Source organism: Lissotriton vulgaris, chromosome 2_1 (assembly GCF_964263255.1).
Source record: "Lissotriton vulgaris chromosome 2_1, aLisVul1.2, whole genome shotgun sequence".
NCBI lineage: Eukaryota > Metazoa > Chordata > Amphibia > Caudata > Salamandridae > Lissotriton > Lissotriton vulgaris.
Window position 1 is genome coordinate 865,915,146 of NC_141687.1, and position 72,089 is coordinate 865,987,234.

Below are 72,089 nucleotides of genomic sequence, written 5' to 3' on the forward strand. Positions count from 1 at the left end.
GCTGAGAGGAGCAGGACAGAGAGGGGCGTGGCAGAGAGGGGATAAGCAGAGAGGAGCAGTACAGGGAGGGAAGGGCAGAGCGGAGCAGGACAGAGAGGAGCAAGGCGGAGAAGGGCAGGCAGGGTCTGGGTAGAGAGAGGCAGTGGGGGTAGAACAGAAAAGGAGCTGAACCGAGAGGGGCAGGGCAGAGAGAAGCAAGGCAGAGAGGGTCTGGGCAGAGAGAGGCAACAGGGGTAGAACAGAAAAGGAGCTGTACCGAGAGGGGCAGGGCAGAGAGGAGCAAGGCAGAGAGGGTCTGGGCAGAGAGGGGCCACTGGGGTAGAACAAAGAAGGGATGGACAGAGATATGAGGCTTGGGTGGAGCAGAGAAGGGCTGGACAGAAGAGCTTGGGTGGAGGCGAAAAAAGCTGGACAGAGAGAGGAGGCTTGGGTGGAGCAGAGAAGGGCTGGACAGAGGAGGCTTGGGTGGAGCAGAGATGGGCTGGACAGAGAGAGGAGGCTTGGGTGGAGCAGAGAAGGGATGGACAGAGAGAAGAGGCTTGGGTGGAGCAGAGAAGGGCTGGACAGAGAGAGGAGGTTTGGGTGGAGCAGTAAAGGGCTGGACACAGAGAGGAGGCTTGGGTGGAGCAGAGAAGGGCTGGACAGAGGAGGCTTGGTTGGAGCAGAGAAGGGCTGGACAGAGAGAGGAGGCTTGGGTGGAGCAGAGAAGGGCTGGACAGAGAGAGGAGGCTTGGGTGGGGCAGAGAAGGACTGGACAGAGAGAGGAGGCTTGGGTGGAGCAGAGAAGGGCTGGACAGAGAGTGGAGGCTTGGGTGGAGCAGAGAAGGGCTGGACAGAGAGAGGAGGCTTGGGTGGAGCAGAGAAGGGCTGGACAGAGAGAGGAGGCTTGGGTGGAGCGGAGAAGGGCTGGACAGAGAGAGCAGGCTTGGATGGAGCAGAGAAGGGCTGGACAAAGGAGGCTTGGGTGGAGCAGAGAAGGGCTGGACAGATAGAGGAGGCTTGGGTGGAGCAGAGAAGGGCTGGACAGAGGAGGCTTGGGTGGAGCAGAGAAGGGCTGGACAGAGAGAGGAGGCTTGGGTGGAGCAGAGAAGGACTGGACAGAGGAGGCTTGGGTGGAGCAGAGAAGGACTGGACAGAGAGAGGAGGCTTGGGTGGAGCAGAGAAGGGCTGGACAGAGGAGGCTTGGGTGGGGCAGAGAAGGGCTGGGCAGAGAGAGGAGGCTTGGGTGGAGCAGAGAAGGGCTGGACAGACAGAGTAGGCTTGGATGGAGCAGAGAAGGGCTGGACAGAGAGAACAGGCTTGGGTGGAGCAGAGAAGGGCTGGACAAAGGAGGCTTGGGTGGAGCAGAGAAGGGCTGGACAGATAGAGGAGGCTTGGGTGGGGCAGAGAAGGGCTGGACAGAGGAGGCTTGGGTGGAACAGAGAAGGGCTGGACAGAGAGAGGAGGCTTGGGTGGAGCAGAGAAGGACTGGACAGAGGAGGCTTGGGTGGAGCAGAGAAGGGCTGGACAGAGAGAGGAGGCTTGGGTGGAGCAGAGAAGGGCTGGACAGAGAGAGGAGGCTTGGGTAGAGCAGAGAAGGGCTGGACAGAGGAGGCTTGGTTGGGGCAGAGAAGGGCTGGACAGAGAGAGGAGGCTTGGGTGGAGCAGAGAAGGGCTGGACAGAGAAGGCTTGGGTGGAGTAGAGAAGGGCTGGACAGAGAGAAGAGGTTTGGGTGGAGTAAGGAAGGGCTGGGCAGAGAGAGAAGGTTTGGGTGGAGCAGAGAAGGGCAAAACAGACGAGGCTTGGGTGGAGCAGAGAAGGGCTGGGCAGAGAGAGGAGGCTTGGGTGGAGCAGAGAAGGGCTGGACAGAGGAGGCTTGGGTGGAGCAGAGAAGGGCTGGACAGAGGAGGCTTGGTTGGGGGCAGAGAAGGGCTGGACAGAGAGAGGAGGCTTGGGTGGAGCAGAGAAGGGCTGGACAGAGGAGGCTTGGGTAGAGCAGAGAAGGGCTGGACAGAGAGAGGAGGCTTGGATGGAGCAGAGAAGGGCTGGACAGAGGAGGCTTGGGTGGAGCAGAGAAGGACTGGACAGAGGAGGCTTTGGTGGAATAGAGAAGGGCTGGACAGAGGAGGAGGCTTGGGTGGAGCAGAGAAGGGCTGGACAGAGGAGGCTTGGGTGGAGCAGAGAAGAGCTGGACAGAGAGAGGAGTTTTGGGTGGAGCGGAGAAGGGCTGGACAGAGGAGGCTTGGGTGGAGCAGAGACGGGCTGGACAGAGAGAGGAGGCTTGGGTGGAGCAGAGAAAGGCTCGACATGTGGATGCCGGATGCTTGTGGATGCCTGTCGCTTGTGGATGCCTGACGCTTGTGGATGTCTGATGCTCATGGATGTAAATGACAATGCCTTTTATTCATGTTTTGGTTTGTACAACTTAAATTGTCATTTACAATACCGTTTACAATACCAATAGCTACAAAACTAGCAGTTGCAATACCTATTGCATTGCAAATGCTTGTTTGAGTATTTAGTGGCAAACTCCATGGACTTTGGTAGTTTGCTCACTGCCCTGGCCTGTACAGCAAAAAGGCCATTCATTGCTGCACACAGAGGAAAAGAATTATAGGGAACATTTCACTTGGCTGAATTGACTAACTACAGACCACGACCATGTGGAATCCTCTGCTGGTGTGCTTGAACTTTCATCCTATAAGGAGACTAAAGTAAAAGCCTGTGTGAGCCCTGCATCCCAGAGACAGTAATGTCTATTGCGACATGTCCTGACTTACTCACAGGTCAGTTTTTTGGAAGATTTCCAAGACTTAAGAGGAGTCCTTGTCTTGTCTTGCTGCAGGATGCTTCACTGGGGTATGATTACTGTGTGACATTATAAAATAGTTGTGACGCTGAACATAACCATGTACCTCATACAATGGAATCTCTATGTTTGCACGATTAGTGTTTATCTCATGAAATGTGGAACATCACTTAAAACAAAACCTTCTGCAAAAAACTATTTAGGTGGATCAACTTGTTTCCCGAAATAGAGCAAGCAGAGTCCACGGAGGGCACAGAGTAAATTTTTTTTAAAGTAATAGGATTGGACAGAAACGGACACAGACTATCAAGTATTCTCTTTAATTGGGCAGAGGCTCTCCAGGAATCTTAGCACAAAGCACTGCCATTTTATGGACCCATTCACAAAAAGAAAGCGTCCCTCGCGCTCATATGACGAGTAAGATCTTGCTTCAACACATCTAGGTGAGAATAATTGACCCCAGCTGGGTTAATTTAATGAATCAGATTTATAGGAGCACGAACAAATGCTCAACGGCGTCAAGGCGCTAAAGAAGGGTTCGTTCAGAACAGAAATACAGTAAGAAAAGCGGAAAACCATCAAAAACCAATGAAACTCACTTTAATGCTGAAGCACCATGATTTTAAGGCTTTTTGAAAGGGGTCATGAGCCTGAAGGTAAAGGGAGAGAATTCCATTGCCAACCGAATTGGTCATGGTACCTCCAGGCACAACGGATGGAAGGAAGCCGACTGTCCATGACTCACACAACTTACTGTCTGAAGACAAATAAATGCTTACTAGGAAGACACTGACTCGCCATACCCGAGGAGACGAGGGTGAGGAGATTAGTGACTAATCGCATCCTGAAGCTTCCAAAAGATGAACTGCAAAATAATGCTGACGAATGCCTTACGCAAGGATTTCACGAGGATGGTGGTTGGAAGAAATAACCTCTTTATATTGTTCTAGCACACACGCAATCCCTGCAGACTTTTTCACATGGATTTCCACCACAATCCAGGCAGAAGCAGAATTAGTAAATTTACTTCTAGATTTGACTAATCCATCTAAAAGCTCAGAATAATACCTGATTACATTCGGTGCTCTTAAGACCTTTGAAGCCACGGAAGCAACCAGGCCATACTGGTGAAAAGGGCAACTATAACCGCAAGTCTAGATTGTTTCCTCCTCTTTTCCTAAAGTGCCCTATCAGTGACAGCAAGAAAAACAGGCTGGTTCGCAATCAGAAAGTAATAGAATGTATTGCCAAATCCTGAGTATTCCTGATACCGGAACTGTATGGTGGAAGACGAGCTTCCTCGCAGGAGGTGAAGAAGTCCAGCCACAGAAGGTTCGACTGGACACATATCGGATCAAACCTGTTCATCCTGAGTGAAAATCTCGGAAAGAAACTGAAAATCCGACAAAAGAAACAACCCTTCAGCAAAAGAAAACAAGTTTTGTTAACCAGCTATGACCAGTGTCTGCACAGTGCCCTCCTCTGCCAGTGTCAGGAAGGAGAGTCACTAAATAGATGCACGCCAGGTCAGACGGCACATGCTTCACAAGCATTCAACTCTCCATTCACATTATGCTAATACAGTATTGTTAGACCTAGCTTTTCCAGCGGGTTTATCACCAGACCGTTGGCTTTTTGGCCTCCTGTTTTTGACTTTTGTTTGTTGGTTTTATGACTCTGGGCACTTTACAAGTGCTGTTCAGTTCTAAAGTGCATATTCTCTACCTGTACAGTGTGTCATGGATTAGTGTTTCGATAATTGGCTTATTAGATTTAATGATAAGTCCCTAGTACAGTGCACTGTGTTTACCCAGGTCCTGTAAATCAAATGCTGCTAGTGGGTCTACAAAAGGGGGTGGTGATGAACAGAGTGTCTGAATTGAGCAGACCACTCTTACCCAGTCCAAAGATCAGGGCTTGATCCATCACCGTTATTTATCTCACTGCCCCATCCCAGCTCAGAACCTGGCTATATGCAAATCAGTCTGTCCCTGGCCCAGTGCATCATGGGAACAGGGCAGACTAAACTACCAAGCCAATTCTTTACCAGAAAGGAGACAAGCTACCGGGGACCGGTTTCTGGCATTTCAGCCTCTTCATGTCCCTCACCACCCCTTGTTGTAAATATTTTTGTCCACCCTAAGCGTGGAAGGGTATTCTCAGATGTGAGACCCTTGCTCATTGCACCATCAGGATTCAAGCAAACCGGGCCGAAGACGGCTGTAATGCCAGAAACCGGTCCCCGGGAGCTTGTTTCCTTCCCAGTGTAAGAATTGACTTTTGTAGTTTGGTTTGCCCTGTTCCCATCATGCACTGGGACAGGAACAGACTAATTTGCATACAGCCAGGTTCTGAAACTGGGATGGTGCAGTGAGCTAAAAAACGGTGTTGGATCTAGCCCTGATCTCTTGACTCGGTGAGAGCTTTCTGCTTAATTCAGAGACTCTGTCCCTCACCACCCCTTGTTGTAAATATTTTTGTCCACCCTAAGCGTGGAAGGGTATTCTCAGATGTGAGACCCTTGCTCATTGCACCATCAGGATTCAAGCAAACCGGGCCGAAGACGGCTGTAATGCCAGAAACCGGTCCCCGGGAGCTTGTTTCCTTCCCAGTGTAAGAATTTACTTTTGTAGTTTGGTTTGCCCTGTTCCCATCATGCACTGGGACAGGAACAGACTAATTTGCATACAGCCAGGTTCTGAAACTGGGATGGTGCAGTGAGCTAAAAAACGGTGTTGGATCTAGCCCTGATCTCTTGACTGGGTGAGAGCTTTCTGCTTAATTCAGAGACTCTGTCCCTCACCACCCCTTGTTGTAAATATTTTTGTCCACCCTAAGCGTGGAAGGGTATTCTCAGATGTGAGACCCTTGCTCATTGCACCATCAGGATTCAAGCAAACCGGGCCGAAGACGGCTGTAATGCCAGAAACCGGTCCCCGGGAGCTTGTTTCCTTCCCAGTGTAAGAATTGACTTTTGTAGTTTGGTTTGCCCTGTTCCCATCATGCACTGGGACAGGAACAGACTAATTTGCATACAGCCAGGTTCTGAAACTGGGATGGTGCAGTGAGCTAAAAAACGGTGTTGGATCTAGCCCTGATCTCTTGACTGGGTGAGAGCTTTCTGCTTAATTCAGAGACTCTGTCCCTCACCACCCCTTGTTGTAAATATTTTTGTCCACCCTAAGCGTGGAAGGGTATTCTCAGATGTGAGACCCTTGCTCATTGCACCATCAGGATTCAAGCAAACCGGGCCGAAGACGGCTGTAATGCCAGAAACCGGTCCCCGGGAGCTTGTTTCCTTCCCAGTGTAAGAATTGACTTTTGTAGTTTGGTTTGCCCTGTTCCCATCATGCACTGGGACAGGAACAGACTAATTTGCATACAGCCAGGTTCTGAAACTGGGATGGTGCAGTGAGCTAAAAAACGGTGTTGGATCTAGCCCTGATCTCTTGACTGGGTGAGAGCTTTCTGCTTAATTCAGAGACTCTGTCCCTCACCACCCCTTGTTGTAAATATTTTTGTCCACCCTAAGCGTGGAAGGGTATTCCCAGATGTGAGACCCTTGCTCATTGCACCATCAGGATTCAAGCAAACCGGGCCGAAGACGGCTGTAATGCCAGAAACCGGTCCCCGGGAGCTTGTTTCCTTCCCAGTGTAAGAATTGACTTTTGTAGTTTGGTTTGCCCTGTTCCCATCATGCACTGGGACAGGAACAGACTAATTTGCATACAGCCAGGTTCTGAAACTGGGATGGTGCAGTGAGCTAAAAAACGGTGATAGATCTAGCCCTGATCTCTTGACTGGGTGAGAGCTTTCTGCTTAATTCAGAGACTCTGTCCCTCACCACCCCTTGTTGTAAATATTTTTGTCCACCCTAAGCGTGGAAGGGTATTCTCAGATGTGAGACCCTTGCTCATTGCACCATCAGGATTCAAGCAAACCGGGCCGAAGACGGCTGTAATGCCAGAAACCGGTCCCCGGGAGCTTGTTTCCTTCCCAGTGTAAGAATTGACTTTTGTAGTTTGGTTTGCCCTGTTCCCATCATGCACTGGGACAGGAACAGACTAATTTGCATACAGCCAGGTTCTGAAACTGGGATGGTGCAGTGAGCTAAAAAACGGTGTTGGATCTAGCCCTGATCTCTTGACTGGGTGAGAGCTTTCTGCTTAATTCAGAGACTCTGTCCCTCACCACCCCTTGTTGTAAATATTTTTGTCCACCCTAAGCGTGGAAGGGTATTCTCAGATGTGAGACCCTTGCTCATTGCACCATCAGGATTCAAGCAAACCGGGCCGAAGACGGCTGTAATGCCAGAAACCGGTCCCCGGGAGCTTGTTTCCTTCCCAGTGTAAGAATTGACTTTTGTAGTTTGGTTTGCCCTGTTCCCATCATGCACTGGGACAGGAACAGACTAATTTGCATACAGCCAGGTTCTGAAACTGGGATGGTGCAGTGAGCTAAAAAACGGTGTTGGATCTAGCCCTGATCTCTTGACTGGGTGAGAGCTTTCTGCTTAATTCAGAGACTCTGTCCCTCACCACCCCTTGTTGTAAATATTTTTGTCCACCCTAAGCGTGGAAGGGTATTCTCAGATGTGAGACCCTTGCTCATTGCACCATCAGGATTCAAGCAAACCTGGCCGAAGACGGCTGTAATGCCAGAAACCGGTCCCCGGGAGCTTGTTTCCTTCCCAGTGTAAGAATTGACTTTTGTAGTTTGGTTTGCCCTGTTCCCATCATGCACTGGGACAGGAACAGACTAATTTGCATACAGCCAGGTTCTGAAACTGGGATGGTGCAGTGAGCTAAAAAACGGTGTTGGATCTAGCCCTGATCTCTTGACTGGGTGAGAGCTTTCTGCTTAATTCAGAGACTCTGTCCCTCACCACCCCTTGTTGTAAATATTTTTGTCCACCCTAAGCGTGGAAGGGTATTCTCAGATGTGAGACCCTTGCTCATTGCACCATCAGGATTCAAGCAAACCGGGCCGAAGACGGCTGTAATGCCAGAAACCGGTCCCCGGGAGCTTGTTTCCTTCCCAGTGTAAGAATTGACTTTTGTAGTTTGGTTTGCCCTGTTCCCATCATGCACTGGGACAGGAACAGACTAATTTGCATACAGCCAGGTTCTGAAACTGGGATGGTGCAGTGAGCTAAAAAACGGTGTTGGATCTAGCCCTGATCTCTTGACTGGGTGAGAGCTTTCTGCTTAATTCAGAGACTCTGTCCCTCACCACCCCTTGTTGTAAATATTTTTGTCCACCCTAAGCGTGGAAGGGTATTCTCAGATGTGAGACCCTTGCTCATTGCACCATCAGGATTCAAGCAAACCGGGCCGAAGACGGCTGTAATGCCAGAAACCGGTCCCCGGGAGCTTGTTTCCTTCCCAGTGTAAGAATTGACTTTTGTAGTTTGGTTTGCCCTGTTCCCATCATGCACTGGGACAGGAACAGACTAATTTGCATACAGCCAGGTTCTGAAACTGGGATGGTGCAGTGAGCTAAAAAACGGTGTTGGATCTAGCCCTGATCTCTTGACTGGGTGAGAGCTTTCTGCTTAATTCAGAGACTCTGTCCCTCACCACCCCTTGTTGTAAATATTTTTGTCCACCCTAAGCGTGGAAGGGTATTCTCAGATGTGAGACCCTTGCTCATTGCACCATCAGGATTCAAGCAAACCGGGCCGAAGACGGCTGTAATGCCAGAAACCGGTCCCCGGGAGCTTGTTTCCTTCCCAGTGTAAGAATTGACTTTTGTAGTTTGGTTTGCCCTGTTCCCATCATGCACTGGGACAGGAACAGACTAATTTGCATACAGCCAGGTTCTGAAACTGGGATGGTGCAGTGAGCTAAAAAACGGTGTTGGATCTAGCCCTGATCTCTTGACTGGGTGAGAGCTTTCTGCTTAATTCAGAGACTCTGTCCCTCACCACCCCTTGTTGTAAATATTTTTGTCCACCCTAAGCGTGGAAGGGTATTCTCAGATGTGAGACCCTTGCTCATTGCACCATCAGGATTCAAGCAAACCGGGCCGAAGACGGCTGTAATGCCAGAAACCGGTCCCCGGGAGCTTGTTTCCTTCCCAGTGTAAGAATTGACTTTTGTAGTTTGGTTTGCCCTGTTCCCATCATGCACTGGGACAGGAACAGACTAATTTGCATACAGCCAGGTTCTGAAACTGGGATGGTGCAGTGAGCTAAAAAACGGTGTTGGATCTAGCCCTGATCTCTTGACTGGGTGAGAGCTTTCTGATTAATTCAGAGACTCTGTCCCTCACCACCCCTTGTTGTAAATATTTTTGTCCACCCTAAGCGTGGAAGGGTATTCTCAGATGTGAGACCCTTGCTCATTGCACCATCAGGATTCAAGCAAACCGGGCCGAAGACGGCTGTAATGCCAGAAACCGGTCCCCGGGAGCTTGTTTCCTTCCCAGTGTAAGAATTGACTTTTGTAGTTTGGTTTGCCCTGTTCCCATCATGCACTGGGACAGGAACAGACTAATTTGCATACAGCCAGGTTCTGAAACTGGGATGGTGCAGTGAGCTAAAAAACGGTGTTGGATCTAGCCCTGATCTCTTGACTGGGTGAGAGCTTTCTGCTTAATTCAGAGACTCTGTCCCTCACCACCCCTTGTTGTAAATATGCTAGTGGGTCTACAGCACTGATTGTGGTACCCACATGAGCAGCCTGCAAAGGTAACTCAGACCTGCCACTGCAGTGTTTGTGTGCAGTCAAGTACTGCCATGCTGACCTGGCAAGTGCACCCACTTGCCAAGCCCTAACCTTTCTTTTTCTTACATGTGAGTCACCCCTAAGGTAGGCCCCCGGTACCCCAGTGGGCAGGATGCATGCCCTGATGTGTGTGGCATATCCTGATTGTGACATATTGCCAAACTTCTTTTGTTTTTATTGAAAGGCTATCTGTCCCATAGGATAGAATGAGAGTTTATTTATAACATCTTATGAATGTAACTTCCCATTGGGACAAGATCGGAAGATAAAGTTTAGTATGCCTGAACTCAGAAATATAAAGATGCTTCTTTTAGTAAGGATGATTTTTCCATTCTATGTTTGAAAATATCACTTTTATGTAAGTATGTTCTTGCTTAGCCATCCTGTGTGTCTCTGCTTGGTTTGTTTATTGACTGTCTGGCTTTGAAGTGACAGAGGCTGGGGATGTGTGTTTTGTTCAGACAGACGCTTGGGGGGTTGAGGTGTGTCCTGCCTTTCCAGGGTGAGTCAGGGCTGGGCTGAAAAGACCTGGGATGCATGCAGAGTAGGGGGAGGAGATTTCTTTCACACCTGAATGGGCCTTGTCTGCTTTGGACAATGCTGTTTCCACCTCCTGCCAGGAAGCTACACCAGAGAGGACAGAAATGGTTTTAGATGGGCAGAGAACAACAAATGTTGTACTATAAATGTTGGGGCCCAGACCCCTGAAGTTTAGATCACTATAGATCACTATTGGACAACAAGAGGAACCTCTGCCAAGGTGAAGAGCTGTAAGAAGTTGGAGGAGGAGTACTGCCCCTTTTCTGTGTGCTGTCTGGGGTTAGCCTGCAGTGGTTGTTTCTGCCAAGGAGAGGAACTGTGTGTGTATCCTGCTTGAAAAGAATCTCAAAGGGCCTGAAAGTGAAGTTTACTCCCTGTTCAAGAGGTCTCAGGATCAGCAAAGACATCGCTATCCTTCTAGGTACCATCTCTGGAACCGGTGGTTTAGTTTGCAGCAGAAAAAAGGGCAACCGACTCTGTCACAGAGTCCGTTGCAGAATTCCGTGTCCTCAAGGCCCGCTGAAGGCATCGCCACACTTCGCACCGTATCCTTGGTCTCACTGATGCCGTCTGGATGATCGTCACTGAGTTGTTGCTTGCACCGCTTCCTGTGGGCAGCGCACTCCGCACCGCCTTGTTTCACCCTGCCTGGACATCACCAACATCGTCACTGCCCAACCCTGACTGGGTCCATCACCTTCACCGCAACCTGCCTGCACCGCATTGAGCACCGCCACACCCTGCATCATAAGTCTTGGTCTCACCGCTGCTGCCTGGAAATCATCACTGAGCCGCTGCATGCACCGCATTGTGAGGGCACCACACCCTACATGCTTCCATTTTTTTGCAACGCATCCACAGCGGTAGCCTCGACCAACTTGCACTAACGTGTCGGACGCAACGACAAAGCTACTGTTCACAAGTCTGTCAATGCTTTAGCTGAGCCGTACTGGCGCGTTCAACTGGAACGGTTGAACTCTGTTATTTTGAGCATCGTGATAGCCCGGGACGGGGCTACTCCCACGGAAGAACTGTGATTTTCAACTATTCCTGCAATTTAAAGGTTCTCTTGCAAAGTAACTATTTTTACAGTATTGTATGTGGAATTTTTTTGTCATAGTTGGTCTTGTTGGTTTAGATAAAGTTTTGCTTATTTTTCTAAACTGATGTGGTGTCCATTTGTAGTGTGTTCACTGTTTTACTGTATGCCTGCACAAATGCTTTACACACTGCCTCTGAGATAAGCCTGTCTGCTCGTGACAAGCTTCCAAGGGGGTGAGCAGGGGTTATTTTAGAAGTGTATCCCCTTTACCCTGACTAGGAAGAAGAGTCCCTACTTGGACAAAGGTGCAACCCATTGTCAACTAGAGACCTCGATTTCTAACAAGTATCTAATTCTCTTTTGGATAGTGGGTAGATACTTCCAGATCAGAGAGGGAAGAAACAGCTCAATTGTCAATCAGCCTAGTCAATTCTTGCATGCCAATTCCTCAAGTAGGTGTTGTGGCTTTCTGTACTTAGCTTCAGTTTGCACCCAGCCTAACTTTCCCTTCTTTTTCGATGTATTCCTGTATTTTCTCTGTGGGTATTGTGAGCCCAGGATAGTGCACTTATATTTTTTCCCTCTGTGGCTCCTGGTGTCCTTGGGTTGTCCAATCTCTGTTGATTTTGGTTCATTCTAGGTCTTTTTAGATTAGGTAAGGTACCTACTTTGTCAAAGATTAGTAAGTATCACTTCTAAAAGTGTGATTTTGCTCTATATTTTTTGCATTGTTTATGTTAATGTTTTCTTGACTCGACTATCAGTCAGATTGTTTGATTAGATCATAAAGTTGCCTTATTGAACATCAATTACACTGCTCCTGTTAACAGATTTAATAATGAGTCTTTGGTTAGATATAAAATATGTAAGAATCTCAAGAAAGGAACTTTTATAGACCTATTGAATCAACCTGTCTGAGGTAGTAGGACGATGGAATCTTTGTCAGAGCATATTTGTTAATAAATGTGTGCTACTTCGACATAAGAAAGTTACATCTCTATATTGAAGGAAAAATCAAGGTTCTCCAATGATTTCAAAGCAATGTATAAAATGCTACAGCCTCTCTTAAATAGTTGGCAGAAATGCCATTCACTTGCTAATTTACACCCATCAGAGAACTATAGAAAGATATACAAACAAACCACCTTGGAAGAAACATAGAAGGTCTTCACTTTCAATTTAGAGAAGGGCAGCTATTCTGAAAATGTTAGTAGGTCATAGCGATAAGAAGATACAAATTAAACCTTCTCTGGGTTGGTTCTTAAGGAAATTTGGGGCATATTTACAAGGAAATGGCGGAGCGTGGCGCTGCAGCAAAGTTTGCAGTGCCCCGCTCCACCATTTCTAAAACGCAGGGATGCTCTGTATTTACATCAGTACGGCACACCTCTGTGTTTTCCCTAGGACTGATGCTACAAATAACTGCCTAGTGCCAACACAGACACCCTTGTGCCATAGTGCAAGGGTGCTTGCATTACAGGGAATGATTGTTCATGTGCAGACTTCCGCCTGCCCTGACATTGTCCCCCAGAGCATTTTTGTTGTAACTCCCCGTCCCCCGCGTGCCCCGACCCCCGCCTGCCCCGACATTGTCCCCCAGAGCCTTACATCAGCCGCCGCTCCTCAGTTCAGTGCTCCTCGCCGCTCCGCCGGTCCACTGCTGCTCACCGCCTATGTGCCGCTCGTCAGTGCTCCTCCCCCGCGCCATGTCCGCCGCTCAGCCGCCACTCCTCAGTTCAGTGCTCCTCGCCACTCTGCCGGTCTGCTCCTGCTCACCGCCTGTGTGCCGCTCGTCAGTGCTCCCCCCGTGCCATGTCCGCGGCTCCTCCTCACGTTACTCGCGCTCCTGGACGACATCAGCACGCAGGACGCGGCAGGCGCTACTTCGAGGGGACTACTTTTTTTAAAATGTAAATTTTTTAAATATAACGTCTTTTTAAAATTTATATAGCCTATGTCCATCTGCACACCCTAAGGATTCCAACGATGTATCGGGTGTGTGGATTGGCGCTGTGGTTCCTGAGTTTACCCGCCTCAAAGCTTCAAAGTTCTTCCTTTATAATAGTTGTATAGATAGTTAACAATATTTCGACTATAGGAAACAGACCAGAGAAATAAATGAGGGACAAGCATTGACAACTGCAGGAAAATATGCTACAGCCAATAGGAATGGAGGAAAAGTAAGTGGCATGCACAGGAACCAATGAGAAACCAGGAAAGAGAGGAGGCAAGATGTAAGCCCCTTTTAAGTTTATATTAAAACAATGGATTTCTCAAGCAAAGTCCTGGACAGGTGAATACTAAAAGCAAAACAAGGAGAAATAAAGGTATTTCACCCTGTTGAGCTATTCTAATGCCTGATGCTGCATGGCGTTAATTTTTGGCGATGCCTGAGATTTACAGATGCTTGTAAATCTGGTACAGAATCAAAAAGCAATGTTTTTTTGCTGTGGAATGCCTACACAAACACCCATTACTCACCCATACCTGCGTGAAAGGTAAGTATGGGTGAAATTTGCAAATTCGCGGTATGCAAATACACGCGAAAGCGAATTCGCGGTCTGCAAAATCCGTGAATATGTGCGAATTTGTGGATTATTTTTTTTTTGTGTGTTCGCGGGGCGCTTTACGTGTTCGCGTGTTTTTTTCAGCGCGGCGCCCGCGAAGTGGCCATCTTGTTTTCAGTGTTCGCGTTGCGTATTTCCGTTTCCGGGCACCAGTTGCATGCTCGCGTTGTGCATTTCCTTCGTGCGGGCTACAATTATGTGTTCGCGTTCGTTTTTGCGTGCTCGCGGGTAAATATCGCGCAAACTTACCCACGCGGTCAAAATGGGCGTGGCCATCTTGTTTTTCATTCATTGCTATGGTTCTGGGCATGCTTTTTCAATCCTCTCTTAATCTTTGCAATCCTTTGTTTCTTTGAACTTTGTTCTAATTTTTTTTACTCATTATCTATCTCTTTATTTTTCTACATCTATATTTTGTGTTTTTTTCAACTTTTGGTTACTTAAAACTACTTTTTTTAACTCTTTTCTTTTATTTACTTTTTCCCTATTCTTTCTTTCCTATTTTATTTTCCTTTCCTGTCCAGGACCATGGCAAAAGGACCCGGGAAGAACATCAAGGGGAAGGGTCCCGCACCCCGTACCCGTCTCCCTTGCGGGCGCTTAAGCCGGGAGGCAGTAGTAGCCCGGCAGATCTTCAGCGCTGTGGAGGTGGCCGCACTCATTTTCTTCGTCCAGCGCCACCTCCCCAAGACCGTCGCGGCAGACGGCAGTCCCAGTGCCGGGTACGCGCTCCGGGAGCGTCGCCAGCTATGGGGGAAGGTGTGCCGGGCCATGTATCGGGAGTCTGGGGTCCGGCGCACCTACAACCAGGCGACGCACTGGTGGTCCGACATCCTGGACCGGGAGCAAGACCTGCTCGACCTGCTTGGAGTCAACATCCCGGGCCTTGGTGAGTTGAAGTAGCTAGTATTTAATCACTACTTTATTTTCTCCTGCTCTGTGTTATGATATTGCGATTTGTTTTTTCCGAAGAGCAAGAATGCTGCCGATTACATTGCAGGTAAAATATGTTTTAAAATCTTCTGTGATTGCAGGTGCTTGCCTGCTCACTGGCGGTGCTACTATGCTTACTTGTTTTCAATTTTGTGCTCATTTGGCCTGGGTGATGATTATGTATCAGTGTACTTTACAGAACTGCGTAATGCTAGACACTAGAGATTACATTGCAGGTAAATTATGTTTGAAAAGCTTCTGTGATTGCAGGTGCTTGCCTGCTCACTGGCGGTGCTACTATGCTTACTTGTTTTCAATTTTGTGCTCATTTGGACTGGGTGATGATTATGTATCAGTGTACTTTACAGAACTGCGTAATGCCAGGCACTAGAGACTCAAGTCCAGTCCTTCCTTTGTACTCCTGCCACTAAGAAGAGATAGTGGTGGTGGATTGATAGTTGAGTATATTATGACTGGTTATTTAGTAGGAAACTTTTTAGTGGTCTGCAATCATGACGGACTGTGTCTGTCACTTCGCGTGCTGTGGCTGCCTGCCAGTCCTAGTAGAACCTTTTTGTGGTTAGTTTAGTGAGTTACATAACTTTCCAAGTAGACAGTCCGCAAATCCAGCAATACTAATATCCTAGTAGACCACATCAGATAGGTCAATACATTTAGTGCAATTGTTGTCTATTTCCCCGAAATAATTTGTTATTGTTGTTTTGAAATGTTTGATTTGGTTGACAACAATCATCCATGTTTGTGTCTTTCTTTCATGTTGTACATCAGCTTCCCCCCGGGGCAAGAGGATACAGGAGGAGGTAGCGGCGCCAGCGGAGCAGAAACAACAACAGGAAGGCCAGGATAGGTCTGCAGAGGGCTCCTCTGCTGGCCCCAGTAAGTTTTCCTGTTATTAATAATTATACTTCCCTATCTTTTACAGCACCTATTTTTTCCTCATAATTCTATTTTTTCCTAAATCATCTTTGATCTTCTTGTACACTGTTTCTAAATTCTTGTCCTGCCTCTACTATGACTCTCTGTGGTACTACTAGATTATTATTAGTCTGTCTGAGTAGCTAGCTAAGCTTGCACAGTTGGCAAAAGGTGTTAAACAAAACTCCTATTCTATTCAGCAATAGCTCTATGCACTGAGTGCAGTCCTCTGGGCTGTCCATAATGTCTATCGAAGTCTTCTAAATGTTTATGCTTTGACAATTCCCAACAATAAAATGTCAATGGCCACCAAGAATAAGATACTAGTTTACTTTTTGATTGGATAGGAGGACAATCCATACTACTATTGTTGCAGGGACTATTCTGCACAAACAGAACTATGGACAAGAAATAGGGCATTGGTTATAATTATAATAGGCGCAGTTAGACTTTCCACATACCTCAGTCATAACAGAAGTTGAACCCCCAATCTCCTTACTGACTAGCTAGTGTGTCAGAGTCATTATTTAGCTCCTGAATGCAGTGATGATCCCCAATGATTATACAACCCAGAACATAAGACTACGGAGTCAGAGTACCGACCTCTCAGAGCCACGGACTCATGCTTGCAAATTGCAAACCCTTTCGCTCACTCACTCATGACCAAAAACCAGTCTATGTAAGTTTTAAAGCTTTATTAAAAGTAAAACAACTATCTCCGTGTGTACTCTGTATATTACATTTCCGTTGTGCATTATATAAAAACATTTATTAAAATCAATGTCATATAACAAACGGTGAACGACTGAAAAGTGGCTGATTTCACACATTAATTGTGGGAGAGCCCTCACCTGGTTAAAATCTTGGTGGGGATGAATCGTTGACGACTCCGACCAACAAGATATGATAATGATCTTGCTCTTGTTCGTAGAAGGGAGGCTTCTGTCTGTTATGAGAAAAATGGTGCGTGTTAAAAAGCAAGCATTCATCAGTTGTGCCAAAAAGTGTAGCATCACATGTTATGGCTAAGCATAAATTAAAAAACACCGTTCCCTGAAGGACGGGAAGTTTGTAGTTTAGACTAGAGAGTCACAAATTATTAAATTTGGTTATGTAGTACTAGTAAAAAAAATTCATTCCTAGACAAAATAGGGAGTGATGTATCTAAGAATATGAAATGTATTTTCTAGGCGTAACACCATCGGCACAGCCAAACACCAGTGCCGGGGCCAGCGCGGAGGTGGGCACTCCAGGGGGCGAATGCGGTGCCACAGCCAACAGGAACTGCTGTGGGGGAGGCAACGGTAGTGGCGGGCAGTGGTAAGCTATTATATTCCTTATTTATTGAGATTGCAGACTGCAGAGTGGGCTCTCTGCAGCGGTATATATGTTGTACAGTACAAGTACACTTTACTGTTGAGAAGACGTACAAATTTAGAACTACGTTTTTGTCAACCAGGTAGAAGACATTCACACTTGACTTCTCATTAGCAATAGCATTAGCGGCGGGAGTTGACGAGTAACCAAATGGCCTCCTCTAAATTTGACTTCAGCTCAGCTGTGAAAGTTTTATCGAGAAGCCAAGTCAGATCAGAGATGAACATGATGGATGGAATGAACGAAAAGGGAAAGAAGGGTGTAAGGAAGGACGAGCGAGATAAAAGTAATGACTGGCAAAGAATGATACGTGTTTTTGAATGCTACCTGAGGTGGCTGAGAATATGATGCATGGCCGGTTGAAGGCTGAAGCAAGGATGGGTGGAAGGAGAAAGGAAAGAGGGCTGCCTGGGTGGGTGAAACAGAAACTGTATGTGTGCGTAATATATCCTTTGGTTCAAATTCAAATGCAAGTCAAGCACGGATGCATGGCTGGCGGTTTCCAAAATAAAATAAAAAGGTAGTTTTTCCGTGAGAAAAAGTAAGGTTTGTCCAGTTGAGACATTAAGAAGAATGATTGACATTTACTTGAACGGATGGATGCCTGGATCATGGTACTATCTTCCTCATAGATAACATAGGCTTATGTAGACAGAGTAGATGGTCACTGGATGAAGCGTTACTTTGAAGAGCATGTAACACCGCACGTCCGTGCCAGAGTAGCAAAGTAGAGGAAAAGAAGTTGTAATTTTTCAGAATACTACCATAACTGGTAACAGTAGTTTGCAAGCACAGCATATATCCGGCGATTACGGGGACCACTCACTACCTCAGTTATTAATTTTATTACAACTCTGTCATTCATGTGTGGCCTATCGGTGTTCACTCAATAAAAAACAAAGCACCTAAAGTCATCCCATATGTAAGCAAATATCCTCTGAAGGGATAGATGATCATATTATTTTTCTTCTTCATTTTCCTTTTGTAGTAGTCAGGGGCAGTGCAGGGTGAAAGTTAAATTAATTAAGCAGTAGCCCTTTTAAAAGAGTATGGCCAGTGTCACCCGTAATAGAAAAGTAAGAGCTTCACCACCTGCATGTACTGGACTGGTACAGTAACGCAAGTATGTGTCATCATGGTTTGCGTCTGTTTTTCTCGGGTGCAAGTTGACTGTGCTGGCATTATGCTGGCTTCCACAAGTTTACGTACCAAGTTCGCTAAACAAGAGAGAAGAAGAAGACTGGTGTACTGTCTGAGTTTAATATAGTGAGTGCATATAGTGCTAGTAGAATTCCTGAAACTCCCACTAATGTTAGAGCAGAGGGCGACGAAGTGGGAGGTTAGATAGATACGTGCCACAAATGTTATGTACTGTGCTTGCAATTGCTAGTGCTACTGTGACACAACTTTCTGCTGAATTGTTTTGTGTTAATCTTAAATCACATTAGTTACAGTATGTTTTTCTTTCTTCATATAGATGCTCCTTCCATACTAACAAGGAAGGAGTTGGCTAGACGGGCCCGGCAACGGAAACTGGAGGCAATTGTCGCCGAATATCGGCAGCTGGTGGCCCAGGAGGAGGAGGACACGCAGTCGCAGTCGACATCAACATCCACGGCAGCTGCATCCTCCTCCACCCACCCTGGGTCATCCAGTCAGCGCAAGCCTTCAGCAGTATGGAGCCGTGGTCCCGCAGCCACCCGCCACCGCCAAGCAGCAAAAAAATCAGCTGCCCCACACAGCAGGTGCAAGGCTCCTCTGCACCGCTTGACCCTCAGAGTGTCCAACCTTGAACAGGAGGTGGCGAGGCTGAAAACCCTGCTCAAGGACCTCCGCAGAGAGCATCGTGACCACCTGGCCAAAGGACACCGCTGGCAGAAGTAGAGGAGAGACTGTCCCTTGCCCCTTTTTTAAAGACTTTTGGGGGGGTGGGAATTGGGCGTTGGGGTTTTTGGACTTTGGGGACTTTGATTTCATGGACATTTGTTGGGGTTAGGGAGGGGGGTGAGTCGGGTCTTCGTGTGGGATAGTTTATTTTTGTTAGGGCTCCAATATTTATTTATTTCTACTTAAACATAGCATACACATTTTTTTTTACAGTTTTGTGGGGGAGGCGGGGAGGGGGTTAACTGTACGTTTGTTTTCCTGAAACTTAACTGGCTGGTTGATTCAAATTGTCTAAATGCCCAAATTTGTACAAAAGTGCCACTGACAGAGTTAGTGAATTCAATTGTCCTACTACTTTACTAGTACTATCTTTAGTCTCTCCTCTCCTCCTACTCCATTATTCTTCCTCCCCCAAAATGCTTATCTTACCTGTGATTTGTGTTTGAGAATAGGGCTAGGCACAGGGCTGGGTGCATGGCAAATGGCGATTAAGGTTGGCTATAGAATCGTGGACAGATGAAATGTCATTGTTGTGGTGGTAGTAGTAGTGGTACACACTGGCAGTAGCAGCATATGAAAAAAAAGGAAATTAAACATTGAGTGGCCTGAGCGTAGCATTAGAACAGTACGATAGATAGCACAGTACACAGTAAGAATATATCCTCTGATTCCTTCACCAGCCTTGAAATTGATTTTCTGTTGCTTTGACCTTATCCTCCCCAGCAAGTGTGTGGAATTATTGTTTTCATTTAGTCACACCTCAATGAAAACAACACAGCCCGGGGCAAGAGGGTTAGGGTTTGAAAATTGGATGGGAATGGGGTTTTTTGGGAAAGTTTTGTGGAGAGAGGAAAAAAAACACAGCATGGACAAACAACAAATGAAGAAAAACAAATCTTTGGATACAAAGATATCCATAAATCTTTTGAGGGACATGAAGGAAGTGCACTACTGCATGCACGAAGTTGTTTGCTAAATGGACGGTTAGGTTACTGAAAAGTAATACTTACTACAACTTACTAACTATGAAGAAACAATTTGACAGTACAGGGTTGCAGTAATTACGCAATTTCACTTGCCTATCTGTCCTCAGAGAGAATAAACACTTATTAGTACATTACATTTGTTTTAAAAATAGCAAAGAAATGTATCAAATAGCTGGAGGGATAAATTTGAAACAGAGAGCAAACAAACACACAGAGTCACACTCACAGAAGTTCACAGCAATAACATTATTTAAAAGATAAGGAGAAGTGAAGAGGATACTGTAACTGTATGTTGTAGTTGTCCTGTTCAATTTGGGAAGTTGCATGCATCCAGCCATTCCTCTTATTCGCGGTACTCCTCCATTCCATCTGACGCTTTGTCGATCAATCTTGGTGACCAGACACACTGTCCACTGCCTGCCTGGCGGATGCGGAATTGCGGATCGCTAATGGTAAGCTTATTGTTTTTCCCATCGCACAGGGTAAAAGCCGGCCTGTAATTGTTGATGGGAAAACAGGAAGTGATGTTAAAACACCATGGAGAAAAAAATATAAGGTACGGTGTGTAGTGCAAAAATAACACTTTCAGTTTCAGAGGCGACAGTATTACATACAAGCATAATTTCTAAAGTGCGTACTCCGAGTCTCCTTTTCAAGGATAGTAATTAGCACACAGCAGGCCAGGGTCATGCAGACGTTCAAGGCAGGCACCACTGAGTGAAGCAACCTGATGTAGCATCCCTCTTTGACACAGACAGACAGACAAAGCATATCTAATTGTATGCAGCAAGCCACATAGCCACAATTTTACATGAACTACTGTCTGGACTCTGGCATAACAACACTACACTAGCTCGACCACTCCATACCACGACTAGACAGACATATAGTTCTGCTGTAGTTGTTGTTGACTGGTTTACCTGTTTGCCACTCACAAAATGGCCATATTTCTTCCGTAAACCGACGATGATGATCCATCCATCCCAGTGAGTGACTGTAAAGAAAAAAGATATTATGTAACTTTGATCATCAAGACTCATCATCATGGTATATTGGCAAACTCAATGTTGTTCATGCAGTCGCAGTCTAAACACACAGTGAGTCCAAGGACATTTTGCATATTAAAAAAGGCAACGAAGTGGCCCCTGCAGCAGAAGTACAATTTGAATTAAACAAGGTAAAAAAACAGAGTAGACTTGAGTTACATTTAGTGTGTAAAAGATTAAATAATAACAGAAGACATATGATGATTCATTTCATGCACAACAAACAAACAGCAATTGCTTTCATCAGAGCCAGACAGCCAGTGCTGTCCACTGCATGCCATCTCATTATTCATTACCTGTTCCACTTTTTGTGTGCATCTTGTTCTTAAAGTGAAGGCCCACAGGTCTGCCTCTCGTGTCAATTTCAGAAGTAACTGTCAGCAATCAGCATATAGTTAGCAATTCCAGTCCCACTTCTTTTGAGGGGACTCGTCTACGAAGCGACAGTTTCTTAATTCTGCGTAATCCAGCCATCTGCCTTGAGGGAAATGGATAGTGGGAGTCTGGAGGAGGAGGATAGAGAAGCATGACTGAGTTGTGAACTTGTGAACTTCAGGATTGCAGACAGCGGCACCTTCAATAAGGAAATAAGACAAAGACAGTGCTGCTGATGGATTTGTTGTGATTAGAGTTTTGTTGTGGTAATAGTTGCAAAACAAAGAGAGACACACAGGAGTAAAAGTGAATAAGGAGTCAGGATGAAAAAAAGGAAGTCAGTTTCAGGCCTAGGTGTCAGGGAAGTAGAGCTCGTCCTCAAACTCTGTGAATTGAGACGGGAGTAGATCAGCTAACAGAGAAGAACTTCCATGACCTAAGTCGGTGTCCTCTTCTTCCTGCATGGATTCATGTATTTTGTAATCTGGTGGTATGAAGTGCTGATTCATCCTGATCATTGTTAACCTCTCCACATTTTGGTTAAGAGGCGGGTCCTTTTTGAAGTTACAATGGCACCTGCAGCACTGAAAACACGTTCAGAAGACACACTTGCGAGTGGGCAAGACAAATAATTTAGAGCCAGATTGGTGATCAGTGGCCATTGACCCCTTTTCCCATACCAATACAGCAATGGGTTGTGATCAATGTAGACCTCTGTTGGGTCATACAGATAGGCCTGCACCATCCACTCAAGGTCATCCAGGGCTGCTCCACTTTGTGTACCATATTTGGCCTTTGCATCAGCACTGGAAACCCTTGATGAGTTATCCAATCTGCTTCCAACAATATTATGGCTGGGCCTGGTGCAGGTGAGTATGATGATAAGGTTGCTGGTGTAGGTAACGGCTGTGAGGGAAAGTGACTGCCTTCGGCCACAGAAGTGGACCTTGACGCCGGTTGGCCTGCTGATTCAGTAGTACTTCTGCCGGTTCCTTCAATTTCCTGCTGCCCTTTTTCTAACCGAGTGGCTGACAGAGCTAGCCAATGTTTGTACTTTGTAAGATCTGTTTCAGTAAAAGGAATGAATGCTTTGTTGGCCAGTGCCTTTTTGTACTGTGGATCCAGAATAGTGGCACAAATGTAATGTTGTTCTGTATGTATTTTTTGAAGCCTTTCATTGTCAACTAGGCGGGTTAATAAGCTCTCAACCAATGGATATGCGTCTTGCTTGTCAGTATCATCTTTGAACATTGAAGACACTGCCTTCAGTTGGTGCTCTAGCATGTGCAACAATGGGATAGCTTTGCCCAAAGTCCAGTCCTCCCTGCTGACTTCACGCGTGAAGACCTCAAAAGGACAAAGCATGTCTGTCGGGCTTTAAACTAGGTCCCATTCCTCCAACTCTAACCTCATGTCTTTCATAGAAGAACCCATTGCAAAGACATACCCAATGATTACTAAGCACTGCTCAGACAGACGCTCAAGCATATAGAAGGTTGAGTTCCAACGTGTTACCACCTCCTGGATGAGTCCTCTGACTGGCACTCTACGTTCATGTTGAAGTTTCCTCAGCTGCTTCCGGGCCTCAAAAGAATGGCTGAAATGTGTGCAGATTCTTCGGCAGGTGGTCAGTAACTTGCTGACTGCGTTTTCTTTTTTCAAGTAATCTTGAACAACAACGTTAATACTGTGCGCCAAACACGGCACTCTGAAATAGCCACCATCATTCATTGCCCTAACTATATTACTGCCATTATCTGTGGAAACATAACCAATCATGCGCTTTCTTGTATGCAGCCATTCAAAGACCTTACTGTTAAACTTCTCCAAAATGTTTACTGCAGTATGAGATTTCTCCATGGCAAACATGGCTACTGTTGCACGTTTCCGACTAGCTTGAAAAATTGTGGCAGGGTCAACACCTGCAGACATCTTTTCTCTAACCCCTGCAAAAGAGACCCAGAGTGCAGTGATGCACATGTAATCAAGGGCTTGGCAACTGGTCCACATGTCTTTTGGCAGGTGGATAGTGTGAACAGCACTATTCTGCAAAGCTGCCCCAAACACCTCCAGCACATCTTGATGTAGTGCTGGAACCGCAACTCTGGCAAAATAGGACCGGCTAGGAACCTTCCATTTAGGGCAGACTGTTGCCATAAATTGTTGAAAACTCACCCCTTCCGCAAAAGAAAAAGGGAGAAGGTCCAGCGCTAACATTTTAGCCAGCATTGCATTATAAAGACGTGCCGTTGGGTGGTTGTGTTCCAATGGCGCCTCTGACCAAAACATGCTTTAAAGGGGGTCTGGACCGTTTTCATATGTGATGAGGATGCAGACCTCTTCAACCCAGTTAGGCTCATTGATGTACTTTTTCGCATTGGTGTCTCTACCAGACTGCTGTGCCTCCTTGATGTTGTTGGGGTAGAGGAGGGTGTGGGCGCTACCACTGCAGTGCTGCTGCCAGGGGTTCTGTGTGTTCCAGAAAAAATGTCTCGTGGTTGTTCACCTCCATCCTGCACGATCAGCTCCTCTTCATCATCAGATGCAATATCAATGTCTACATTTGGATTTGTACTTTTGGCTTCCTGGATCTTACTTAGGTGTGCCTACCACTGGATAGTGTGGTGTTTTTGGAGATGACCTCTCTGGCCTCCGGTACCATAGTTGGTACCAAGCTTACCCCGACTAACTACAGTTTTACAAATCGAAAAAATAACTTGGTTTTCTGCCTTTTTGCTAACACTAAAGAAGTCCCAAACTGGGGAGTTGAGATGTCTGGTGGTGGAGGTGCTACTTTCAATGCCAGATGAAATGGAGGATGGACGTGGCCGAGTTTGACTCTGTTGTGCACTTACAGTTACAGCACCACTACTTGAGGTAACAGAGGTCGAGCTGGATGGAGGTCCCTGCCGGCCCTTCTGTAGAGAAAATATGGCAGCTGTAGGTCGTGTTGATGTAGTAGTTACCTGTGTTGGTGGTGGTACCAGTGCCACACCGCACTCATCCCGCTCAGCAGTAATTCGGGATAAGGTAAAAATGTCTGTCTGCTGCATGCCCGCTGGGGCTGGAGTGACGACAATGATGACTGGGTCGTCATCGTCAGAATGTTCATTAGCAGCAGAATCCACCACTTCTACTTCTTATTCGTCGTCATCACCCATAAGTGAAAGCCTTGCGGGAACCTTCCTTTTAGGCTTAGCTACCTTTGTCGGCTCATGGCGTGCCTCCCTCTCAGACTGCATTGGTGGGTTCCAATCAAGATCAAGATCATCAGAAGGAAGGGGGCTTTAAGAAGAACTTGTACTATCCCTCCTTGACCTTTTTCTTGATGGGGATCTGGAAGATAATGGATCATCAGGAGGTGTGGCTTGCTCGGATGATACCTCCGCTTGAATCTCGATTTCCTAATGTGCCCCTGGAGGAACAAGCATTGTGGGCAGTTGTGCCTCTCCATGCACCTCTCCATGCACCTCTACTTGCACCTCTACTTGCGCCACTACTTGCACCTTTACTTGCGCCTCTACTTGCGCCTCTCCTTGCGCAACTCCTTGCGCCTCTCCTTGCGCCTCTCCTTGCACCTCTCCTTGTTGCACCTGTGGTTGTCGTTTCAGCTGTGGTTGAATACTCGTCAGATGAGTTACACCCTGAGTTGATTGGATGCTACTTTCTTGCGATGAGTCAACACCAACATCACTGGTCGATGGTGATTGAGCAATTAAAGTGGCTGCCTCTGCGGCACTCATGGCCTTGGGCCTAACAACTAGAAGACCCCGCCTGTTACCGGAAAATCGATAAAGATCCGACAAAGGAACTACAAAACCAACTTTTTACTATCATCCAGGATGGTTTTGAGCAAGGATTCGTTGGCAAAAAAGAATGTGAATATCTACAGATCAAGCATCCGAAGATTCCCATGTTTTATGCACTGCCAAAGGTGCATAAAGACCAGAACAGACCACCAGGGAGACCCATCGGGGCAGGATGTGGTTCTCTCCTGGAACCAATTGCAAAATACGTGGACAGTTTTTTAAAACCATTTATGAACCAAGTGGTCTCACATCTACAGGACACATCCGACTTTATAAATAAGTTGGAAAACATAACCTTTTGTGAAGGGACAGATTTGCTAGTCACACTTGATGTGACATCACTATACACGCAAATCCCTCAGGGTGAGGTATTAGCAGTGCTCTCCTTCTTTCTAGACACACGTCCAAGACCTATGCGTGTCCCTACACAGTTTTTGGTAGACCTAGCATCCTTTGCGCTTAAAAAGAACTACTTCTGCTTTAACAACGAATTCTATTTTCAAATAAAGGGGGTGGCAATGGGATGTCCTTTTGCCCCCGAGTTGGCGGTACTTTTTATGTCAATGTACGAGGATTCGTACATACATAACAACAACCCTTTTGGACAGTTTATTGGGAAATGGTATCGTTTTATCGACGATGTGTTTATGATATGGACTGGAGGCCCTGACAATCTGACTAAGTTCCACCAATGGCTAAACGCTAGAACACCAGACATACAATTTAGCCTTACCCAGTCTGAAACCAAGATTCCATTCTTAGACGTGGAGGTCTTTTCGAAATCTGGCAAATTGGCGACATCGTTATTCGTAAAACCTACAGACCGGAACAAGGCTCTTTAATTCCAGAGTAACCATCCCAGAAGCCTAAAGGAGAATCTGCCGTACGGGCAGTTTTTGCGAGTACGCAGAAACTGTACGTATGAGAGTGATTATACACACCATGCAGAAAAATTAGTCTCAAAACTCTGCGATAGAGGGTACCCCAAAAAACTAGCCAAAGATTGCATGAAAAGAGCTAGATGGACACCCCGTGAGACACTACTAGAACGAAAACAGAAAACAGAGTAAAAGCGCCAAGTTTGCGTAACCACCTTCTGCCCTAATGCCAATCAGTTAAAACGAATCATCGGTCAGAATTGACATTTAGTGAAGAATTTAGATGAGAGCCTTAAAGAGCCTCCGCTTTTTGCGTTTAAAAGAGAAAATAGCGTCGCAAACCATGTGGTCAGAGCAGCAATGCCATCGCAAACTCAACCTTCCCTTCGCCAAATGTTGGGACTAACACCTGTACTCGGCCACCACAAATGTGGCACGTGCCTTTGCTGTGACTCCACGTTACAGGGTATGGTCTTTCAGCACAGGGGTATCTCATGGAAACATGAGGTATTCAGTAACTGTAAATCGAAACTTGTAGTGTACGGCATTATATGCCCTTGTGACCGCCTGTACATAGGGAAAACCGAGCAGGAAGTGCGACAACGCATCTTACAGCACAAGTCCAGATTAAAAAGAAGCGTTGAGAATGCTCCTTTAGTGAACCACTGGACCAGGATGCAACATGGTCTCAATGAATTTAAATGGACAGTTATTTCAAGGATTGAAAGAGACCCCCGCGGTGGGGATCTGAGCCTCAAATTGTCCAAAAGGGAGGCAATGCTGATTGTCAAATTTGACACCGCAGTGTCAGGTTTAAATGAGCTATCGGAAATTTTTAAACTTTGATCAATGTATATCCACACGCCCTCCTCCTGCTGGTCCTTTAGGAAAATATTGTCTGAAAACAATGGAACGTGTGGCCAAACAAAAAAATCCTCTTGGTGCGTCCCCATTATCACTGGGATACACTTTTAGGGTTACCCCGCCTATCACATATCACAAAAAATGCCCGTTTTTCACTTTACAGCACGATCCATTTGCGCTGGAGTTCATTACATCCAATCCCCGCCCCCAGGCAACATGTCACAGCCTTTCATTTGCTACACAGGCACAACCCCTTTATAAAAAGTGACCAGCGTTGCTCTCCCTAACGCGCTTGCGCGAGAGAATAGCGCCCCGGTACACGCCGCCAGACTGTGGAGAAGCCGTTCGGATTGACTCTCTAAGGTAACTGCTCCTGCATTTGTGCCGTAGTCTGGACGTTCGTTGTTCAATTTTAATCTCTCAGGGTACGGGTTGCCCTACCTTTTCTAAATCTTCTGATAGTTTTCCCATTTATTATTATTTTTTGCAGCAATCTGCGATCACACGGGGATGTGCTGACGCTGCCCCTTGTTCACCGATAACGCTTCGGCGTGAATATGGAACGCCCGGCCACTTAACTACAGAGTGACTCGACAGGATTAAAAACCTCAAGGTAAACCCTTTCTGTCTCCTGACATTTCTAGCTGTTGCCAAGTCTGTGTGTCCGTGAGCACACGGCAAAATATATTATTGATGTCGACGTATTTCTTTAAATTCTTGCAGCACACGCCGACAGGACTGGTATGTGCTGACGCTGCCCCTGTAAAACACGCTACAAAAACTGACATCAGTCTTCAAAGGTGAGGCTATTGTGCAACGCAGTTCATGCACCTATGATTGGGATAAGTTTAACTAGACTTACACAGCTAATCCTTCTTTCATTCTTTGGCAGATAAATGTTCCTTTTTAGAACATCGACCAGCGAATTAGAAAAGACTAAATTGTAACACGAAGCGCCATCCAAACCACAGTTCTTTTATTTCTGGCGAGTGCCCTCCATTCATAAAGGTATCCGCTTTCATATTATTAACAGTGCCTACCAGTGTAGTACCCGACAAAGAGTCGTGTGAGCGCCCAACTGATGCTAGATGACATCCCCAAGAACTAGTATCTTATGAATATATCTCTTATGCATAGCTAATCCCTGAACTTCCTGTAAGTTTCAACAGTTCTTTGCTTCTTGTTTAAATGTATGTATGCTGGGTTCTCACTTAGCCGTTGTTTGATTTTTCAGGTCCTTTCTTTCCAGAGAAGCCTCCAGTCTATGCCTTCATTAGACCAAAAATTCAGTCATTAGGTTAGTAAGTGCTTTCCCACCTGGTTTGAACCCTCCCCAGCAACATTAGTTGGCCCCCCTTTTTCCACGTTCCCATCCTCTACGCGTTTGAATAGCTCATTGACATTGTTTGTTCCTTAGAGGTGTATGCCTATAATGTTAGACTGCTGATGTGCAATTCTAAATAATTTTTTCTTCGCCATTTTTCTAAAAATACCCTCTGTTATGTTTCTTTCCTCTCTCTGATTCTAGTGTCTGAGGCCCTGATGAGAATCCCTGACGACCAATAAGGGATTTGAAACGCGTAGGCCCTTCTTCTACTGGTCTGCTAGAGCATCTAGGGGGCATTTCTCTCCCTGATCTCTCACCATCCTATGCACATTACCTTGGACTGTATAAAGTTCTAATGTATGATTCTAAATTCACTAACAGATAGGAATGTGACTTCTTAAAATAGCACTAAATGTTTGAAAAATTTGTGCAGATCCAGTAGATCTTCTGTTTTACTATAGTGGTAGTCTGTGGTATGATTGATTGAGGTATGATTGTGACGAATGCTGCGGCGATTGTGATATGATTGAAGGCTTAGAATGCATGAAGTTGTGGTTTGTTGATGTGTCCTCATTTCTTATATGCTTCTCTTTTTATAAAATAAAAAATTGTGTAAGAAAATTGTTAATTTTCAAATAAAAATTGCGAGTAATAAGCAAATACCCCATTTTGAATTAGCTTTCTTAGTGTAGATGCTAAGAGTGATAATTGAATAAATGTCATCAGCACTGGCACTTCTTTTGTTACTTGTTGTAACTTGGCGTGGTGGCACTGAGACCAATGAAGCTGAGGTGCTGCTCCCAGCTTGGCCCCCGGGGTACACCGCTGCTGCAGGCGTAGTTTTTGTTTCCCAAAAAAAGTGTCTGTGGGCACACCAGTCTCCTTGGTAAGTGGCGCCACTTGCTTCTTCTGCTCCTTCTTACTGGCAGTGGCACTGGCAACTTTCTTGGTAGAGGAGCTACGGCCACCTTTCTTTGGGCCCATCTTCTTAAGATGTCAGAAGAACAGCAGGCCTCAGTTGCACGAGTTGCAGAGTTGTCTGTGGCCACACGTGACGTCATGTGGCGTTGTGCTGCACACACTGCAGCAGGACTTCTTCCTGGCACTGATGATGAACGATGAGGATGATTGATTCGTGGTTCTCTTTGTGCACCTAAAAGCAGAGGAACATCAGTTAAATAAATGTTGCATATGTTGTGCTTCAATTAATATTTGCAACTAGGCATTTATTATTATTACAACACACCCAAAACCGGAAAGACCAAAAATAAAAATTGCAATTATTTCTAATCAAAAATGGATGTTTACATTGGTAGAAGAGAGACCACACAGAGAAAGTTGTTTCATGCACCACTGAGTACTCCGGGGCATAATGGATGAAAGCAGGGCAGACTGGGTGCAGACCACCACTGCATCCACTTCTCCTTCGAGAAACACACTGCGCACATCCAAACGCAATGAATCCCACACTGCAGCTGGAACAAAGTCACCGAAGTCAAGCTCCTCACCACCCTCACCCGAGACCCTCCGTCCGAGCCCTCTGACACCAACGCAGCGGCCCACAACTTCAGAGAATGGATCGACGACTGACCAGGAAACCCTCGCCTGACCAGGAAACCCTCTAACAGACGCACCGACACGAGAGCCATTTGATTCAACGCCGACCTCCAGACTTCCAAACAAACCTGCAGAAGAATTGAGAAGCAGTGGCACCAAGACAAGACACCAGACAACCACGCAGCCCTCAAGAACACCAGACGCAAGCACCTCCAACTCACCTGATCCGCCAAAGGAACCTCCTTCAAGGCATGCATCGACAACAATGCACACAACCACAAAGAGCTCTTCAGCATTGTGAAAAAACTCATCTCCCCCAGCTCCAGCACGAATGAAATCCCGTCATCGCAAGAACTCTGCGACTCCCTGGCCACCTTCTTCCACTGAAAAATCGCAGACATCCAAGACAGCTTCGACACCCAGACACCGACGACAGACGCCAACACCTCCAACTCAACACCCACCAAACACACGGAACTCCTGCTCTCCTGGAACCACGTCAACAACAAAGACACCATCAAAATCATGACACCATCCACTCTGGCTCTCCTTTCGACCCCTGCCCCACCACATCTTCAACAAAGCAAGCTCCATCATTGCACCCCAACTCTGAAAGATCATCAACAGCTCCTTCGAAACCGCCCCTTTCTGGAGATGTGGAAACACACCGAGATCAACGCCCTTCTCAAGAAACCCAAGGCGGACCCAAAGGACCTCAAGTACTTTTGACCGATCTCCCTGCTCCCGTTCCCAGCGAAAGTCATTGAGAAGACCGCCAACATACAACTGACCCACTTCCTGGAGGAGAACAACATCCTGGACTCCTCCCAATCCGGCTTCCGCAGTAATCACAGCACCAAAACCGGCCTCATTGCCGCCACCAACGACATCAGGACCCTGCTGGACAACGGCAAAACTGCAGCCCTCATCTTCCTGGACCTCTCGGCCCCCTTCAACACCGTCTGCCGCCACACTCTACACACACGCCTCCACGACGCAGGGATCTGTGACAAAACCCTGAACTGGATCACCTCCTTCCTCACCGGCAGAACCCAGAGAGTCTGTCTCCCCCATTCAGATCTGAAGCCACCACGATCACATACGGCGTACCTCAAGGATCATCCCTCAGCCCGACCCTTTTCAACATCTACATGGCACCACTCGCCAACATCGTCCGAGCCAACCACCTCAACATCATCTTGTACGCCGACGATACCCAGCTGATCCTGTACTTCACCAAGGACCCGGCCACCGCCAAATCCATCCTCAAAAAAAGAATGAAGGCCATCGCAGAGTGGGTGAAGACCAGCTGCCTGACACTGAACTCTGACAAGATGGTGATCCTCATCCTCGGCTCCACCCCCTCCGCATGGGTCGACTCCTGGTGGCCGGCCAAGCTGGGAGCTTCCCCGACACCCACAAACCACGCATGCAACCTGGGTTTCATCCTGGACTCAACCCCCTCCATGACCCAGCAAGTCAACTCTGTCTCCTCCTCCTGCTTCAACACCCTCCGCATGCTCCGCAAGATCTACAGATGGATCCCCACTGAAACCAGAAGAACGGTCATCCAAGCCCTCGTCAGCAGCAGGCTAGACTACGGCAACGCCCTCTACACGGGAACCAGGGCCAAACTTTAGAAAAGACTCCAACGCATACAAAACACCTCTGCACGCCTCATCCTCGGAATCCCTCGCCACAGCCACATCACCACCCAACTAAAAGACCAGCACTGATTCCCGGTCAACAAGAGGATCACCTTCAAGATCCTCACCCATGCCCACAAAGCACTCCACAAAGCTAGACCAGCATACCTCAATGAACGACTCACCTTCTACACCCCAACCGCCAGCTTTGCTCCGCTGACCTCACCCTCGCCACCTTCCCACGCATCTGCCGAACGACCACCGGTGGCAGATCATTCTCCCACCTCGCCGCCAAGACATGGAACACCCAACCCATCCACCTGCGACAGACCCAGGACCTTCTGACCTTTAGGAGACTTCTCAAGACCTGGCAGTTCGATCAGTAGCTACTTAACCCATCCCCCTCTCCTAGCGCCTTGTGACCCTCACGGGTGAGTAGCGCGCTCTATAAATGTTCTAACTGATTGATAGAGTAATAACGCAAAATGACAGCAAAATTACATGAGGTTACAACAGCAGTTACAACAGCATCAGATCACAATCTCTACGTTTATTCATGTGCTTTTGTGCCAATTTACTCTAAGCCAGGGACAGACTGATTTGCATATAGCCAGGTTCTGAGCTGGGATGGTTCAGTGAGATAAATAACGGTGATGGATCAAGCCCTGATCTTTGGACTGGGTAAGAGTGGTCTGCTTAATTCAGACACTCTGTTCATCACCACCCCCTTTTCTGAATCGTTTTTGGCCACTATAGGTGTGGCAGGGTATACTCAGACATGAGTCCCTTTCACACTGCACCATCAGGATTCAAGCAAGCCGGGCAGAAGACTGCTGAAATGCCAGAAACCGGTCCCCGGTAGCTTGTCTCCTTTCTGGTGAAGAATTGGCTAGGTAGTTTAGTTTGCCCTGTTCCCATGATGCACTGGGCCAGGGACAGACTGATTTGCATATAGCCAGTTTCTGAGCTGGGATGGTTCAGTGAGATAAATAACGGTGATGGATCAAGCCCTGATCTTTGGACTGGGTAAGAGTGGTCTGCTTAATTCAGACACTCTGTTCATCACCACCCCCTTTTCTGAATCGTTTTTGGCCACTATAGGTGTGGCAGGGTATACTCAGACATGAGTCCCTTTCTCACTGCACCATCAGGATTCAAGCAAGCCGGGCCGAAGACGGCTGAAATGCCAGAAACCGGTCCCCGGTAGCTTGTCTCCTTTCTGGTGAAGAATTGGCTTGGTAGTTTAGTCTGCCCTGTTCCCATGATGCACTGGGCCAGGGACAGACTGATTTGCATATAGCCAGGTTCTGAGCTGGGATGGTTCAGTGAGATAAATAACGGTGATGGATCAAGCCCTGATCTTTGGACTGGGTAAGAGTGGTCTGCTTAATTCAGACACTCTGTTCATCACCACCCCCTTTTCTGAATCGTTTTTGGCCACTATAGGTGTGGCAGGGTATACTCAGACATGAGTCCCTTTCTCACTGCACCATCAGGATTCAAGCAAGCCGGGCCGAAGACGGCTGAAATGCCAGAAACCGGTCCCCGGTAGCTTGTCTCCTTTCTGGTGAAGAATTGGCTTGGTAGTTTAGTCTGCCCTGTTCCCATGATGCACTGGGCCAGGGACAGACTGATTTGCATATAGCCAGGTTCTGAGCTGGGATGGTTCAGTGAGATAAATAACGGTGATGGATCAAGCCCTGATCTTTGGACTGGGTAAGAGTGGTCTGCTTAATTCAGACACTCTGTTCATCACCACCCCCTTTTCTGAATCGTTTCTGGCCACTATAGGTGTGGCAGGGAATACTCAGACATGAGTCCCTTTCTCACTGCACCATCAGGATTCAAGCAAGCCGGGCCGAAGACGGCTGAAATGCCAGAAACCGGTCCCCGGTAGCTTGTCTCCTTTCTGGTGAAGAATTGGCTTGGTAGTTTAGTCTGCCCTGTTCCCATGATGCACTGGGCCAGGGACAGACTGATTTGCATATAGCCAGGTTCTGAGCTGGGATGGTTCAGTGAGATAAATAACGGTGATGGATCAAGCCCTGATCTTTGGACTGGGTAAGAGTGGTCTGCTTAATTCAGACACTCTGTTCATCACTACCCCCTTTTCTGAATCGTTTTTGGCCACTATAGGTGTGGCAGGGTATACTCAGACATGAGTCCCTTTCTCACTGCACCATCAGGATTCAAGCAAGCCGGGCCGAAGACGGCTGAAATGCCAGAAACCGGTCCCCGGTAGCTTGTCTCCTTTCTGGTGAAGAATTGGCTTGGTAGTTTAGTCTGCCCTGTTCCCATGATGCACTGGGCCAGGGACAGACTGATTTGCATATAGCCAGGTTCTGAGCTGGGATGGTTCAGTGAGATAAATAACGGTGATGGATCAAGCCCTGATCTTTGGACTGGGTAAGAGTGGTCTGCTTAATTCAGACACTCTGTTCATCACCACCCCCTTTTCTGAATCGTTTTTGGCCACTATAGGTGTGGCAGGGTATACTCAGACATGAGTCCCTTTCTCACTGCACCATCAGGATTCAAGCAAGCCGGGCCGAAGACGGCTGAAATGCCAGAAACCGGTCCCCGGTAGCTTGTCTCCTTTCTGGTGAAGAATTGGCTTGGTAGTTTAGTCTGCCCTGTTCCCATGATGCACTGGGCCAGGGACAGACTGATTTGCATATAGCCAGGTTCTGAGCTGGGATGGTTCAGTGAGATAAATAACGGTGATGGATCAAGCCCTGATCTTTGGACTGGGTAAGAGTGGTCTGCTTAATTCAGACACTCTGTTCATCACCACTCCCTTTTCTGAATCGTTTTTGGCCACTATAGGTGTGGCAGGGTATACTCAGACATGAGTCCCTTTCTCACTGCACCATCAGGATTCAAGCAAGCCGGGCCGAAGACGGCTGAAATGCCAGAAACCGGTCCCCGGTAGCTTGTCTCCTTTCTGGTGAAGAATTGGCTTGGTAGTTTAGTCTGCCCTGTTCCCATGATGCACTGGGCCAGGGACAGACTAATTTGCATATAGCCAGGTTCTGAGCTGGAATGGTTCAGTGAGATAAATAACGGTGATGGATCAAGCCCTGATCTTTGGACTGGGTAAGAGTGGTCTGTTTAATTCAGACACTCTGTTCATCACCACCCCCTTTTCTGAATCGTTTTTGGCCACTATAGGTGTGGCAGGGTATACTCAGACATGAGTCCCTTTCTCACTGCACCATCAGGATTCAAGCAAGCCGGGCCGAAGACGGCTGAAATGCCAGAAACCGGTCGCCGGTAGCTTGTCTCCTTTCTGTTGAAGAATTGGCTTGGTAGTTTAGTCTGCCCTGTTCCCATGATGCACTGGGCCAGGGACAGACTGATTTGCATATAGCCAGGTTCTGAGCTGGGATGGTTCAGTGAGATAAATAACGGTGATGGATCAAGCCCTGATCTTTGGACTGGGTAAGAGTGGTCTGCTTAATTCAAACACTCTGTTCATCACCACCCCCTTTTCTGAATCGTTTCTGGCCACTATAGGTGTGGCAGGGTATACTCAGACATGAGTCCCTTTCTCACTGCACCATCAGGATTCAAGCAAGCCGGGCCGAAGACGGCTGAAATGCCAGAAACCGGTCCCCGGTAGCTTGTATCTTTTCTGGTGAAGAATTGGCTTGGTAGTTTAGTCTGCCCTGTTCCCATGATGCACTGGGCCAGGGACAGACTGATTTGCAGATAGCCAGGTTCTGAGCTGGGATGGTTCAGTGAGATAAATAACGGTGATGGATCAAGCCCTGATCTTTGGACTGGGTAAGAGTGGTCTGCTTAATTCAGACACTCTGTTCATCACCACCCCCTTTTCTGAATCGTTTTTGGCCACTATAGGTGTGGCAGGGTATACTCAGACATGAGTCCCTTTTCACTGCACCATCAGGATTCAAGCAAGCCGGGCCGAAGACGGCTGAAATGCCAGAAACCGGTCCCCGGTAGCTTGTCTCCTTTCTGGTGAAGAATTGGCTTGGTAGTTTAGTCTGCCCTGTTCCCATGATTCACTGGGCCAGGGACAGACTGATTTGCATATAGCCAGGTTCTGAGCTGGGATGGTTCAGTGAGATAAATAACGGTGATGGATCAAGCCCTGATCTTTGGACTGGGTAAGAGTGGTCTGCTTAATTCAGACACTCTGTTCATCACCACCCCCTTTTCTGAATCGTTTTTGGCCACTATAGGTGTGGCAGGGTATACTCAGACATGAGTCCCTTTCTCACTGCACCATCAGGATTCAAGCAAGCCGGGCCGAAGACGTTTGAAATGCCAGAAACCGGTCCCCGGTAGCTTGTCTCCTTTCTGGTGAAGAATTGGCTTGGTAGTTTAGTCTGCCCTGTTCCCATGATGCACTGGGCCAGGGACAGACTCATTTGCATATAGCCAGGTTCTGAGCTGGGATGGTTCAGTGAGATAAATAACGGTGATGGATCAAGCCCTGATCTTTGGACTGGGTAAGAGTGGTCTGCTTAATTCAGACACTCTGTTCATCACCACCCCCTTTTCTGAATCGTTTTTGGCCACTATAGGTGTGGCAGGGTATACTCAGACATGAGTCCCTTTCTCACTGCACCATCAGGATTCAAGCAAGCCGGGCCGAAGACGGCTGAAATGCCAGAAACCGGTCCCCGGTAGCAGGTCTCCTTTCTGGTGAAGCATTGGCTTGGTAGTTTAGTCTGCCCTGTTCCCATGATGCACTGGGCCAGGGACAGACTAATTTGCATATAGCCAGGTTCTGAGCTGGAATGGTTCAGTGAGATAAATAACGGTGATGGATCAAGCCCTGATATTTGGACTGGGTAAGAGTGGTCTGTTTAATTCAGACACTCTGTTCATCACCACCCCCTTTTCTGAATCGTTTTTGGCCACTATAGGTGTGGCAGGGTATACTCAGACATGAGTCCCTTTCTCACTGCACCATCAGGATTCAAGCAAGCCGGGCCGAAGACGGCTGAAATGCCAGAAACCGGTCCCCGGTAGCTTGTCTCCTTTCTGGTGAAGAATTGGCTTGGTAGTTTAGTCTGCCCTGTTCCCATGATGCACTGGGCCAGGGACAGACTGATTTGCATATAGCCAGGTTCTGAGCTGGGATGGTTCAGTGAGATAAATAACGGTGATGGATCAAGCCCTGATCTTTGGACTGGGTAAGACTGGTCTGCTTAATTCAGACACTCTGTTCATCACCACCCCCTTTTCTGAATCGTTTTTGGCCACTATAGGTGTGGCAGGGTATACTCAGACATGAGTCCCTTTCTCACTGCACCATCAGGATTCAAGCAAGCCGGGCCGAAGACGGCTGAAATGCCAGAAACCGGTCCCCGGTAGCTTGTCTCCTTTCTGGTGAAGAATTGGCTTGGTAGTTTAGTCTGCCCTGTTCCCATGATGCACTGGGCCAGGGACATACTGATTTGCATATAGCCAGGTTCTGAGCTGGGATGGTTCAGTGAGATAAATAACGGTGATGGATCAAGCCCTGATCTTTGGACTGGGTAAGAGTGGTCTGCTTAATTCAGACACTCTGTTCATCACCACCGCCTTTTCTGAATCGTTTTTGGCCACTATAGGTGTGGCAGGGTATACTCAGACATGAGTCCCTTTCTCACTGCACCATCAGGATTCAAGCAAGCCGGGCTGAAGACGGCTGAAATGCCAGAAACCTGTCCCCGGTAGCTTGTCTCCTTTCTGGTGAAGAATTGGCTTGGTAGTTTAGTCTGCCCTGTTCCCATGATGCACTGGGCCAGGGACAGACTAATTTGCATATAGCCAGGTTCTGAGCTGGGATGGTTCAGTGAGATAAATAACGGTGATGGATCAAGCCCTGATCTTTGGACTGGGTAAGAGTGGTCTGCTTAATTCAGACACTCTGTTCATCACCACCCCCTTTTCTGAATCGTTTTTGGCCACTATAGGTGTGGCAGGGTATACTCAGACATGAGTCCCTTTCTCACTGCACCATCAGGATTCAAGCAAGCCGGGCCGAAGACGGCTGAAAAGCCAGAAACTGGTCCCCGGTAGCTTGTCTCCTTTCTGGTGAAGAATTGGCTTGGTAGTTTAGTCTGCCCTGTTCCCATGATGCACTGGGCCAGGGACAGACTGATTTGCATATAGCCAGGTTCTGAGCTGGGATGGTTCAGTGAGATAAATAACGGTGATGGATCAAGCCTTGATCTTTGGACTGGGTAAGAGTGGTCTGCTTAATTCAGACACTCTGTTCATCACCACCCCCTTTTCTGAATCGTTTCTGGCCACTATAGGTGTGGCAGGGTATACTCAGACATGAGTCCCTTTCTCACTGCACCATCAGGATTCAAGCAAGCCGGGCCGAAGACGGCTGAAATGCCAGAAACCGGTCCCCGGTAGCTTGTCTCCTTTCTGGTGAAGAATTGGCTTGGTAGTTTAGTCTGCCCTGTTCCCATGATGCACTGGGCCAGGGACAGACTGATTTGCATATAGCCAGGTTCTGAGCTGGGATGGTTCAGTGAGATAAATAACGGTGATGGATCAAGCCCTGATCTTTGGACTGGGTAAGAGTGGTCTGCTTAATTCAGACACTCTGTTCATCACCACCCCCTTTTCTGAATCGTTTTTGGCCACTATAGGTGTGGCAGGGTATACTCAGACATGAGTCCCTTTCTCACTGCACCATCAGGATTCAAGCAAGCCGGGCCGAAGACGGCTGAAATGCCAGAAACCGGTCCCCGGTAGCTTGTCTCCTTTCTGGTGAAGAATTGGCTTGGTAGTTTAGTCTGCCCTGTTCCCATGATGCACTGGGCCAGGGACAGACTGATTTGCATATAGCCAGGTTCTAAGCTGGGATGGTTCAGTGAGATAAATAACGGTGATGGATCAAGCACTGATCTTTGGACTGGGTAAGAGTGGTCTGCTTAATTCAGACACTCTGTTCATCACCACCCCCTTTTCTGAATCGTTTTTGGCCACTATAGGTGTGGCAGGGTATACTCAGACATGAGTCCCTTTCTCACTGCACCATCAGGATTCAAGCAAGCCGGGCCGAAGACGGCTGAAATGCCAGAAACCGGTCCCCGGTAGCTTGTCTCCTTTCTGGTGAAGAATTGGCTTGGTAGTTTAGTCTGCCCTGTTCCCATGATGCACTGGGCCAGGGACAGACTGATTTGCATATAGCCAGGTTCTGAGCTGGGATGGTTCAGTGAGATAAATAACGGTGATGGATCAAGCCCTGATCTTTGGACTGGGTAAGAGTGGTCTGCTTAATTCAGACACTCTGTTCATCACCACCCCCTTTTCTGAATCGTTTTTGGCCACTATAGGTGTGGCAGGGTATACTCAGACATGAGTCCCTTTCTCACTGCACCATCAGGATTCAAGCAAGCCGGGCCGAAGACGGCTGAAATGCCAGAAACCGGTCCCCGGTAGCTTGTCTCCTTTCTGGTGAAGAATTGGCTTGGTAGTTTAGTCTGCCCTGTTCCCATGATGCACTGGGCCAGGGACAGACTAATTTGCATATAGCCAGGTTCTGAGCTGGAATGGTTCAGTGAGATAAATAACGGTGATGGATCAAGCCCTGATCTTTGGACTGGGTAAGAGTGGTCTGTTTAATTCAGACACTCTGTTCATCACCACCCCCTTTTCTGAATCGTTTTTGGCCACTATAGGTGTGGCAGGGTATACTCAGACATGAGTCCCTTTCTCACTGCACCATCAGGATTCAAGCAAGCCGGGCCGAAGACGGCTGAAATGCCAGAAACCGGTCCCCCGGTAGCTTGTCTCCTTTCTGTTGAAGAATTGGCTTGGTAGTTTAGTCTGCCCTGTTCCCATTATGCACTGGGCCAGGGACAGACTGATTTGCATATAGCCAGGTTCTGAGCTGGGATGGTTCAGTGAGATAAATAACGGTGATGGATCAAGCCCTGATCTTTGGACTGGGTAAGAGTGGTCTGCTTAATTCAAACACTCTGTTCATCACCACCCCCTTTTCTGAATCGTTTCTGGCCACTATAGGTGTGGCAGGGTATACTCAGACATGAGTCCCTTTCTCACTGCACCATCAGGATTCAAGCAAGCCGGGCCGAAGACGGCTGAAATGCCAGAAACCGGTCCCCGGTAGCTTGTCTCTTTTCTGGTGAAGAATTGGCTTGGTAGTTTAGTCTGCCCTGTTCCCATGATGCACTGGGCCAGGGACAGACTGATTTGCAGAGAGCCAGGTTCTGAGCTGGGATGGTTCAGTGAGATAAATAACGGTGATGGATCAAGCCCTGATCTTTGGACTGGGTAAGAGTGGTCTGCTTAATTCAGACACTCTGTTCATCACCACCCCCTTTTCTGAATCGTTTTTGGCCACTATAGGTGTGGCAGGGTATACTCAGACATGAGTCCCTTTCTCACTGCACCATCAGGATTCAAGCAAGCCGGGCCGAAGACGGCTGAAATGCCAGAAACCGGTCGCCGGTAGCTTGTCTCCTTTCTGTTGAAGAATTGGCTTGGTAGTTTAGTCTGCCCTGTTACCATGATGCACTGGGCCAGGGACAGACTGATTTGCATATAGCCAGGTTCTGAGCTGGGATGGTTCAGTGAGATAAATAACGGTGATGGATCAAGCCCTGATCTTTGGACTGGGTAAGAGTGGTCTGCTTAATTCAGACACTCTGTTCATCACCACCCCCTTTTCTGAATCGTTTTTGGCCACTATAGGTGTGGCAGGGTATACTCAGACATGAGTCCCTTTTCACTGCACCATCAGGATTCAAGCAAGCCGGGCCGAAGACGGCTGAAATGCCAGAAACCGGTCCCCGGTAGCTTGTCTCCTTTCTGGTGAAGAATTGGCTTGGTAGTTTAGTCTGCCCTGTTCCCATGATTCACTGGGCCAGGGACAGACTGATTTGCATATAGCCAGGTTCTGAGCTGGGATGGTTCAGTGAGATAAATAACGGTGATGGATCAAGCCCTGATCTTTGGACTGGGTAAGAGTGGTCTGCTTAATTCAGACACTCTGTTCATCACCACCCCCTTTTCTGAATCGTTTTTGGCCACTATAGGTGTGGCAGGGTATACTCAGACATGAGTCCCTTTCTCACTGCACCATCAGGATTCAAGCAAGCCGGGCCGAAGACGTTTGAAATGCCAGAAACCGGTCCCCGGTAGCTTGTCTCCTTTCTGGTGAAGAATTGGCTTGGTAGTTTAGTCTGCCCTGTTCCCATGATGCACTGGGCCAGGGACAGACTCATTTGCATATAGCCAGGTTCTGAGCTGGGATGGTTCAGTGAGATAAATAACGGTGATGGATCAAGCCCTGATCTTTGGACTGGGTAAGAGTGGTCTGCTTAATTCAGACACTCTGTTCATCACCACCCCCTTTTCTGAATCGTTTTTGGCCACTATAGGTGTGGCAGGGTATACTCAGACATGAGTCCCTTTCTCACTGCACCATCAGGATTCAAGCAAGCCGGGCCGAAGACGGCTGAAATGCCAGAAACCGGTCCCCGGTAGCAGGTCTCCTTTCTGGTGAAGCATTGGCTTGGTAGTTTAGTCTGCCCTGTTCCCATGATGCATTGGGCCAGGGACAGACTAATTTGCATATAGCCAGGTTCTGAGCTGGAATGGTTCAGTGAGATAAATAACGGTGATGGATCAAGCCCTGATCTTTGGACTGGGTAAGAGTGGTCTGTTTAATTCAGACACTCTGTTCATCACCACCCCCTTTTCTGAATCGTTTTTGGCCACTATAGGTGTGGCAGGGTATACTCAGACATGAGTCCCTTTCTCACTGCACCATCAGGATTCAAGCAAGCCGGGCCGAAGACGGCTGAAATGCCAGAAACCGGTCCCCGGTAGCTTGTCTCCTTTCTGGTGAAGAATTGGCTTGGTAGTTTAGTCTGCCCTGTTCCCATGATGCACTGGGCCAGGGACAGACTGATTTGCATATAGCCAGGTTCTGAGCTGGGATGGTTCAGTGCGATAAATAACGGTGATGGATCAAGCCCTGATCTTTGGACTGGGTAAGACTGGTCTGCTTAATTCAGACACTCTGTTCATCACCACCCCCTTTTCTGAATCGTTTTTGGCCACTATAGGTGTGGCAGGGTATACTCAGACATGAGTCCCTTTCTCACTGCACCATCAGGATTCAAGCAAGCCGGGCCGAAGACGGCTGAAATGCCAGAAACCGGTCCCCGGTAGCTTGTCTCCTTTCTGGTGAAGAATTGGCTTGGTAGTTTAGTCTGCCCTGTTCCCATGATGCACTGGGCCAGGGACATACTGATTTGCATATAGCCAGGTTCTGAGCTGGGATGGTTCAGTGAGATAAATAACGGTGATGGATCAAGCCCTGATCTTTGGACTGGGTAAGAGTGGTCTGCTTAATTCAGACACTCTGTTCATCACCACCGCCTTTTCTGAATCGTTTTTGGCCACTATAGGTGTGGCAGGGTATACTCAGACATGAGTCCCTTTCTCACTGCACCATCAGGATTCAAGCAAGCCGGGCTGAAGACGGCTGAAATGCCAGAAACCTGTCCCCGGTAGCTTGTCTCCTTTCTGGTGAAGAATTGGCTTGGTAGTTTAGTCTGCCCTGTTCCCATGATGCACTGGGCCAGGGACAGACTAATTTGCATATAGCCAGGTTCTGAGCTGGGATGGTTCAGTGAGATAAATAACGGTGATGGATCAAGCCCTGATCTTTGGACTGGGTAAGAGTGGTCTGCTTAATTCAGACACTCTGTTCATCACCACCCCCTTTTCTGAATCGTTTTTGGCCACTATAGGTGTGGCAGGGTATACTCAGACATGAGTCCCTTTCTCACTGCACCATCAGGATTCAAGCAAGCCGGGCCGAAGACGGCTGAAAAGCCAGAAACTGGTCCCCGGTAGCTTGTCTCCTTTCTGGTGAAGAATTGGCTTGGTAGTTTAGTCTGCCCTGTTCCCATGATGCACTGGGCCAGGGACAGACTGATTTGCATATAGCCAGGTTCTGAGCTGGGATGGTTCAGTGAGATAAATAACGGTGATGGATCAAGCCTTGATCTTTGGACTGGGTAAGAGTGGTCTGCTTAATTCAGACACTCTGTTCATCACCACCCCCTTTTCTGAATCGTTTCTGGCCACTATAGGTGTGGCAGGGTATACTCAGACATGAGTCCCTTTCTCACTGCACCATCAGGATTCAAGCAAGCCGGGCCGAAGACGGCTGAAATGCCAGAAACCGGTCCCCGGTAGCTTGTCTCCTTTCTGGTGAAGAATTGGCTTGGTAGTTTAGTCTGCCCTGTTCCCATGATGCACTGGGCCAGGGACAGACTGATTTGCATATAGCCAGGTTCTGAGCTGGGATGGTTCAGTGAGATAAATAACGGTGATGGATCAAGCCCTGATCTTTGGACTGGGTAAGAGTGGTCTGCTTAATTCAGACACTCTGTTCATCACCACCCCCTTTTCTGAATCGTTTTTGGCCACTATAGGTGTGGCAGGGTATACTCAGACATGAGTCCCTTTCTCACTGCACCATCAGGATTCAAGCAAGCCGGGCCGAAGACGGCTGAAATGCCAGAAACCGGTCCCCGGTAGCTTGTCTCCTTTCTGGTGAAGAATTGGCTTGGTAGTTTAGTCTGCCCTGTTCCCATGATGCACTGGGCCAGGGACAGACTGATTTGCATATAGCCAGGTTCTGAGCTGGGATGGTTCAGTGAGATAAATAACGGTGATGGATCAAGCACTGATCTTTGGACTGGGTAAGAGTGGTCTGCTTAATTCAGACACTCTGTTCATCACCACCCCCTTTTCTGAATCGTTTTTGGCCACTATAGGTGTGGCAGGGTATACTCAGACATGAGTCCCTTTCTCACTGCACCATCAGGATTCAAGCAAGCCGGGCCGAAGACGGCTGAAATGCCAGAAACCGGTCCCCGGTAGCTTGTCTCCTTTCTGGTGAAGAATTGGCTTGGTAGTTTAGTCTGCCCTGTTCCCATGATGCACTGGGCCAGGGACAGACTGATTTGCATATAGCCAGGTTCTGAGCTGGGATGGTTCAGTGAGATAAATAACGGTGATGGATCAAGCCCTGATCTTTGGACTGGGTAAGAGTGGTCTGCTTAATTCAGACACTCTGTTCATCACCACCCCCTTTTCTGAATCGTTTTTGGCCACTATAGGTGTGGCAGGGTATACTCAGACATGAGTCCCTTTCTCACTGCACCATGAGGATTCAAGCAAGCCGGGCCGAAGACGGCTGAAATGCCAGAAACCGGTCCCCGGTAGCTTGTCTCCTTTCTGGTGAAGAATTGGCTTGGTAGTTTAGTCTGCCCTGTTCCCATGATGCACTGGGCCAGGGACAGACTAATTTGCATATAGCCAGGTTCTGAGCTGGAATGGTTCAGTGAGATAAATAACGGTGATGGATCAAGCCCTGATCTTTGGACTGGGTAAGAGTGGTCTGTTTAATTCAGACACTCTGTTCATCACCACCCCCTTTTCTGAATCGTTTTTGGCCACTATAGGTGTGGCAGGGTATACTCAGACATGAGTCCCTTTCTCACTGCACCATCAGGATTCAAGCAAGCCGGGCCGAAGACGGCTGAAATGCCAGAAACCGGTCCCCCGGTAGCTTGTCTCCTTTCTGTTGAAGAATTGGCTTGGTAGTTTAGTCTGCCCTGTTCCCATTATGCACTGGGCCAGGGACAGACTGATTTGCATATAGCCAGGTTCTGAGCTGGGATGGTTCAGTGAGATAAATAACGGTGATGGATCAAGCCCTGATCTTTGGACTGGGTAAGAGTGGTCTGCTTAATTCAAACACTCTGTTCATCACTACCCCCTTTTCTGAATCGTTTCTGGCCACTATAGGTGTGGCAGGGTATACTCAGACATGAGTCCCTTTCTCACTGCACCATCAGGATTCAAGCAAGCCGGGCCGAAGACGGCTGAAATGCCAGAAACCGGTCCCCGGTAGCTTGTCTCTTTTCTGGTGAAGAATTGGCTTGGTAGTTTAGTCTGCCCTGTTCCCATGATGCACTGGGCCAGGGACAGACTGATTTGCAGAGAGCCAGGTTCTGAGCTGGGATGGTTCAGTGAGATAAATAACGGTGATGGATCAAGCCCTGATCTTTGGACTGGGTAAGAGTGGTCTGCTTAATTCAGACACTCTGTTCATCACCACCCCCTTTTCTGAATCGTTTTTGGCCACTATAGGTGTGGCAGGGTATACTCAGACATGAGTCCCTTTTCACTGCACCATCAGGATTCAAGCAAGCCGGGCCGAAGACGGCTGAAATGCCAGAAACCGGTCCCCGGTAGCTTGTCTCCTTTCTGGTGAAGAATTGGCTTGGTAGTTTAGTCTGCCCTGTTCCCATGATGCACTGGGCCAGGGACAGACTGATTTGCATATAGCCAGGTTCTGAGCTGGGATGGTTCAGTGAGATAAAAAACGGTGATGGATCAAGCCCTGATCTTTGGACTGGGTAAGAGTGGTCTGCTTAATTCAGACACTCTGTTCATCACCACCCCCTTTTCTGAATCGTTTTTGGCCACTATAGGTGTGCAGGGTATACTCAGACATGAGTCCCTTTCTCACTGCACCATCAGGATTCAAGCAAGCCGGGCCGAAGACGTTTGAAATGCCAGAAACCGGTCCCCGGTAGCTTGTCTCCTTTCTGGTGAAGAATTGGCTTGGTAGTTTAGTCGGCCCTGTTCCCATGATGCACTGGGCCAGGGACAGACTCATTTGCATATAGCCAGGTTCTGAGCTGGGATGGTTCAGTGAGATAAATAACGGTGATGGATCAAGCCCTGATCTTTGGACTGGGTAAGAGTGGTCTGCTTAATTCAGACACTCTGTTCATCACCACCCCCTTTTCTGAATCGTTTTTGGCCACTATAGGTGTGGCAGGGTATACTCAGACATGAGTCCCTTTCTCACTGCACCATCAGGATTCAAGCAAGCCGGGCCGAAGACGGCTGAAATGCCAGAAACCGGTCCCCGGTAGCCTGTCTCCTTTCTGGTGAAGCATTGGCTTGGTAGTTTAGTCTGCCCTGTTCCCATGATGCACTGGGCCAGGGACAGACTAATTTGCATATAGCCAGGTTCTGAGCTGGAATGGTTCAGTGAGATAAATAACGGTGATGGATCAAGCCCTGATCTTTGGACTGGGTAAGAGTGGTCTGTTTAATTCAGACACTCTGTTCATCACCACCCCCTTTTCTGAATCGTTTTTGGCCACTATAGGTGTGGCAGGGTATACTCAGACATGAGTCCCTTTCTCACTGCACCATCAGGATTCAAGCAAGCCGGGCCGAAGACGGCTGAAATGCCAGAAACCGGTCCCTGGTAGCTTGTCTCCTTTCTGGTGAAGAATTGGCTTGGTAGTTTTGTCTGCCCTGTTCCCATGATGCACTGGGCCAGGGACAGACGGATTTGCATATAGCCAGGTTCTGAGCTGGGATGGTTCAGTGAGATAAATAACGGTGATGGATCAAGCCCTGATCTTTGGACTGGGTAAGACTGGTCTGCTTAATTCAGACACTCTGTTCATCACCACCCCCTTTTCTGAATCGTTTTTGGCCACTATAGGTGTGGCAGGGTATACTCAGACATGAGTCCCTTTCTCACTGCACCATCAGGATTCAAGCAAGCCGGGCCGAAGACGGCTGAAATGCCAGAAACCGGTCCCCGGTAGCTTGTCTCCTTTCTGGTGAAGAATTGGCTTGGTAGTTTAGTCTGCCCTGTTCCCATGATGCACTGGGCCAGGGACATACTGATTTGCATATAGCCAGGTTCTGAGCTGGGATGGTTCAGTGAGATAAATAACGGTGATGGATCAAGCCCTGATCTTTGGACTGGGTAAGAGTGGTCTGCTTAATTCAGACACTCTGTTCATCACCACCCCCTTTTCTGAATCGTTTTTGGCCACTATAGGTGTGGCAGGGTATACTCAGACATGAGTCCCTTTCTCACTGCACCATCAGGATTCAAGCAAGCCGGGCCGAAGACGTTTGAAATGCCAGAAACCGGTCCCCGGTAGCTTGTCTCCTTTCTGGTGAAGAATTGGCTTGGTAGTTTAGTCTGCCCTGTTCCCATGATGCACTGGGCCAGGGACAGACTCATTTGCATATAGCCAGGTTCTGAGCTGGGATGGTTCAGTGAGATAAATAACGGTGATGGATCAAGCCCTGATCTTTGGACTGGGTAAGAGTGGTCTGCTTAATTCAGACACTCTGTTCATCACCACCCCCTTTTCTGAATCGTTTTTGGCCACTATAGGTGTGGCAGGGTATACTCAGACATGAGTCCCTTTCTCACTGCACCATCAGGATTCAAGCAAGCCGGGCCGAAGACGGCTGAAATGCCAGAAACCGGTCCCCGGTAGCCTGTCTCCTTTCTGGTGAAGCATTGGCTTGGTAGTTTAGTCTGCCCTGTTCCCATGATGCACTGGGCCAGGGACAGACTAATTTGCATATAGCCAGGTTCTGAGCTGGAATGGTTCAGTGAGATAAATAACGGTGATGGATCAAGCCCTGATCTTTGGACTGGGTAAGAGTGGTCTGTTTAATTCAGACACTCTGTTCATCACCACCCCCTTTTCTGAATCGTTTTTGGCCACTATAGGTGTGGCAGGGTATACTCAGACATGAGTCCCTTTCTCACTGCACCATCAGGATTCAAGCAAGCCGGGCCGAAGACGGCTGAAATGCCAGAAACCGGTCCCCGGTAGCTTGTCTCCTTTCTGGTGAAGAATTGGCTTGGTAGTTTAGTCTGCCCTGTTCCCATGATGCACTGGGCCAGGGACAGACTGATTTGCATATAGCCAGGTTCTGAGCTGGGATGGTTCAGTGAGATAAATAACGGTGATGGATCAAGCCCTGATCTTTGGACTGGGTAAGACTGGTCTGCTTAATTCAGACACTCTGTTCATCACCACCCCCTTTTCTGAATCGTTTTTGGCCACTATAGGTGTGGCAGGGTATACTCAGACATGAGTCCCTTTCTCACTGCACCATCAGGATTCAAGCAAGCCGGGCCGAAGACGGCTGAAATGCCAGAAACCGGTCCCCGGTAGCTTGTCTCCTTTCTGGTGAAGAATTGGCTTGGTAGTTTAGTCTGCCCTGTTCCCATGATGCACTGGGCCAGGGAATACTGATTTGCATATAGCCAGGTTCTGAGCTGGGATGGTTCAGTGAGATAAATAACGGTGATGGATCAAGCCCTGATCTTTGGACTGGGTAAGAGTGGTCTGCTTAATTCAGACACTCTGTTCATCACCACCCCCTTTTCTGAATCGTTTTTGGCCACTATAGGTGTGGCAGGGTATACTCAGACATGAGTCCCTTTCTCACTGCACCATCAGGATTCAAGCAAGCCGGGCCGAAGACGGCTGAAATGCCAGAAACCTGTCCCCGGTAGCTTGTCTCCTTTCTGGTGAAGAATTGGCTTGGTAGTTTAGTCTGCCCTGTTCCCATGATGCACTGGGCCAGGGACAGACTGATTTGCATATAGCCAGGTTCTGAGCTGGGATGGTTCAGTGAGATAAATAACGGTGATGGATCAAGCCCTGATCTTTGGACTGGGTAAGAGTGGTCTGCTTAATTCAGACACTCTGTTCATCACCACCCCCTTTTCTGAATCGTTTTTGGCCACTATAGGTGTGGCAGGGTATACTCAGACATGAGTCCCTTTCTCACTGCACCATCAGGATTCAAGCAAGCCGGGCCGAAGACGGCTGAAATGCCAGAAACCGGTCCCCGGTAGCTTGTCTCCTTTCTGGTGAAGCATTGGCTTGGTAGTTTAGTCTGCCCTGTTCCCATGATGCACTGGGCCAGGGACAGACTAATTTGCATATAGCCAGGTTCTGAGCTGGAATGGTTCAGTGAGATAAATAACTGTGATGGATCAAGCCCTGATCTTTGGACTGGGTAAGAGTGGTCTGTTTAATTCAGACACTCTGTTCATCACCACCCCCTTTTCTGAATCGTTTTTGGCCACTATAGGTGTGGCAGGGTATACTCAGACACGAGTCCCTTTCTCACTGCACCATCAGGATTCAAGCAAGCCGGGCCGAAGACGGCTGAAATGCCAGAAACCGGTCCCCGGTAGCTTGTCTCCTTTCTGGTGAAGAATTGGCTTGGTAGTTTAGTCTGCCCTGTTCCCATGATGCACTGGGCCAGGGACAGACTCATTTGCATATAGCCAGGTTCTGAGCTGGGATGGTTCAGTGAGATAAATAACGGTGATGGATCAAGCCCTGATCTTTGGACTGGGTAAGAGTGGTCTGCTTAATTCAGACACTCTGTTCATCACCACCCCCTTTTCTGAATCGTTTTTGGCCACTATAGGTGTGGCAGGGTATACTCAGACATGAGTCCCTTTCTCACTGCACCATCAGGATTCAAGCAAGCCGGGCCGAAGACGGCTGAAATGCCAGAAACCGGTCCCCGGTAGCTTGTCTCCTTTCTGGTGAAGCATTGGCTTGGTAGTTTAGTCTGCCCTGTTCCCATGATGCACTGGGCCAGGGACAGACTAATTTGCATATAGCCAGGTTCTGAGCTGGAATGGTTCAGTGAGATAAATAACGATGATGGATCAAGCCCTGATCTTTGGACTGGGTAAGAGTGGTCTGTTTAATTCAGACACTCTGTTCATCACCACCCCCTTTTCTGAATCGTTTTTGGCCACTATAGGTGTGGCAGGGTATACTCAGACATGATTCCCTTTCTCACTGCACCATCAGGATTCAAGCAAGCCGGGCCGAAGACGGCTGAAATGCCAGAAACCGGTCCCCGGTAGCTTGTCTCCTTTCTGGTGAAGAATTGGCTTGGTAGTTTAGTCTGCCCTGTTCCCATGATGCACTGGGCCAGGGACAGACTGATTTGCATATAGCCAGGTTCTGAGCTGGGATGGTTCAGTGAGATAAATAACGGTGATGGATCAAGCCCTGATCTTTGGACTGGGTAAGAGTGGTCTGCTTAATTCAGACACTCTGTTCATCACCACCCCCTTTTCTGAATCGTTTTTGGCCACTATAGGTGTGGCAGGGTATACTCAGACATGAGTCCCTTTCTCACTGCACCATCAGGATTCAAGCAAGCGGGCCAAAGACGTTTGAAATGCCAGAAACCGGTCCCCGGTAGCTTGTCTCCTTTCTGGTGAAGAATTGGCTTGGTAGTTTAGTCTGCCCTGTTCCCATGATGCACTGGGCCAGGGACAGACTCATTTGCATATAGCCAGGTTCTGAGCTGGGATGGTTCAGTGATATAAATAACGGTGACGGATCAAGCCCTGATCTTTGGACTGGGTAAGAGTGGTCTGCTTAATTCAGACACTCTGTTCATCACCACCCCCTTTTCTGAATCGTTTTTGGCCACTATAGGTGTGGCAGGGTATACTCAGACATGAGTCCCTTTCTCACTGCACCATCAGGATTCAAGCAAGCCGGGCCGAAGACGGCTGAAATGCCAGAAACCGGTCCCCGGTAGCTTGTCTCCTTTCTGGTGAAGCATTGGCTTGGTAGTTTAGTCTGCCCTGTTCCCATGATGCACTGGGCCAGGGACAGACTAATTTGCATATAGCCAGGTTCTGAGCTGGAATGGTTCAGTGAGATAAATAACGGTGATGGATCAAGCCCTGATCTTTGGACTGGGTAAGAGTGGTCTGTTTAATTCAGACACTCTGTTCATCACCACCCCCTTTTCTGAATCGTTTTTGGCCACTATAGGTGTGGCAGGGTATACTCAGACATGAGTCCCTTTCTCACTGCACCATCAGGATTCAAGCAAGCCGGGCCGAAGACGGCTGAAATGCCAGAAACCGGTCCCCGGTAGCTTGTCTCCTTTCTGGTGAAGAATTGGCTTGGTAGTTTAGTCTGCCCTGTTCCCATGATGCACTGGGCCAAGGACAGACTGATTTGCATATAGCCAGGTTCTGAGCTGGAATGGTTCAGTGAAATAAATAACGGTGATGGATCAAGCCCTGATCTTTGGACTGGGTAAGAGTGGTCTGCTTAATTCAGACACTCTGTTCATCTCCACCCCTTTTCTGAATCGTTTTTGGCCACTATAGGTGTGGCAGGGTATACTCAGACATGAGTCCCTTTCTCACTGCACCATCAGGATTCAAGCAAGCCGGGCCGAAGACGGCTGAAATGCCAGAAACCGGTCCCCGGTAGCTTGTCTCCTTTCTGGTGAAGAATTGGCTTGGTAGTTTAGTCTGCCCTGTTCCCATGATGCACTGGGCCAGGGACAGACTGATTTGCATATAGCCAGGTTCTGAGCTGGGATGGTTCAGTGAGATGAATAACGGTGATGGATCAAGCCCTGATCTTTGGACAGGGTAAGAGTGGTCTGCTTAATTCAGACACTCTGTTCATCACCACCCCCTTTTCTGAATCGTTTTTGGCCACTATAGGTGTGGCAGGGTATACTCAGACATGAGTCCCTTTCTCACTGCACCATCAGGATTCAAGCAAGCCGGGCCGAAGGCTGCTGAAATGCCAGAAACCGGTCCCCGGTAGCTTGTCTCCTTTCTGGTAAAGAATTGGCTTGGTAGTTTAATCTGCCCTGTTCCCATGATGCACTGGGCCAGGGACAGACTGATTTGCATATAGCCAGGTTCTGAGCTGGGATGGTTCAGTGAGATAAATAACGGTGATGGATCAAGCCCTGATCTTTGGACTGGGTAAGAGTGGTCTGCTTAATTCAGACACTCTGTTCATCACCACCCCCTTTTCTGAATCGTTTTTGGCCACTATAGGTGTGGCAGGGTATACTCAGACATGAGTCCCTTTCTCACTGCACCATCAGGATTCAAGCAAGCCGGGCCGAAGACGGCTGAAATGCCAGAAACCGGTCCCCGGTAGCTTGTCTCCTTTCTGGTGAAGAATTGGCTTGGTAGTTTAGTCTGCCCTGTTCCCATGATGCACTGGGCCAGGGACAGACTGATTTGCATATAGCCAGGTTCTGAGCTGGGATGGTTCAGTGAGATAAATAACGGTGATGGATCAAGCCCTGATCTTTGGACTGGGTAAGACTGGTTTGCTTAATTCAGACACTCTGTTCATCACCACCCCCTTTTCTGAATCGTTTTTGGCCACTATAGGTGTGGCAGGGTATACTCAGACATGAGTCCCTTTCTCACTGCACCATCAGGATTCAAGCAAGCCGGGCCGAAGACGGCTGAAATGCTAGAAACCGGTCCCCGGTAGCTTGTCTCCTTTCTGGTGAAGAATTGGCTTGGTAGTTTAGTCTGCCCTTTTCCCATGATGCACTGGGCCAGGGACAGACTGATTTGCATATAGCCAGGTTCTGAGCTGGGATGGTTCAGTGAGATAAATAACGGTGATGGATCAAGCCCTGATCTTTGGACTGGGTAAGAGTGGTCTGCTTAATTCAGACACTCTGTTCATCACCACCCCCTTTTCTGAATCGTTTTTGGCCACTATAGGTGTGGCAGGGTATACTCAGACATGAGTCCCTTTCTCACTGCACCATCAGGATTCAAGCAAGCCGGGCCGAAGACGGCTGAAATGCCAGAAACTGGTCCCCGGTAGCTTGTCTCCTTTCTGGTGAAGAATTGGCTTGGTAGTTTAGTCTGCCCTGTTCCCATGATGCACTGGGCCAGGGACAGACTGATTTGCATATAGCCAGGTTCTGAGCTGGGATGGTTCAGTGAGATAAATAACGGTGATGGATCAAGCCTTGATCTTTGGACTGGGTAAGAGTGGTCTGCTTAATTCAGACACTCTGTTCATCACCACCCCCTTTTCTGAATCGTTTTTGGCCACTATAGGTGTGGCAGGATATACTCAGCCATGAGTCCCTTTCTCACTGCACCATCAGGATTCAAGCAAGCCGGGCCGAAGACGGCTGAAATGCCAGAAACCGGTCCCCGGTAGCTTGTCTCCTTTCTGGTGAAGAATTGGCTTGGTAGTTTAGTCTGCCCTGTTCCCATGATGCACTGAGCCAGGGACAGTTTGATTTGCATATAGCCAGGTTCTGAGCTGGGATGGTTCAGTGAGATAAATAACGGTGATGGATCAAGCCCTGATCTTTGGACTGGGTAAGAGTGGTCTGCTTAATTCAGACACTCTGTTCATCACCACCCCCTTTTCTGAATCGTTTTTGGCCACTATAGGTGTGGCAGGGTATACTCAGACATGAGTCCCTTTCTCACTGCACCATCAGGATTCAAGCAAGCCGGGCCGAAGATGGCTGAAATGCCAGAAACCGGTCCCCGGTAGCTTGTCTCCTTTCTGGTGAAGAATTGGCTTGGTAGTTTAGTCTGCCCTGTTCCCATGATGCACTGGGCCAGGGACAGACTGATTTGCATATAGCCAGGTTCTGAGCTGGGATGGTTCAGTGAGATGAATAACGGTGATGGATCAAGCCCTGATCTTTGGACAGGGTAAGAGTGGTCTGCTTAATTCAGACACTCTGTTCATCACCACCCCCTTTTCTGAATCGTTTTTGGCCACTATAGGTGTGGCAGGGTATACTCAGACATGAGTCCCTTTCTCACTGCACCATCAGGATTCAAGCAAGCCGGGCCGAAGGCTGCTGAAATGCCAGAAACCGGTCCCCGGTAGCTTGTCTCCTTTCTGGTGAAGAATTGGCTTGGTAGTTTAATCTGCCCTGTTCCCATGATGCACTGGGCCAGGGACAGACTGATTTGCATATAGCCAGGTTCTGAGCTGGGATGGTTCAGTGAGATAAATAACGGTGATGGATCAAGCCCTGATCTTTGGACTGGGTAAGAGTGGTCTGCTTAATTCAGACACTCTGTTCATCACCACCCCCTTTTCTGAATCGTTTTTGGCCACTATAGGTGTGGCAGGGTATACTCAGACATGAGTCCCTTTCTCACTGCACCATCAGGATTCAAGCAAGCGGGCCGAAGACGTTTGAAATGCCAGAAACCGGTCCCCGGTAGCTTGTCTCCTTTCTGGTGAAGAATTGGCTTGGTAGTTTAGTCTGCCCTGTTCCCATGATGCACTGGGCCAGGGACAGACTCATTTGCATATAGCCAGGTTCTGAGCTGGGATGGTTCAGTGAGGTAAATAACGGTGAGGGATCAAGCCCTGATCTTTGGACTGGGTAAGAGTGGTCTGCTTAATTCAGACACTCTGTTCATCACCACCCCCTTTTCTGAATCGTTTTTGGCCACTATAGGTGTGGCAGGGTATACTCAGACATGAGTCCCTTTCTCACTGCACCATCAGGATTCAAGCAAGCCGGGCCGAAGACGGCTGAAATGCCAGAAACCGGTCCCCGGTAGCTTGTCTCCTTTCTGGTGAAGCATTGGCTTGGTAGTTTAGTCTGGCCTGTTCCCATGATGCACTGGGCCAGGGACAGACTAATTTGCATATAGCCAGGTTCTGAGCTGGAATGGTTCAGTGAGATAAATAACGGTGATGGATCAAGCCCTGATCTTTGGACTGGGTAAGAGTGGTCTGTTTAATTCAGACACTCTGTTCATCACCACCCCCTTTTCTGAATCGTTTTTGGCCACTATAGGTGTGGCAGGGTATACTCAGACATGAGTCCCTTTCTCACTGCACCATCAGGATTCAAGCAAGCCGGGCCGAAGACGGCTGAAATGCCAGAAACCGGTCCCCGGTAGCTTGTCTCCTTTCTGGTGAAGAATTGGCTTGGTAGTTTAGTCTGCCCTGTTCCCATGATGCACTGGGCCAGGGACAGACTCATTTGCATATAGCCAGGTTCTGAGCTGGGATGGTTCAGTGAGATAAATAACGGTGAGGGATCAAGCCCTGATCTTTGGACTGGGTAAGAGTGGTCTGCTTAATTCAGACACTCTGTTCATCACCACCCCCTTTTCTGAATCGTTTTTGGCCACTATAGGTGTGGCAGGGTATACTCAGACATGAGTCCCTTTCTCACTGCACCATCAGAATTCAAGCAAGCCGGGCCGAAGACGGCTGAAATGCCAGAAACCGGTCCCCGGTAGCTTGTCTCCTTTCTGGTGAAGAATTGGCTTGGTAGTTTAGTCTGCCCTGTTCCCATGATGCACTGGGCCAGGGACAGACTGATTTGCATATAGCCAGGTTCTGAGCTGGGATGGTTCAGTGAGATAAATAACGGTGATGGATCAAGCCCTGATCTTTGGACTGGGTAAGACTGGTCTGCTTAATTCAGACACTCTGTTCATCACCACCCCCTTTTCTGAATCGTTTTTGGCCACTATAGGTGTGGCAGGGTATACTCAGACATGAGTCCCTTTCTCACTGCACCATCAGGATTCAAGCAAGCCGGTCCGAAGACGGCTGAAATGCCAGAAACCGGTCCCCGGTAGCTTGTCTCCTTTCTGGTGAAGAATTGGCTTGGTAGTTTAGTCTGCCCTGTTCCCATGATGCACTGAGCCAGGGACAGACTGATTTGCATATAGCCAGGTTCTGAGCTGGGATGGTTCAGTGAGATAAATAACGGTGATGGATCAAGCCCTGATCTTTGGACTGGGTAAGAGTGGTCTGCTTAATTCAGACACTCTGTTCATCACCACCCCCTTTTCTGAATCGTTTTTGGCCACTATAGGTGTGGCAGGGTATACTCAGACATGAGTCCCTTTCTCACTGCACCATCAGGATTCAAGCAAGCCGGGCCGAAGACGGCTGAAATGCCAGAAACTGGTCCCCGGTAGCTTGTCTCCTTTCTGGTGAAGAATTGGCTTGGTAGTTTAGTCTGCCCTGTTCCCATGATGCACTGGGCCAGGGACAGACTGATTTGCATATAGCCAGGTTCTGAGCTGGGATGGTTCAGTGAGATAAATAACAGTGATGGATCAAGCCTTGATCTTTGGACTGGGTAAGAGTGGTCTGCTTAATTCAGACACTCTGTTCATCACCACCCCCTTTTCTGAATCATTTTTGGCCACTATAGGTGTGGCAGGATATACTCAGCCATGAGTCCCTTTCTCACTGCACCATCAGGATTCAAGCAAGCCGGGCCGAAGACGGCTGAAATGCCAGAAACCGGTCCCCGGTAGCTTGTCTCCTTTCTGGTGAAGAATTGGCTTGGTAGTTTAGTCTGCCCTGTTCCCATGATGCACTGGGCCAGGGACAGTTTGATTTGCATATAGCCAGGTTCTGAGCTGGGATGGTTCAGTGAGATAAATAACGGTGATGGATCAAGCCCTGATCTTTGGACTGGGTAAGAGTGGTCTGCTTAATTCAGACACTCTGTTCATCACCACCCCCTTTTCTGAATCGTTTTTGGCCACTATAGGTGTGGCAGGGTATACTCAGACATGAGACCCTTTCTCACTGCACCATCAGGATTCAAGCAAGCCGGGCCGAAGATGGCTGAAATGCCAGAAACCGGTCCCCGGTAGCTTGTCTCCTTTCTGGTGAAGAATTGGCTTGGTAGTTTAGTCTGCCCTGTTCCCATGATGCACTGGGCCAGGGACAGACTGATTTGCATATAGCCAGGTTCTGAGCTGGGATGGTTCAGTGAGATAAATAACGGTGATGGATCAAGCCCTGATCTTTGGACAGGGTAAGAGTGGTCTGCTTAATTCAGACACTCTGTTCATCACCACCCCCTTTTCTGAATCGTTTTTGGCCACTATAGGTGTGGCAGGGTATACTCAGACATGAGTCCCTTTCTCACTGCACCATCAGGATTCAAGCAAGCCGGGCCGAAGACGGCTGAAATGCCAGAAACCGGTCCCCGGTAGCTTGTCTCCTTTCTGGTGAAGAATTGGCTTGGTAGTTTAATCTGCCCTGTTCCCATGATGCACTGGGCCAGGGACAGACTGATTTGCATATAGCCAGGTTCTGAGCTGGGATGGTTCAGTGAGATAAATAACGGTGATGGATCAAGCCCTGATCTTTGGACTGGGTAAGAGTGGTCTGCTTAATTCAGACACTCTGTTCATCACCACCCCCTTTTCTGAATCGTTTTTGGCCACTATAGGTGTGGCAGGGTATACTCAGACATGAGTCCCTTTCTCACTGCACCATCAGGATTCAAGCAAGCCGGGCCGAAGACGGCTGAAATGCCAGAAACCGGTCCCCGGTAGCTTGTCTCCTTTCTGGTGAAGAATTGGCTTGGTAGTTTAGTCTGCCCTGTTCCCATGATGCACTGGGCCAGGGACAGACTGATTTGCATATAGCCAGGTTCTGAGCTGGGATGGTTCAGTGAGATAAATAACGGTGATGGATCAAGCCCTGATCTTTGGACTGGGTAAGAGTGGTCTGCTTAATTCAGACACTCTGTTCATCACCACCCCCTTTTCTGAATCGTTTTTGGCCACTATAGATGTGGCAGGGTATACTCAGACATGAGTCCCTTTCTCACTGCACCATCAGGATTCAAGCAAGCCGGGCCGAAGACAGCTGAAATGCCAGAAACCGGTCCCCGATAGCTTGTCTCCTTTCCGGTGAAGAATTGGCTTGGTAGTTTAGTCTGCCCTGTTCCCATGATGCACTGGGCGAGGGACAGACTGATTTGCATATAGCCAGGTTCTGAGCTGGGATGGTTCAGTGAGATAAATAACGGTGATGGATCAAGCCCTGATCTTTGGACTGGGTAAGAGTGGTCTGCTTAATTCAGACACTCTGTTCATCACCACCCCCTTTACTGAATCAATTTACTCTAAGCCAACAGATGTAATCGTGTAATTTTCTGTAATTTTGCTTTGAAATGGGCCTAACAGGGATTCTCACAATCCACCCCAAGGTTTTGTCAGACAGTACCAAGCAGCATACTCCTTGCATACTACAAAAAACTGTGAGATTCCTTAAAACTAAATTCCTTTGTACAGGTTTTACCACAGTGTATACTTATCCACCCTTGTAGGCCTAGTGCCTTTACCATGTGCTTTTCACAATAAATAAACAGGCCTATCACTCATGTCATGAATAACATAGGAGACCTATGGCTTTGATGAAGGGCATTGCTGCTGTGCCATTATTACCCATTCATACCTACTGTATTTAACATGCTCTTTCAGACAAAGCAAATATTTGCTTACAGTCATAAAACTTTAAATATGTATAGTATTACTTGCCAAAACAATAAACACTGCATCGTGAGAGGGCTTATAAGGGCCTATAAGGGATCCTGTACCCTAGGGCTCTGTGAGAGAGGGCAACCAACACCCAAATTCTTACCTATTATGTTGCTATGTGAGATTCCATGTAACAAAATATCTTTGTACAGGCTTTACCACAGTGTAATAACATTCCACTCTTACGCACCTGTTGACTTCAGCATACGCTTTTGACAATTAATAAGTCAAGCCACAGTCAATTTCTTCCGGCCTGACCTGAACTAGGATACGTTTCTTGATACTTTGGACAGACCGCATTGTACTGTTCCTAGAGTTCCCTGGACATCCGTGACTTCCCACACCTCTTTCTCAAATGGGGTTCGGAACTTCCACTCTGGGTGTCGATCCTTAATGACTACTTTGTCGCCGACCGCTATGTCTGGGACTACAGCCTTCTTGTCTATGACAGCCAGACTCCAACTCAGCCCCCCCAGAATGATATCCCAATTGCATCTCTTCATCAGCAAGACCATTGGAGCACTCCCTGTGGTACTATGTGGCGTCTGCCGGTACGCAGGTAAGAACTGGTGTAAACAGCATTCTGCATCTTCTTCTCACTTCACTCTGATTCTTAGCATCCTATTCAGGGACCACCTGAAACTCTCTACTTCCCAATACAATTATGGAGTTACCTTCTGATGTTGTACGTTCAGACTGTGGAGCTATGACTGAAATTCTTGCCATTGACAAGGGGGTGCGTTGTCTGTTTTAATTTCATCAGGAATCCCCAAGAGCACAAAGATCTTCTCAAGTATGGGTTTAATGTTTTCAAATGCCATGGATCACACCAATTCCTCCACAGGGTGACTGCCCATTATAACAGTTATGAGGTGGTCATCAGGAAAACTGCAGAAATCCATGGTAACTGAGGACTAGGATGTCAACAAGCCTCTTCCGTGATCACCAGGGCAATTGGCAGCTCCCTTCCTGTGATGGTTTATGAGTGAAAGTTTCAACTAGCTAATCCATGCAGGGAAATAACATTTTGGGGCATATTTATAAACCCCTATCGCCATCAGCACGTCACTTTTTTTGACTTGGTGGCAATGCGGGCTTCGCCTTATTTACAAGGCAGCATCAAGCTACTTAATGTGGCTTAACGCAACTTTGTAAATAAGGCCCCCTTTCATGCTATACTTAGCGTGAAAGGGGTGAGCAATGGTTGTTGTGGTGGGTGTTCTGCCGCAATACCCATTGATTTTGATGCTGATCCATATCTACAAGAGTGGCATAAATACGGGACTGCGCCAAAATTAGGGAAAATCTGGTCTGATCAGTGCGCTGAGGAGAAATGCCCTATTTCTCCTTGGTTTTGCTGTTTTTGTGTGTGCTGCATTATGCAGCACACATGAAAACAGCAAAAACGTCATGCATGGTTGTTTATGTACAGGAAGGTTTCCCTTCCTGCACATGAACAATCATTTTAAAAAGGACTAGTTGCAACTTTTATGTGCGCTGCACAGTTACAAATCACCATTTAAGATTGTTTATGTTTAAGAAGGTACCTCTATTTTTGGTGGCATACAGCTATGGATTATGAAGGTAGGCATCCAGGAGATTGATCGCTACCATGAATGCTCCCTGTGTAATCTTTCTCTATCGGGCCTTCACTTTGAAGGGAATCCTATTTACCCAATGATTGACTTCCCTGATACAAATGATCATCTGGAATCCCCTTATTGACTTCGGAACCAGTAAGTCCATTTAGTAGTCTCGAGTCCCTTGTTCCTCTATGGGTTCATGAACTATTGCTTGCTACTTTAACGTGAAATTGACGATTTGAAACATGGTAGTCTTTTGGAAGGTGAATGTGCTCATGGAGTACGTATGGGCCAAGAACCTGTAGTAATACTGAAAAACTTGATTTGGTGTATGTTGCTCATTCCCTTAAAGAACCCAAGCGTCTGAAGTCGATTTTCACAGCTGTCCAGGAAATGCTGCACCTGACATCCAACTGGCCAGTCGGAGCATTCTGGCATTGTGAGGAAAGTCATGTTTTTGCCAGAGAGGGAGGTTTTCTTCCCTGTTCGGAACAACCACCCTTATTCTGCTTATTTGAAGGTGGAGGCTTATGTCTTGAGGATGAGTATCACAAGTATGGGAGAACTGCTTAATGTGAGGTACTAACACCAACTGTTTTGTTTTGTATGTAGTATAGTGCAGATTCAGTGCAGAGTACGTAAAAAGCAGTAATATTGACAATTAATTGGTACTCCCTCAATGTCAGGAGGAAGGAAAGTGTGTTCAAAATCAAACCGGTAATTTTTAGTCACTCCCCAACCTCATGTGTGTTAACCACTAAGCTTCATATTCGGAGACATGCACACATATGTGCAGCGTCAAACATAGAAATGCTGAATGTCCTTATGGACAGACTTAAAACATGCGTTCGGTAAACAAACGGGAAGGAGAAACTTCCTGGATCTGCCTGTGTTTATAAATATTTCACAGGAACTTTGTCCTGCCCTAGAAAGAATTGTGTGCGAATTTGCAAAATATGTTATCTACTTAAAATAACTTTAAGAAAAAGTGTCTAATATGCTTCATAATAAGAATGGTTAAAGGTGCTTTTTAGTTTTAAATGCACTAAATACCATTTCAAAGGCCCTTGTTAGTAGCCTATAAGGTGAAAATTCCCCCTAAAATCACACTTGTTGTAATCTTATCAGTTTCGACCACTGTGTTTACAAAGCACAGTTTATTACTCCATTTTGTCTTAGCCCCGCCCACGTGCCTGAATTCTTAGCACCCTGTTCCTCCCACCGAAGTTCAGGTCTAGTTGAGCCATTGGGGCAAACGCATCCTAATTATGACATGCGGTATACTGTCATCGTTGAGGGAATTTCGTGTAACAAGGCAAATCAAACTTTGTGGCATTACACACCAGCTAAACCGTGAGTGTAACTAACAGGTTCAATTAAACTGTGACGACATCAGGGGTGGGGGGAGGATGTCCACACCACTGCTGAGCACATGTAATGCATCTGAGCTTACCACCCCGCTCCCTGTCCTTCAGAATTAAAATTCCAGCTCCATTCCTCATACATGATTATGGATCTGTTATGTTATCCTTCTGAGTGCCTTGGAAACAGTCATCCCTCCGCTGTTCTACCAGGGGAGCAGAAGTTAGAAACATCCCTCCGTGACTTCAGCGTGTGGGCGGAGCTTGGAAGTCCAGGCAGATGAGGTCACACCAACAGTGAACAGTCTATTCATCTTGTCCGCCAGTCTTTGCCTGCTCCAATTTACAGTAAATCAGGTTCTGGAGAGTTACTCTGCAGGACTCACGCTACAAGCAGAGATACCTCGCTCTTGCTATAATGTCTGGGCTCTGGTCCAGTTCAATTACAACTACAGGCGTTCCTCTCCAACATCAGTTGTGTTAAATGTAATCACCTGGGACACAATCCAGATATTGGAATGTTGAATACTTCACATAAAATGACATCTGGGAATTGTACACAAATTACTCAAGAATTCTTAGATGTGATGGGAAGGCGAGCCCACGCGCTGAACCTCTGGGATGCAAGTCTGCCAGAACCCTGCCTAAAGGGCTTCTTTGTTGACTGAGAGTCCCAAGCTGCCATATAGATATGGTCATAAATTCTTCACGGAATCCACGGCTGTAGTACAGAGATTTATTCAGTATGATTGTGGAACAACAGTGGATGTAACTACAGGGGTGAAGCTTCAGGAGGGTGTTTGGTGTATTACACCACCCCCAAATAAATGCATTCTTGACTTTGTTGTTGGGGGTCGTGTCCCAGGGTCGGGATTGCTATGTCTGTGGCCGGTTTTCTGCCAATAATAAAATACAAAGCAGTGACTTTTGATGTAAAAGAGAAGAGGGAGGGAGAGAGCGAGACTGAAAGAGATATATTTGATGGCCGAATTTCAAAATGTGGAATCGGATAACTTGGAATCAATACCGGCTTCCCTACTTTTTCACATTGTGTGAGCCTAGATAAACATTTTATGTCACACAGTCTATTTTAAGTTTGTTATCACATATGAGAGCACTTGTTCAAATTTGAGTTCAGGATGTGTGCTGTACAAGCACCTCTTATGTTTCTTTTAGTAGCTTATGATGTTACCCCACCTATTATATGAATCTAGGCTACATTTAGGGTGTACTTGATTACCGACTTGCCTATTGGTTCACTAATTGGATTGTCGGTGGGGGTGAGCTGTTAATGTTTCTAAGTTCATGTTTAAAAACTAACACTTGTAATAAATGTATGTTTATGCAGTGATATAATCTGATTTACTACAGTCCAACACTTCCATATGTTAAAGAAATACATTTTTTTGAATTTTGAAGAGTCTGTCTCACATTTTTACATTTGTTAAGTAATATACTTGCCAAAATGCTTCCTGGCTTGGCTCACGCAAAGACTCTTAGAGCCAAGCAAGACACATGACTTGGTTCGCCATATGGATCTGCCTGCGTGCCCTCCCACTGTGCCCCTCTAGACAAAGGCATACCTAATGTAAGCCAATACTGACCCTACTCCTCCTAGGAACAGTCCATTCTGACCCTTGTTCATCTTACCCATTCACCCTGCAGCCCATTGGTTTTGTTGTTGGGAAATGTGAGAGTCGCATCCCACCGAATCTCACTAACTAGCTATTCCCCTGTGTAAGTATGCAAGTTACTGTGAGATTTAATTTTATTGCAAAACCAGAGGCTCCTATTATGTTTTCAATTCTTGCTTTATTTTAAGAGCAGCAGTCAAGATAACTAAGAAAAACTACAAATCCCATTAGAATTGGGGAACACAGCCAACGGGAACAAAAAGTAGTACAAATGAATAGCCAATAGGACTATAGCAACACCTTAAATACCTACACTGACTGCGAACAGCCCTCTTTTCTTGCTGCTCACAGTTAAGATAAGTATTTACATATTGTTTTCTCTACATTGAGGGGCATATTACCAAGCAATGGCGATAATTATCGCTATAGCTTGGTTAGAGACAAAAATGTATCGCCGACCTGCGGCGATTTTTATCGCAGATAAACCTTGGTATTACCAAGGTTTATCGCAAATGCGATAAAAATCGGCCGCAATGCATGAATATCGCTGAAAAGTCAGCGATATTCAGGCATTACCGAGCTAATGCTCTTAGCCATGTTATCCACCTCCCATTGGATAACATGGCTAAAAACTGCTCAGGGCAGGTGTTAGCTTTTGGAGATATTCGCGCTTAGCGAGAATATCTCCAAAAGTTGGTAATAGGAGATAGCGATGTTAGCGACTGTTTCCAGTCGCTAACATCTTGGCACGCCCACTTTGCATGTCATTAGTGATAAATTACTCTGACATGCAAAGTGGGGCCCAAGATGGGCGCTATCTCCTACTAGCTGTCGCTAACTGGTGTTAGCTAACTGGTGTTAGCGACAGCTAGGTAATAGGGAGATAATTTTATCTCCGCTTTCTTGGTTTTTAAAGCCAAAAAAGCGGAGATAAACCCCCTTGATAATATGCCCCTATGTTCGTTGTTGGCTTACTTGATTTAAAAAGTATTTCTTATTGATTTGCTTTCCCTCTGTCTATTTTCCGCCTAGTCGGCACGCTGCAGCGTTGTTCTTACACCACATGTCTCCTCACTCTCACACAGGCTCTCTGACATGTTCTCAAATTGCCATTTTGTGGCAGCCCAAGATGCACACTTCATATTTCTGACATCCTGCCTGGTATTGTGCAGCTAAACGCACCAGGTTTTTTTCCTCTCCTCACTGGGCTCCATATGGCTAGCATTTCTTCTTACCAAGGGTGTGTCTTTTGTCTCCGCCTCCATTCTTCCCTCAACCTCGATGCTTGGGGCACGCCCATTTGAGAGGTTTTTGACTCCTCCCTCACACATGATAGCTTCTTACCCCTTGTTTCCCAGTTTAAATTGTCTGCACTGTTTCCCTTTCTTTCAATTATGGAGATAGACAGCGCTCCAAATTACAATGATAATAATGAGGAGGAGGATTTCCTTAAAGTTAATTTAAATAATTTTATTTATAATTGTGTGGCGCACGCTGTTGCAATCTCTATGGACAAACTCACCAAAAATATAGAAAACTCTGTGCTTAATTTAATGACCAAGACGATTCTGGTCCATTCTGCGGGGGAAAGCTGAAAGTGCAAGGAGATGAGTTCCCTCCTGTGGCTACTGTGAACACCAAAGCAGTTAATACTACTGCGCTATTGACCGGTGATGTTTCTTCACTCATGCAAAAATAACAGTTGATGGACAGAATGCAGAACAATGTCATACATTCAACCCAGTACAGAGATCTGGGCCTAAATCCATCGTTTTTTTGCACTCCACACCACCCCAGTTCAGACATGGGCATATGCAAATCAGCCTTGACCCTGTGCCTCATGGGAACAGTCCAGCCCGAACTGCCAAGCCATGTCTTTCCTGGACCGGAATCAAGCATCCTAGGATCGGTTTCTGACTATCAGCCGTCTTCAGCCAGGACAGCTTGACTCCAGTGGTGTGGAGAGCATGGGACTCTTGGCAGAAGATGTGGTTCCTCCCAGACTTCCTCTATTGAAGCGGAATAAGAAAAATATGTAAGACAAACTAATGAAGCATAATGCTAATATACAATCGTCTTCTAAATGTAAATCTAAGTCAAAGCTCATGTCTACTTCTATTTCACATATCCCTGATACAGACGATGATACGGGTGACTTACATTCAGAAAACAACAAGGTTGGGGGGGTGTATTTTTGCGCATCTTCTCCTCCTAAAAACAAAAGATGGACTTTTTATCACATGATCCTTTTAAAGCCAAGTTGGTTATGGACTCAGAGGGTGTTCCTAAGTTTGACCCCATACTTATCCATCACCCTAATTCTACTGAGTGGTTTCCCTCTACTCATGTAGGGGGTTAATTTGCTTCCAGATTGTGCTTATCACTGGACAAACAAACAAGGCTAAGCTCAGGTCCGAGTGTTTCCAGCCCTTCTCTTCCATATAAGATTACTGCTACCCCATCTACAGATCCCTCTATGTTGACTCTATTTTCTATGTTTGGTAAGGATCCTCACAAAGTATTTGACAAGGCCTGGTCCACCAGCCAAGACAAACTATTAGACATTGTTGGTCTGTTAACATGAATTTTTGATTTAGCAGAATTTGCAAGGTTAGATAATTCTCCTATTAACCCTGACAACCTATCTCTTTGGGTAAAACAAGCTTTTTCAATGCTTGGTAACACAAACTCTGCGATTCTGCATAAACTCAAAAAAGGAATGTTGTAAAAACTCGTCCCAAAACTTCTCAGCCTTGGCTCTATAGATTCTGGTATAAAGGCAGAGGGGCTATTATTTGGAGATTTTTTTCATTATAGAACTAAGCAAATATGTGTCAACTTTTGCTTCACTGCACAAAGCCCAGGAATCCTTATACAAGGTTTTCTCACAATGTGTTTTCATCCAAGGCCTGTAGAGGCAGAAACCGCTTTACCGGCTGCAACTACAACACCCAAGTTTCCAGAAGATCCTTTAATTCATACTTTCATGAGTAAAAGCCTCAATTCTATTCACAGAGGGGCAGAGGCATCCACTGTAGCCAAAACAAAGATGCCAGGTACCATATCCAACAAGGTAAGTCTGTCTTCTGGCCTGCCTTCTGTAGGGGGTTGATTTTGTTTCTTGCTTCCAAAATGGTGTATCATAACTGCGGACCCATGGGTGCTAAGCACAGTTCAAGGTTATGTTATAGAGCTCTACTCCTAGCCTTTTCAAACTGTATTTTCTTGTCCTCCTTATTTTACTTCCGAAATGTCCGACCTCATCTCAATAGAGATACAGACATTATTTCAAAAGCAAGCAATAGTTCCTTCTCCTCCCGATCCCTCAGTTTTTTTTCAGTTCCATTTTTCTAGTTCAAAAGAACAAGATAATGAGACCTGTAATAAACCTCAAACACTTGAATCATTTTTTTATATACCGTCACTTCAAAATGGAGGCATTGTTCATCTCAGAGATTTGTTACACCAGCACAACTGGATGATTCGTTTGGACTTACAGGATGCCTATCTAACAGCTCCGGTTCAACCTGGTTAAAGGAAGTATCTTCAATTTTAATGGTTGGTTCACACCTTTCATTTTTTTTCTCTTCCTTTCAGACTCTTTTCAGCTCCATGGTGTTTTACCAAACTGACAAAGCCAGTGGTAGTCCTTGACCGTAGGGGAACCCTGGATCTAAACCTAGAATACCAACTCCAACTTGAAGTAAAGTACTTTTGAGGTATCACCTGGTTTACCCCTTTCTTGTCTAAATCATAATCCTTAGACTTCTTCATCCAGGACCTACCTGTCTAATATCACTCTTTTGACCTATTTATAGGTGGCTTCTCCTTGGGGGTTAGCTGTGCGATATGCAGCTTGAGCATCACCTGACAATAAAGGGGCCAAAAAAAGGGGGCACCTTTCTATGAGCCATGCACTTCCACTTGCGGTGCATTAAAAATTAACCAAAATAAATCAAGATCATCTCTGGGTAGAGGTTTCTGTAAGGTTATCATAGGTGCATTAGGTGGGACGGCCCCATTACCACTAACCCAGAGGTCACCTGAAGTTGTTCTTGGGCCAGTTTGGTCAATTGTTCTGTTTGAGTCTTTAGTGCATTTGCTGAAGACATTTGATGTTCTAGGGCCAATTCCAATTTTAGCCCTTGGACAAGGTACTGGATCAAAGCTGCCAGCATTTTCCACCAAATGTCGCCGGTAGTAAAGGCTTAATATCTAAGGAATACTCACAGGATTTTTTGCGTTCTCTTTGTTTTATTTTCAAGAGAAGTAAAATAAGTAAGGATATACGGTACGAAGAAAAAAAAAGAGCCCCAAACTGGAGATTAACAATGTCTTCTTTCTTTACAGGGCCTTCTGAGTTCCTGTCGCCGGTACCCTTGACGGAAGAAGAGACGTAGGTAAGAACCTTTCCTTTTATGATTTTAATTATGATGTGATGGGTTAGTCGGGTGTTCTCTTTTTATTCTCTCTACGAGGAAAGTGGTTATTAATAGGAAGGGGCGAGCAGAGGGGAATACAATGGAAAAATGCTTTTCCTTACTTTTTGGGAAGAACCTATACACCCCAAAGGAGAAAGTTTAATACCCCAAAAGAAAAAGAAAGAAAATTGTAAGAAGGGAAAAGAACCTTTAGAAACTAGTATCCAATTATGCATTTTCCAGCTAATAAATTCTAAATCTCCAGTTCGTCAACCTCGCTTACTTAAGTTTGTCTTTCTTCTTGCCCCCAGCATTCTCTTTCCGACTAGTCGATTCACTTTGGCTCCGAATTCAGAGGTGCGCACGCACCTGGTGAAGCCTCGTCCCTCCTGGGACGTGGCGGGGATCCGGAGACACTTGGCAGACAGGAGATTCCGCTTCTTCTTCTGGCATTCCGACAGTCTCTTGGACACTGCCGGTTCATTAACCACCTTCCCCGGTCCTCAGCTTCCTTGTGAACCGACTTGCTGGTCACTTCTTCCTCTGGGTCTCCCACAGCCGCTCCTTTGTCCTCTCTGGCTTTTTCCTCTTGTGTTTCAAACAAAAACAGCATGCTCTCTCTTCCGGCTTTACGGTGTCGCGTGGAGCTTCTTGGCCCCTCCCTTCAGCCTGACTTCCGGGGTGGGCGAGAAACACAGAGACCCAGGACCAAAAGGATGGTCAGGTTTGTGACAATTATATATCCCGACAAACTTCTCCTGATGAGTCAAAATCTCAATCTTTACAGACTCACCTTCATTTTACATGTTCGCTTTTATCAGACCCGGGTTTCAACAAGGAAAAGTCTTCACTGACAACCCAGGTAGAATTCTTGGGTTTCCACATAAATTCCTCCACCGCCACTCTACATCTTCCCTCTGCAAAGGTAAAATCAATCAAATTTGAGATTCTTCAGAGTTCAGTTATCTCCCTCAAAACTTAACAAAGGATTGTAGGACTTCTCTCTTCTTCCATGGAGGTTATCTTTCAAGGTCCTTTTCATTACTGGGCCCTTTGAAGGTTGAAAATCTGCCATTTACATAGAGTACACTATTTTCATAGATCAAGAATCCCAGTTCGGACTCCAGTGGTGGATAGACCATTTAAGATGTCTGGAATGGCATCATTAGGGCTGAGGCGCTCACTGTGGACCAACCTTGGCTGGAGGTACAAGAGGAGTCAAAATTGCCTATAAATTGTTTAGAGATGCTTGCAGTCTCCTTTGCAATCAAAAGCCTTGCCAAGAACAGAGTTCATTGTTCCATTCTTCTCTGGATGGACAACATCTTCGTCCGGTACATCAATCACTTAGGGTGAACCAAATCCAAACCTCTAGCAGAACTAGCCAAAGCTTTGTGGGATTTCTGGCTATTAAGCAAGATTTCTGAACTTGGAGAATACTTGCCAGGAAATCTCAACTCTGTAGCAGATTGCCATTACTGTTACCTTCAAGATTACAGTGATTAGAAACGTCATCCTGTTGGCTTCGCTTCTCTGCAGCACAAATGGGGACTTTTTCAAATAGTTATGTTCGCTTCTAACCTGGATCATCTGAGTCCTCATTTCTTCAGTTGGCGACTAGATCCTATGACCTTTGCATTGGATGTGCTTCTTCAGAACTGGTCCAATTTGATCAATTACTCCTTCCCACCTTTCCGCATGATAAACAGAGTTCTTGCCCAAGTCAAGCACCAATAAGCAGTTCTTGTTCTGATTTCTCCCTTTTGCAGTCACAGGTGTGGTTTCCCCCTCTACTGGAATGAACAACTGACTTTTCAGTTCTGCTTCCCTCATTTCCCGATCTCCTCCTGGACCTCTCAGGTCTTCCTCACCAACTAGTCTTAGACAATTCCCTCATGTTATCCACCTGGAAAATATCAAGAATTGCCAGTCTTTCCTACTCATTTCATCAGAAGCTTCAGAATACATTAACAAATCCTGGGCCCCAGGAACTACAAAGGCTTACAAATCAGCTTGGGCTCTATGGACATGCTGGTGTATGGGAAAAAATATCAATCCCTTTTCGTCGGATGTTACTTATTTAGTTAATCTTTTTGCAGCTGAGGCTAGCAGTGAAAAAACGTACTAGATTATTAATCTTTTCAGATTGGCAAATTCTACTGATTATCCCTATATGAACAGTAAACCAGTAGGAGAACATCCACTCATGTGTTTTCTGTTAAAGAGTGTAACATTTTGCAATCCTCCTGTTGCTAAATACATTACTTTGTATGATATAAATATGGTTTTGAACGTATTTCTTTCCTGGTCGGACAATGAGCTTCTTTCTTAAAAATGTTATCAGCCAAACTTACAATGTTTTTATGTCTTATTTCCATTAAACGTTTGTAGGAAGCTGGGTTTCTGTTGCAGTAACCTCACCACTTTTTGCCAGACAACTGATATGGTAAAGACACTAAGGAGCTAGGAAAGGAGCATTGGGAATTAAGTCCTGAAACTGTTGAGGTAGGCCAGCTCCCCAAAGGGACTGACCTGGACAGAAAGATCTAAGGCAGAGTAGGCCCTGCAACTTTCAAACCACTTCCTCTACTCTTTCTTGCCTGGAAAGACTAGGAAGACTCTCCCTGGTGTGGCTGAGTCGCCTGGCCTTTGGGCTGGGGGGTGCTTGTGTAGGAAGCTGGGTTTCTGTTGCAGTAACCATCCCACTGTTTCCCAGACTACTGATGCCCTTGCCTTGATGTGCCCTGGGTCCCTGCCCATCAGGTTCCCAGGGCCTGTTTTCTTTCCCAAAACTGTACCTTGTACCCCCAATTGGCACCTCTCTGGCCACATGTCAGTCCCTTGTTAAAAGGTACCATGGGTACCAATGGCACAGTGTCCAGAGAATGCCTCTAAGGCCTGCAGCACTTATTGTGCCATCCTTGGAGGCCCTGTACCTTTACACACACACACACTGCCATTGCAGGCTGATGCAGAAGAAAGTGAAGAGTCGACATGGCACACATCACCGTGTGCCATGCCTACAACCCAGTGCCCAGGCATAGGTCAACCTCCCCTCTAGCTAGGTGCACCATACCAGTGGTGAGGGTAAAGGTGCATGAGCCCTGTACCCCTAAGTGTCTAGGCCAATTCTTAGACAGTGTAGTAATGCCATTAAGAATATATGGTGCTGGGAGTTTGTCATTACAAACTACAAAGCCCCATAATGGCTTTCCTGAAAACGGGAAGTTTGGTATCAAACTTCTCATCACATTAAACAAACACTGATGCCAGTGTGGGATTTAATGAAAAATGCACTCAGACGGCATCTGAAAAACAACGTGTCTCTGGTGGGTTCCCTGACCTACATTGCGAGTGTTTACCTGTTAGTTTGCTGTGGAGACACTTTTGTCTTGAGGTTGCATACTTACCAGGGTTGTGCCTCATGCTTCAAACGCGATACATAGTCTACATCGGATCCAAGCAATAATATGAATTCCTTTTATTAATTGGAAACACTGATGACAAAATTCATGGGTGAAGACCGGAGCAGCGTACAGCTTCTCAATTGGAACTTGTAACTCCCTATTGTGTTAGTTGACGTACTACAGTTGTGCTTTTTGTAAGACCATCAGACATAACATATTTATTTTGTGGACATTGGAATACACTATCAGACGCACTACATGGACAGATCCGCATTAGATTATATTTCGTCATTATTCCCATTCTGCCCTGAAAAAGTCAGAGTACAGACATAACACGTGTCAGCTAATCGTGTGCTGGGAATCTTTAAGTAACTAATAAAAAGACAAGGAATTATCAACTGATTACTTTTTGGACTATTTGAATGCTTTATATACCATGTGTCTCATTGTATAATCCTCATGTGTGTAGGAAATAGTTTGACTATGGGATTTATTTAATACTTGTCCAATACTGGTTTGGGAATTATTCTATATGGTACGTTTGTGCTGTAATAGCTGCTTTTTTGTGCACAGCCTCTGGTGGGTTCCCTGACTGGTACACATCAGCCTGCCACCACAAGACATGTTTCTGGACGCCTGGGGTGGGAGTCTCCACTCCCTGAGCTCAGAAATAAAGCCTTGCCTGGGCAGATGTGGCCACACCACCCCAGGCCAGGAAGAGCCATCTGTGGCTAGGGAGCTTCAAGGGCTTTGCCGCCTTTGTAACACGACCCCAACCTCTCCTGCTATCAGGAGCAGGCCCCCTTCCCATCTTCCCTCCTTTTCAGCAGGAAGACAGGCAGGAAAAAGTAGCACAGCCCAGAAGGTGTGCCCACCTCTGCGACCCCTCCCCTCAGGTGGGGGAGGCGAGGTGAAGCCCACTTTTCAATGCCCTCCATCTTGCATATGTCAGAAACTCAATCAGGATTAGGGATTGTGCCCACTCTGCCACGTGGGGTGAGCACACCAAGGGTGTAGTCACCCTAAGGGCAGAACTTTAGACCCCAAAAAGGCCCCTAAATACAGTATTTAGGGGTCCGCCCTCCCACACCCTATGAAGAATAAAGACAAAAGAAGATGCCCAGCAGTGGAAACTGCAGAGAACAACAGACTTGGCCTCAGCCCTACTGGCCCGTCTGCAGTTTCCAGAGACCCTGTGCCAAAAGTCACCTTGCCCTGCAGCCAGTGACCTCCTGAACCCCTCGGAGGACTGACTGCATTCAACAAAGACCAGATCTCCTGTGAACAGCAGCTCTGTTCAAAAGAAACAGTCAAGAAAGACTCTGAGCCTGCTGAGGACAAAGAAACCCGACGCCTGGAACAACCACTGCACCCGACGCCTACATCCCGAATCCTGGTAGCCCACCGGTCCCAACGAGGTCCCCCAGTGCTCCTGAGTCCAATTCCATAGTGGGTTGCCCTCTTCAGGACTCCCCAATGTCACCTGCAGCCTCTGCACAGAGACCCCCCAAACACGAATGGCCAGCTAAGGTGAAATCAGACCCCTGCATCTAGCTGCCCTGCGCCCTGAAGAAGAGAACCCGAGGTGCACCTACGTCCTCGAGCCATCCAACCTACCTGCCCAGCTGGTTGGTTCCTCCCGGAAGTCTTCCTGGGCCGAGCCTGCAGCCTAAATCCAAAACTGGCAACTCCCCTTGAAAACAACAGGGTACAAGACTCCAAAACAGCATCCTGCACCGAGCCGCCCCTGTGCCATTGCTGGTGTACTTTGGGTGCTAACTCGGATCCCCGTTTGCCCTGGACCTAATACCAGGAGCTTTGCTCCCACAACTTTGTAGCTTGCTCATGAGCAGCCACCAACCAGAGGCCCACTATACCCCATTGGATAACATAGGGCTTCAGCACTCTGCACCTGGCCGCCGTAGTGCTGCTGAGGGTGTTCTGAGAGTGCATCCTTGACCCTGGGGGAACCTTTGTTCTAACTCTAGAATACCAACTCCCACAAATGAGTACTTACCTGCAAACTGTTAACTTCATTTCCTTCCATACGATTGCATTTACTGCATGTCTTTGAAAATCCTTTTAAGTGTGTAGTTGCTTTGTATGAAACACTGAAAAATTGTAAATGTACTAAAAGTGAATTACTTACTTTTTGTCTAGAAAATGTCTCAGTGTGATATCTAAGCATATCACACAAAAGTCACAAAAGTAACTTAAAAAGTAATCTAAAAAGCAATGTGTACGGTAATCTGTACCTGTAATTCAACCAACTGCATGTGATCCTGCATTCAACTGTAAATGACTGCATAAGATTTTACAAAGTATTATTTCACTTACCTGCACCAGGCTTGGCTTGGTTTCGAGAAATAAAATAGCTAAACAATATTTTTGCTAAAAACA